Raw genomic sequence first — 72,089 nt, 5'->3', positions numbered from 1 at the left:
GCCGGAGAGATTCGAGCTGAACCTATCTTTCATCATAAAGATCAGTGAAATAATTTTGTTTTTTTCAGTTTTTGCTATGAAATCTTTAAAAATTAATGAAATTCGAAGAATTTTAAAGAAATTTTTGAAAACATAAGAATTAACAAATGTTTAGTTCTTTGTGAATATCCCGGAATGAGACTGTTACGTTGTCTTAAAAAATTAGGGAGAATTGACAGTTATTTACATAGCCAAATTTATCATATTTAAAATTCAAGGACTTTGCATAAATTAGGTATTTTAATTTATTTAACTAAATGTCAGTTTTTATTTCTAAACAAAAGGCAAAACACAAAAATTTCTATTAAGGAATGACACGTGTAGGCATAAATGCTTTGAATTACTGTATTGTTGATAAAAAGAGTATTTATGAAACTATATAAACGAGATTTTTTCACCATTTTATGAGTTATAAAAAGTGATAAATAAAAAAAAAACCATTATCATACAAACATGATTGTAATACGTGTACGGAAAGCAATGCATTGTCATACGTCAGACTGTATCTTGGGTTTGATAAAAAGAAAAATCACTCATGGAAGTGAACCTCCTATTCCAGCATGCTTTATTAACCACATGATTGATCTCTACTTGACAGAAAATAATAATTAATCAATATCAGAGGGAGAAAAATCGAAATGTTTCCTTTCCGTATCACTTCCTGTGACGAAACAATGAACTTGTAACTTAGAAATATTTTCAGATACCACGCAATAATTTGTTTTGATATGTTATATACGTAATGCTTGTGTGAAAGTGTTTCCCAAACATGTATCATTAATAAAACATTGCAAATTTTAAAATATTTTAATGTGTACACATTAATTTGAGATTGGCTTACATGTAACACACTCCAAAAAGTACATTAACAGTGAACGTTTTTATAACTCAGTAAAATGCTGCAATAAGCATGCATGCCTATATATATATATATATATATATATATATATATATATATATATATATATATATATATATATATATATATATGTATATGTATATATGTATGTATGTATATGTATATTATATATATATATATATATATACAAAGAGAACGTCAATGTGATATTTATCTTCTATGCATATGGAACAATATTGTCTGCATAGGCAAAGCATTCTAGTTTCCACATCACATTTATTCCCCATACTTCTCACATGTTCTTTCTTGAATATATTAATTCCATGCTTTATTACTCTTGATGTCTCTTCGCTTATAATAGGTTTTCTTTTTGTATCAAAATACACACCCTGTATCTTATTTCCCCAAAATTTTCATTTCAGGTTTTCAATCGAACAAATAACATTGCTATGAACTTACATCAGGACGTTGTAAATCATATATCTCCAATTTGGACAAGTTTTGTTTTAGAACGGAATATTTAAAAGGACAATTATGATGCCTCATTGTCTGTTTTTATAAGTATTTTGCAAAAAATAAACTTCTAGATCCATAATCCTTGTGAAAAGTGCATTTGTAGGTAAACAGAAGTCTCAGAAATAACAAAATGAAAACGATTTCCGAAACTGAATTAGAATCTTAAATAAGTCAAAGAATGCACTTTGAATAATCAATCAAAAGTGAAGAGTACAAGTCGGAGAAATTTGATGTTGCCTTTGCTTTCGTCAAACGTTTCCATAAAAATGGTTGTGGGTTTTAAGTGTCTGTCTGGGACGAGAGTAAAAAAAATTACATTTTTGAATAATATTGGAAACAGAAATATACTGGTTTCCTTGTGTAAATTACTTATTGACATAAATTATCCTGCAGACACTAAATTACTTGCTGAAAATGTTAATTTAAAAACCGATGATAATAAAATATATCCGGTTTTTTGTATTAACAAGTCTTTGATTTATTTTTATCAAATTCATTTTCTTCAGATATCACAAAATGTTAAGTTCAGGTATAAACTATAGCTAAGAACAACTCGTTTAAAAAGTGAATTAAATATTAAAATCCAATATGCAAAACACAATAGATTTTTGTGGTATATGATCATTAAAAGAAAATTTCATTTAAAATCATTGAAAATTCCTTTTTCGTTTGAAAAGAACAGATATTTTAAAAAAAAATCATCAATTGAAAACGGATTTACAAAATAATTCATTTAAAATAGTATTTACAAACTTCTTTAAAATGAAAAAATATGATGTCAACACAACATATACAACAAAGAAATTACCCCAGTTAATATAATATATTGGAAATGATTTCCAGATAATGAAGAGAGGAGACCAAAATGTACAGTATATCAAACACCATTTAAAGCAATATGAACTGCATTATTGAGATTTTTTTTTGCTGTCAAAATGTGTTATTATGATAAATTTGTATGTAATTTAAATGTTTTTGATCAATTAGAAATTTCCATCGTAAATATGAAGAACAGAAGTTTATAAAGGTTCTTTTTTTCTGTCATTGAAATGGTTAATTAAAATTTTGCAACAAAAAATTCTGACATCAAAGTTGCAGCTCATATTGTTTTAAAACAAAAAAAACAAGGCCCAGTAAAAGCCTGATCGATAAATGATTGAACATTACAAACATGATTGTAAGGAAGTCTATTGACATTGATATATATTGATTCCACTGTCACCTGCATTTGAAGTATGCAGTTGCAATGAATGAGACCGTGTTCTATATTTGACTATTTATGTGAAACGTGCATTAGAAATATCGAACGTGGAAGTGAACCTCCCATAATAATTTTTTTGTAAACCACAGAATTGATCTGCAGATAACAGAAAACGGACAAAGATTTGAAGGTAAATAAATGTATATTAATAATAATATCACCATGTCATTTCCTGTGACGAAACATGATTGTACTCCAAACATTTACAATCATTGAAGGAAGGTTTGTAATTTAAAAAATTGAAAAAAATCATCCGAAGTATGTAATGAAGAAGTGACAAAGATAAATCTCACTTTCCTTTCTTTCCTACATTAAGGTATTCAATGTATAATGACGGGATTTTGAACAATTTTGAATCATTTTAAATTAGTTAAAATTGCATTGCTAGATAAAGATGAAAGTGAAATGAACCAAATTCACATGACTGATAACATATATTGCACTTTTCAAGTTATGAGAAGAAAATTTTATTTCGTCCAAATGTCTGTGGTAAATGATTAATTTTATTTCATATTTTAATAATGAGAGAGTGCATGCATATTTTCACCAAGGGCTTTTTATGAAATTCAAAATACTTTTTACAATATCTTAATAACACATACATTGCCCATAGACTTCAGTGTAAAATTCAAGGTGCAATTAATTTGACAATAATCAACACTTTTTAAATTTCTTTGGTGGAGTAGTTTTATTTCACAACACCATCGAAATGATACCACAATTACAAATATAGCACCGTTCATTTATTAGATACAAAATATGGTCGTTATACATTGAAAACCTTGATATCAAAGTACAGATTACATTTACTTTGTATCAAATGAACACAGATTGTTTGATAGATAGCACTGCTTTGAGCAAATATTGTGTCCTTAAATTATAAGAGTAATTGTTTCAGGTATTATTTTGTATTTTTCAGAGAGGGCAAACTAAAATTTAGCGTGTAGAAGTTTATGCATCAAATAAGTAGTAAACATTTTCCTGGCGGACTTCCTTGTGCAACGCAATTTTGGTTCGAAATGATCAGATTCCCTGAATAAATTCACTATGCACAGATAATTCACCGGATATACCACAACATGTGGAATGTACACTCTATCGTAAATGGAATGTATTCTCTCGAAGCGATGGGAGGGTGGCCAAGGTACCCGTTTTAAACATGAATTTTTGCTCAAATCTTCAAATCCTGACTGATTTTATTTTTGTGCGTAATTAAATCAAGGTAATTAAAAACCTACTTACCTCTCTGTAGAGTTGTGTTTTGTCTTAATATTTTGTAATATGGCCCTTTACTTCACTTAACTTTTAAGAGATTTATAGCCAAGCATGCTGAAGTTCTGCTTTCAGATCATCAGCTGTATCAATATTCATCATGACTGTGTCTGTTTACTTGATATTTTAAGAGGAGCCAGATATTTTTAATACTAGCAATATTTATATCAAGAGATTAGGCAGACTATGGAAGGGTTGGAATGTTATTTTCTTTCCAGGCTTTAGTCATTCTTGAGGCATGAGGTTGAGCGTTGTCATCCTGAAACATGTATGGTTTGGTTGTGAAACGTTTGGCCAAGCCCACACCATTACTTTCAAGTTCTTGCCAGTTTGAGGCTTAAAATGGCCAATGCACTTTGGAAAGTACTTTTCTCGTATTGTTCTCCAGACTTGAACAACCCTACAACCACTCATAGTTGCTGTCATTTCATCACTATATATGATCTTACTCCAGTTTTGAGCTATTATCAATGTTAATTTACTTTTGGTCCAAGAAACTCGACGTTAATTTATTTAATTTATTAATTTACTCCTAACTTCTTGGCGATAGCTCGCTTTTTCGTTTCATACTTACGATGGATCTCTGGATTGTCCTTTTTGACATAGATACTTGGTTTAAAGTATTGAATTCATTAGTAATATCTACCAGAGTTACTACTATGTCCAGTTCCCCCGAATAATGCTATTAAGTATCCGACAACTCTGATCATCTTTTTTTTCATCCGGATCCTGACTTGTGGCGATTTTCAATAGAGCGGCTAAGCCGCTGTCATGATACTGCTTCAAAAACATACAGATTATTGCTGGACTTATTTATTTTGCCTTTGTTTTGAAACTCCATAATTGTTTTGTCTCATCTGTCATTTCCTGTCGTTTGGTTTCCATTGTAAACCAATAACCGTCCTCCTTGGAAGACGGTATACAGAGATGAAGTATTTTGCAGTCTTCGGACTAACTTCATTACTTCTGTTATTGGTAGAAAATGCATGATGTGAAATTTTTCAATTATTTCATAAAATTATATGCTGTTCAAGGCAAGGGAGATAATTTTCTGGTGATCTAATTTTCGTTCGACTAAACAATTTTAAATGATTTTTCAATCTTTAAAAAAATTGACAAAACGAACGAAAATAAAAACTGCGATAAATGAAGCTGAACTTCTAACCTTTTATAGCAACTATTATTGAGTTTTTTTTCTTCTGTATTTTCATGGTTAACAGATTTTTTTTTCAAACATTGAAATCTGTGTTTATTCTTTATTCCTTAGTTTATATTGTAGGACTTATGTCAAAGATGTATAGAACCAAGAACTACAGTCCTCAAGAATAATATGGCCTGATAGGTGTATGTCAGTTTACTGTTTAAGGTTGTTGCTAAAGAAGGCAAAGCTTTTTGAAAAAGCTATACTTGTAACGGTCTATTATATAGTAAAAACATGCGCTTGTACCTCTTAGCAATTGAGATCTGACAAAGTCGTACCAAAAATTATTCTTATGCATGACAACTTTTGACATTCTGCATGTAATGAATACTTTATTTGTATAAACGCAACTTGGGCAATCAAATTTCAAAATGGCGGAAAATTTACTCATTTTATCACCATCCTGTATATACATGTACATAAACTTAAATAAAGATAAAATAAGCAATAGAAAAGTGACAATGAACCAGGCATTGTCCTGATATTTGACCAGAAGTGTCAAATAACTGTTTCCATAAAGTCCTAAATAAATGCTTCTTCCGTAAGCGAAATATATCCATATATATTGAAAAATTAGACAGAAAAGGAAATTCCGCCACCTTCCCGTCGCTTATGGTGTATACACCCGACATGTGTGGATATACTCGGTGAAATTGGAACTCTTCATGAAATAACCAAAACACTTAGACGATAAGTGGGATTGTGTCAAGTTAAACGTTTGATCAACATTGATTAACAGCTGTTTTGCATGGAAAAAGTAAATGTTTGAAACGCGGTAGGAATTTCGTTATACGAAATTCTTTTATACTTTTTGAATGTTTCCATTGTGCATTCAAATAAAAATTATGTATATTTCATTTATGACTGTTGGTTTTTATTTCAAGTTTTTATGATTTACCTTCATAAGAATCTTTTAAAATGTAAAAATTTGGGGTTTTACAACATGAATTAATAATTTCTTTTATTTAATTTTTTTTATATAAAATAAAGTTTAATACGATGGAGCTCTATTTTATTGGATATTAGGTCTATTATTACAGACAAATAGATGCAACAAAAATCACTATGCACTTGATAAGTATAGTGATTCACCTTAAAGCTATATATAGCGTATCTGTGCTAAAAAAAAAAAATAAATAAAAATACTAGATTGAGCGTAGATAAAAATGAGAGATGTTATTCATGTTCAAATTAAATTGTCACCAATTTTGAACTTGAATTACCTCATGTTTCCAAAGTTAAATTGACTTTAAACTGTGCCTGTTATTTATATGCGGAGTCGGTAAATAAATCAGTTATTGTTTTAAATTTCTAATATCTTTGAAACGTGATTGATTTAAATTGTGTAATTTACAGGAAAGTCCTATCTTTACAGTGACGTAGCATCGGTTTTGAAAGTGGGGTGGGGGGTGGGGGGCCAACCCGAGGAAAACATTTTCAACTTATCTGAAAAAACTTGACAAGCAAAGAAAAAAAAAAATATATAAATAAAATTAAATTAAAAAAAAAAAAAAAAGGAAAATTGTGCAAACTCGAAATTGTGCAAACTCGAAAATCCTATTTTTAGTACCAATTTTTTTACTCAAACACTGCATTCCCCTTCTATTACCCTTATTTGACCATACTGCAACAAAAGTGGGGGGGGGGGGGGAACCGGACTTTCAATGAACATTTCCTCTAGAAAAACATGTCTAGAATAAAAGTGGGTGAGCCAGGCCCCCTAGCCCCCCCCCCCTCCCCCTGATACTACGTGCCTGCTTTATATAAAGAAATAAAACAAAGAGAAAGATTTTTTTAATTTTAGTTAGTCTGAACTTATAAAAAAAATACGCTATATGACTTTAAAAAGCATTTTGAAAGAGGACAAAGTTCTAACGAAAGCTCTACTTTGTTATCGTGCAAAATAGCATGGCAGCATTTAAGTAAATAAAAAAGATAAATAGCATTTAATATATATTATTGTTAATCTGTCTGTTAACTTCTTTTGGTTTCACTTTGTTTCCAACGAAAACCTACTTTCAGTTTGTTTGATCTTTCATTGATCCTTCAAAGCAGTGTAGCGTGAGTTAGGATTTAATGGACTACACAATGAAAGCGGTTATGAAATATCTGGTTCTGGATTTGATCGTTTTTTGCTCAATGAAAGGTAAAACTTTTGATAATTTTTTTTTTCGTTACAGTGTTTTTTTTTTCCCGATACTTTGGGACTGGGTGTTGGGGCCCTCAGAAATGGGAATCTCAGCGTCCATTACGCTTAATTGGATATTTTCAAGAAAACATTCACATGAGAAAGAATGTCAACATTGTATTTGATTTGTTAGTATAAAACAAGAATAATAATGATATGGATTATCTAATAACACCTACTGGAACTGCTTGGCTGATCAACAAATTTATGCAATAAAGAAACTGACTTTGATCACACACTTAGTATTTGATTTCTGTAGGGAAACTCTTCCACATTTTGGAAGGTCAAAATTAGACTGGGTCAAATGAATGAAGGCGCTTTTGATTGACATTCGGTAGGAATAGGGATGCGCTTTCAAAGTGAAAACTTTATTGAACTGTAAAATTAAATTTTAACATTCTTTTGATGTATTTTGTCCCTATGAAATAGGAAAGGAAAATATTTTCCCTGTAGTGTTTTGATTTCCGTAAAAATAACTTAAAACTTGGCTAGATTAGTCATTTAGTACAAAATGTTACATTTTCAAACCGGTTTTTCTACAAATTTGCTATTTCTGGGTCATCTCTCCACGATTTTTAAAAGACATTTGTGTGCGTTTGTATTCAAAGAAACTAAGAAACATTTGTTAAAATTGAAGAGAAGACCCAGAGACTATAAAAATGAGCTTTTTCACAAAAAATACCAATATGTAAATGCGTTGTTTCTTTGTCATTTTAAATTCCTGATTGATTGTGTAGTGAAGATACCTCAGTTGTAAGCGTTACCAGTCCCGAGCACTTTGAGTCGAGAAGTTTTTGGTTCGATCCTCGCATGGAGCAATTTCTTTTTTTCCTATTTTTATACAAACAATCAAGTCGTTTATCAGTTGAACTTTATTTACTGATTTATAAGTTTCAAAAGAGATAAATTTTGGTTCAGTTGCACGGGTAGCGAATCAAAGCAATTTTTCAAACCAAATGAAACTTCATTTCATTTATCATACCTTATTATCTTGTTAGGTATTTATTATTTATGAAGTATTACTGTGTTATCGTAACTATTAAGAAAAGTGGACTAAAATATTTCAAATTTTAAAGCTATTTCAATGTACATCTAAACCTTTTTCCTTGTAAAGTCTGTCCACTTCTGGTCATCCGACCAAATCGTAGACATTTAAACCATAAATGTTTCGTACACATGATTCCTGCAGATCGCACGCCAAGTACGCCCATCTTCTTTTGGCCAAATTGCCCTTAAAATTATCGTTACGATAGTTCTTGCATATGTTTAAGAATATAGGTTATTCTTTTTCTTAAAAAATATATATTAAATTATAGCTTATCCATTTTAATGTGATAACAAAAATTTCTCTCTTATAAAATAATAGATATTCAATACCATTTTTTCACTAAAGGAGCTGCTACTGAAGAAAATTGTGATTTTCATAAAGTTAACAAGTGCTTCTCGGCATCAGAGTTTGACATGGCTGTGCTGTATAAGGATAAAACTAATTTTTGCAGGCATGTATTTTCAAATTATACATCTTTCTGAAAATAAATCATATGGAAGTGAAACAAAATAATCTATTGACATAATTTTGAATAGGTTTAACACTTACATATGATATAAATATTTTTGAAACAGTCACCAGTTAAGGAACCTGCTGCAATGCTTAGAAGCACAGAACACGAAATGCTTTAATGAGCCACAATACCAACTTAATATTCAGTCCTTTAGCCCATCAATGTTTGGATGCGAAGGTAATGTTCTCTGAATATGACGTATATTAACCCAAAAACTTTATAAATATATATGTTTCAGATTTTATGCTGCGGGATTCTAAAGACCATCTTTACTTTCCATAACTACAATATTGATTATTGCAGCCCGGAGGACCGGGCAGCTCTATACATATAAGTTTAAGTGTTGGTATATGGGGATTGAGGTGGGAGAAGTTATTCAGAATTAAAGGCTTTCCCTTTATAAATTACGAGATACACAATATATTTACTTCCATAAAGTGAATCTGTAAAAATATATATGTTTTTCATATTTAATATATAAAGTTGCTTATCATTTACTATCGAAAAAACGTCAGGTCCCTTTTTTTAGAACATCGAATTTCACTTATCGCATAAAAACGTACTTTACACAGCTCGTGTTTTATATTCTTAAGGTGAAAGACATTTTTGAAAATAGGTGATGCATGTGTCTGGTTTCAAATTATATTTTATGCAGCCAACATTTACTTGAGGAATTGATAAAGTTTAAAAGGGTATCGTGTTTGTTCGATTTTCATCCGACTATAAGTTTTCAAAATATTCTCGACTATCGTCTGCATCATTTAGACGCATGCCTTTTTCACACATATCGAAGCGGTTTGATGATCAAGACTCATTTCCATTGTTTACTTTATTTATTTCCCGGGCGACAATTGATGGTTACATCAATGTTTTCTTGTTGTGTTTGTAATTTACATATAGGGACCTCTGGTCGTCAGTGTGATCTTCAAGCGCTACAAAGCTGTTTTTTTGAAATTAGACTTGTCCACGTTGGCTACAAAGTTAACATCATTCTGCAAGTAAGAATGTTCAAATCCGTAAAAAGAAAAATATATAATCAAAATTTTGATGTTTACGAATAACATTTAAATAACCTAATGACGAAGATTTTTCTTTTAAAGTATTAAGCTGAGGAATGCATTATCCTGCGTGGAAGCCTACAAAGATGTTTGTTCTTCCGGTTCACATGTCAGATTATTCAATGCTATTGTATCAACACTCCAGCCAGAGCTGTATGGATGTTCTGGTAGGGCAACTTGATTAACATCAATATTGGAATATAATTTTATAAGTTTATTGCAATAATGTTCTAGAAGTTCATTATTGATTAAAGTCTTTTGTATCTAAACAGGTTCTGTTAGGGAACAGTGCGAATTGTTTTCAGTTGCGGGATGCATTAAAAGATTTAACATTCACCGCATGTACCATCTCGAAGCAACAGGGTCATCAATGTACGAAGAAAGCCTTTGTCAGTAAGTGATGAAATACATGTATTCAGTATTACTTTGGTTTAAGGCTTTAAACCTATGTTCCCCTGAAAAATGCAAAAGGAAATTATGTTATAACGAATTGGACTATTGCCCAGGGGGTACCTTTTCCCCACAGTTAAGAACGGTCTAGATTTAAAAGCCACCACAGTTAAAAAAGAGGGTTTTACTTAGATAAAGTTTCATAACTATTAAAAAATCTCCAAGTAGTAACTTTAAATAATGTTGCAGATACGTCTTGGCGAAATAAAATACTATCATAATTTTAGCAAGTTACTTTTTTTCTTATACGAATTTTGAAGAAAAGACAAATTTTGAAGAAAAGACCCAACTAAAAGTATATATATGATAATGTTTCTTGCAATAACAGCAGAACTTTCGTCATTTGATATCTATTCAACACCCTTGGTAATGTAAATTGAATTTTGTCTAAAAACATTTGATGGTACTACGATTTTATATAAGAATATCTTTAAAAAATTATTAATGGGTATGATACGTTGTACAGTTGTCTTAAGGTGCGTTTCATATGACCATAAATATATCTTTGAAATCAAAACTTTTGCTGAATGTTCAAATTTCAGTCTATGAAAGAAATTGTGTAAACAATCTAATTGTATTGTTATGAAGCTGATTAGGCACATAAGCCCGTGACAGAATCTGTGAAAATAGTCAGCAAAACCTGTAAAATAAACTGAATTTAATCGTTTTCAATCGTTATTCTTTAAGGCACCTCAGAACAGCCAAGGGTTGCATTGCTCCGTTTGAACTACCTTGTAAAAATAATCCTTCATTTGCAACTATAAACTTTAAGACATATCTAGACCTCAACCAATGCCAAGGTAAGTAATGGGGATGAGCACACAATTAACAGATTAATAGTAATATTTTTTCAATGTTACATAAGTAAAGGCAATACATGGACACGGTATCATTGAACAAATTCTAATTGCATACCGTGAGTTGTGCTTATATAACATATTTTGTTTTATCCATAGCAACCGAAAAGCCCTCGGTAGTGGTGTATCTACATCCGGTAAACCACGAAACCAGCGCATCAGCTGGAGCCATGGTTAATAATATGATTATAGCTTTATTATTATCAGTAATTTCTGGTTTTATAAATTGTACTCAGTCTTGATCTCATGTAATGATTGTCTCACAGAAGGATCCATTGGGAAAACATAATCAGGAAATTAAAAATTTTGGAAATTCGCAAAAATATTTCCAGTGATCATTTGATAACGTAGTAAATTATTTTCAATCCTCCACAATTGATAATAATTAAACTTTAATAAATTACATTACTGTAAACCATTTATCTTTGACTGACGAGTTGTATATATAAATTATTATACCCCCGCTCCGAAGGAGAGGGGGGTATATATACTGTTTTACCCTTGTGTATCTGTCTGTCTGTCCGTCCGTAACAAATTTTGGTCGCAGTTTTCTCAGCAACTACTCATTGCAGATGCTTGAAATTTTAGCACAATCTTTGTTTAGGCATGCCATATGGTAGGATTCATTTTTGTACGAATTTGATGTCAACTTCCTGTTTATCCCTGCGTCTGTCCGTACCATACATAACAAATTTTGGTCGAAGTTTTCTCAGCAACTACTCATCGCAGATGCTTGAAATTTTAGCACAATCTTTGTTTAGGCATGCCATATGGTGGGATTTATTTTTGTATTAATCTGATGTCAACTTCCTGTTTATCCGTGCGTCTGTCCGTACCATACATAACAAACGTTGGTCGCGGTTTTCTCAGCAACTACTCATTGCAGATGCTTGAAATTTTAACACACTCTTTGTTTAGGCATGCCATATGATGGGGTTTATTTTTGTACGAATCTGATGTAAACGTCCTGTTATCCGTGCGTCTGTCCGTATCATACATAACAAATTGTGGTCGTAGTTTTCTCAGCAACTACTCATCGCAGATGCTTGAAATTTTAACACACTCTTTGTTTAGGCATGCCATATGGTGGGATTCATCATTTTTGTACAAATCCGATGTCAACCTCCTGTTTATTTGTGTGTCCCTCTGTATCATACATAACAAATTTTCGTCGTAGTTTTCTCAGCAACTACCCATCGCAGATGCTTGAAATTTTAGCACAATCTTCTTTAGGCATGCCATATAATGGGATTCATTTTGGTACAAATCCGATGTCAACTTTCTGTTTATCCCTGCATCTGTCTGTACCATACATAACAAATTTTGGTCGCAGTTTTCTCAGCAACTACTCATCACAGGTGCTTGAAATCTTAACACAATATTTGTTCAGAAAATTTTATGTTGGGATTCATTTTTTACTAATCCAATGTCAATTTTCTGATTATCACTGTGTCTGTCCATAACTGAACTTATGTATTCACATCAAAGCGGGGGTATTATTAGTGAGCATTGGCTCACAAACTTCTTGTTGTTATTATGTTACGATAATTACAACAGTGATTTAGTAGGTTGCAATTTTTTGAATATACATATACTATATTTTTGAAAGAATCTTAAAGTAGTTTAAACTGAAAGCTTAGTATACCGATGGGATAACACGCCAAGAAAATCCTAAAGTTTTGTTTTGGAATTTTGTATGGCATTTCCTAATGCATAATTTTTAACCTTCCGCCATCTCTTCAATTACTTATGCATATATGATCTATATTAAGATGCATTCGTAATTATGTGTTTTATAGATACATACGTAGATAAAAATAAAAATGTATTTTACAATGTTTAGTACTTTGAAGACAACTTGTATCTCATTCAGTTGATCAACTGGAAAAGGTTTTGTACATATATTTATTTCCTGATTTAAGTTCAGACAAAACGTTTCCTCTCAAAACACTGATGTAAGTTTCCAGGCATTTGTGTAAGATACCTGAGTATGGCGTTTCCTTTATAATCCTATTGGATATCACTTAAATTGCTAATATCACAGTTTTTAGTGTTTATATCTTTTAAAACATTTGAAAAAAAGTTTAGAAATCACAAGAAAACAATAATTAAAAATATTTTTTGATGTTGCAAATTAATACAAAATCAGATATTTGAGGAAGGTCGTAAGTTCGAATCTCGGCCGCGACTGACCTAAGTCGATAAAAAATATGTAGCAACTGTTCCTTCGCCAAGCGCTCGGCACGTTGAAGTGAAAGTTGCGGGTCCTTCGGATGAGACCTTAAAAACCGAGGTCATGACTGGCATTGGCACGATAAAGATCCCTCACTGCTCAATGGCCCTGAGTGCCGAGTAAAGGTCTGAAGCTCTTCACAGGTATACTGTGACGTCTCTATATGAGTGAAAAATGCTCGAATGGGACGTAAGACAACATACAATCAATCATATTTGATCGGACATTCTAAAATATGTCTTTTGTACAACAGTCATGACTTTTGACCTCAGTTGTCTTGTTTGCCGATATATATAAATATACGCTGCTGTTGTGCGTAAAGCAAGAAGGGACTTATTCAGTCCTAGAGAATATTTCTTGCACTGATTCAAATACTACATGGCCGTAGGAACGTGGGGGGGGGGGGGGGGGGGGGCGTGCCCCCAATAATTTTGCCGATATATAGATGACTATAGAAAATTTAGCTACTTCTAGCTTGTGCCCCCTCAATAAAAACGTCTGATGACCTTTTTTTTCCTTTTTTTTTTTTTTTTTTTTGCTTATCAAGTAAATTTTTTTTACATACTTATTAATGGTGTATACATGGGATAGGTTTTCTTGTAGATACATGTTCTTGTCATTTTGTTAAATTGATCGTCTGATAAAGTTTATTTTTATTTCAAATTCATAATCTCACTGAATCAAGACTTAATATTGCTTTTATATTGCTTGTTTTATATGATTTTTACTTTCTGTTTTTCAACATTCAATGGAAAGAATGTATGTGAATCATAGGGTTATGTTTTGTGATATGTTTATATTTAATTAAAAAAAAAACACCATATGGTTGTATAACAAATAAATTCAAAAGTCTAACACTTATGTCATGTTCCAATTTATTTAAATTCAATCATATTGTAAACCTTATGCTGGTAATTTGACAATAAACAAAGTAAAACTTAATGCAACGATTTGGCTTTTTTTTTCTTTCACAAACCTCGAAAACATCACCACATCCAAAAAAGATATATCTACCAGATGGTAAATTAAAGACAAATGAGACAAAAATCTATTTCGTACAGAAAAATGTTATTTTTCTTCAAAAACTCGTAATACTGCAGATGTGATGTAGTAATTTTGAATATTCATGCAAACAATGTTGCTGGATGTAGCCCTCCTAGTAAAATTTAATTCCTTGATGGATTAACAAATGCATCTTTTAATGCTTTCTTTTCTAGTATTAAGTAAAATGCTTTTTTTGTGATACAAGTAGTTCCTGAGCATAAAAACCCGTTTCTATTTATAGACAGTTTCTGCGTTGTTTAAATGCAACGGCATAAAGCAATGTAACTTGATTCCTATTTTGATAAAATTAGTGTGGTTTGGTTCATTGCCTATTCAGGTGTGGCTGGCCTGGTGTTGTGTGCCTTGTCCTACAATTTTATCTGTGTTTTATTAAATATAACACTGCAAGTGGACGGAGAATAGGTTATAACTGTGAAGTAACCGTCGACTATGCGTGGTTTAGAAATAACTTTGAAGATTATTGTGCTGTTTAATTTCCTGTCTGTGATTTCAGGTAAGACATATGTACATGTACTTCACTGCTGAAGTCTTTAAATGAACAACAGATTTATTACATGTAGATTGTGAACTAGTGTATAAATGAATGTATGAGGAATATTTCTACGGCGAAAGCGAAACCTGGTACTTCCTGGAATGGAGGATTATTATGTTTTGCTTTATGAGATTCCTAGCAGCTGAGAAAGACTTATTCATATTTTTGGATTTAATATTTTAATACTATATTTTATTTGACTGCACAATATTCGCCTGCATCTATACCAGGCTACTATATATAATTATTTAATTTACATATACGTACATATACATGTAAGTGATTAAATAGAGACTTGGCTAATTTGAATTTGGCCCTGCTAGCTGTCGCGTCAATGAAAACAATCCACATAACTTGGATCCACTGTTATCTTGTATAAGTCTGACTGACTTTGACCTTTAAAATTGGGGATGTTCAATTAGTCATTCTCTCTCTCTCCGTGTATAAATTCATATTTGTTTATGGCCCCTCAACACCATCAAAAAACACAAAACTTTATCAAAATTAGCTGGTTGCACTGTGGTTTACCAGAACTGCCTATGTAGAAGAAATTAATGAGATAACGAAACTTTCACAGTTATAACTTCTAATTTTTATCATGTTGCAGACATACATACAAACAATTATTCATGAATGGTGGAAAAGGTCGCATAGCATCTATATATGCTATATTAGACTACTATAAACAATTACACATGTAATTTTTAAAATTAACAGATACATAAGTGATTGTATCAAAATTACCAGTAGTTTATAATTCTTATTTGTTTAGCACATTCAAAAATAAATTTTATTTCCCAATGTTTGCAAAGTTTTTTTCCCATGGAGTCAAATTTTGAAAGAAAAAAAAGATTTTGCATATTAAATCAGCGTTCATTTATATATTTGAATTTTTATTAACCTTGAGTTGAGCAAGAAACATACAAAGCACTCAAACATGAATGAACAGAAAGATATGTTTCATTCCTTATAGTTGCTGATTAAAGATAAATTGAATGTAAAATCAAAATCTTTCGGATAATCCTCTTCAACCCCCCCCCCCTCTCAAAACAGTTTAATAAAGGAAATATATGTTGATAATTAAAACCACACGGAGTAAACATGTACAACAGATATCACGATCTATTTTTTATGCCCCCGGATCGAAAGATCCCGGGGGTATATTGTTTTTGTCCTGTCTGTCTGTTTGTCTGTTTATCTGTTTTTCTGTTTGTCTGTCTGTCTGTTGTCAACTTTAACCTTGCCCATAACTTTTGATTGGTTGGAGCTATGACTTTCATATTTCACATGTGTATTCCTTGTGACAAGACTGTTTGTCTGTTTGTCTGTTGTCAACTTTAACCTTGCCCATAACTTTTGATTGGTTGGAGCTATGACTTTCATATTTCACATGTGTATTCCTTGTGACAAGACCTTTCTTTGGGTACCATCATATTTAACCTTTTGACCTTGACCTTGGAGTTTGACCCACTTTTGCAAAATTTTATGAGACTTTAACCTTGGCCATAACTTCTGAACAGTTGGTGCTTGGAGTTTCAAACTTCACATGTGTATTCTTTGTGACAAGGCCTTCCTTCGGATACCAACAATTTTGACCTTTTGACCTTGACCTTGGAGTTTGACCTACTTTTGAAAAACTTTAACCTTGGCCATAACTTTTGAACAATTGGTGCTTGGGGTTTCAAACTTCACGTGTATTCCTTGTGACAAGACCTTCATCTGGATATCAACCTCTTTGACCCTTTGACCTTGACCTAGGAGTTTGACCTACTTTTGAAAAACTTTTACCTTGGCCATAACTTTTGAACGGTTAGAGCTAGGGCTTTCATACTTCACATATGTATTCCTTGTGACAAGACCTTCCTTTGAATACCAACAACTTTGACCTTTTGACCTTGACCTAGGAGTTTAACCTACTTTTGAAAAACTTTAACCTTGGCCATAACTTTTGAATGGTTGATGCTAGGGCTTTCATACTTCACATATGTAATCCTTGTGACAAGACCTTCCTGTGGATACCAACCACTTTGACCCTTTGACCTTCACATAGGAGTTTGACATACTTTCGAAAAACTTTAACCTTGGCCATAACTTTTGAATGGTTGGTGCTAGGGCTTTCATACTTTACATATGTAATCCTTGTGACAAGACCTTCCTTTGGATACCAACAACTTTGACCTTGACCTCGATGTTTTACTTACTTTTAAAAAACTTTAACCTTGGCCATAACTTTTGAACAGTTGCAGCTAGGGCTTTCAAATTTAACATTTTTTATCTTTTGGCCTGGATTTTGACTTGCATTTGAGAAACTTTAACCTTTGCCATAAGCTGCCATACGGGGGCATCAGTGTTTCACAAACACATCTTGTTTTACAGATATAATCGTAACAGATGTGTTCAGACTTGTCTATAAAATAATTTGCTGGCGTTGTTTTGTGAAGTTATGTGATTTGAAAATTGATTGAATATCAATGATTAAATGCGAGTCAAAATGGGATTTTTAAAAAAACTTTCAGCTCTGATGACAATTTGTTTGTAAATTCCTGCGAAAAAAATTTATGAAGTGCTTACGAAAAACGTGAAAAAGAAGCCAAATTAATGCAGGATTTGAATCGGTTGTAAGAAATGCACAACCAATACATCATTTTCAGTACCTATCCATGTGCTTGGTTTCCGTTTTCAGGTTCAGAGTCTGGTGAGGCGTGTGATTTGACAAAAGTTCACAACTGCTATTCGAACCTAAACATGTCGTTGCTTTCTGAGAATCAAACAGCTTTCTGCAAGTTTGTATTTATTTAACTATTTATGCTATCAAAGAACATCACAGATGAAAATTCTTCACTTTCCTTTCAATACTCAATTAACAGAAGCATCAAAGAACACCATTTATAAATTTTAATTTTTATTCATGAATTGAGTTTTGACATTTTTCAAATTCTTCAACAAATAATTTTTGTGATAGTTAGATCGCAGATCCAAATATCAGATCAGAAAGTAATTCTAAACAATTAATATTAGAATAGCTTCAACTTATGGAATGCAAATTGGATTTTAAAAAAGAAAGGAAAAAAAACAGGAAAAGAAAAAAACATGTATGCAGAAGAAAAGAAAAATGGATATTGGAAGACATCTTTTAAACGCTTGTTTAAGAATTTTTGTTTTGTTTAAGAATACAATGAAATTCAGATATTGTCAGCTTCCTATATTAGGATTAATAGTCAGTTTATTTTCTGTATAAGGGGAGAAAAGAAATACATACGATTGAATTTGCTTTAAACACTATTAACTGCCACCTATCATACATTTATTGAATGATTTTTTTTTATAATTTAATACGGTTTAATTAATTATCGATTATAATGGATCACAGAAATATATTAATGATTCGGCTTTTCTCACACTACAGTGAAGAGCTCAGAAGACTTGGTCAGTGTCTTGAGCCGTATGACACAGTATGTCAAAATGACAGTATATATCGACTCAATGTCCAGGCGTTTCAACCATCCACATTTCAGTGTCAAGGTAGTCCGATTTACAGAAGTAGATTGATTTTAAAAGGAAAAAAGTTCATATAACACAAAGCAATTTCATTACAGGTAGCGATGGCCTACAGTGTGACGTTAAAGCTATAAGAAGTTGTGTTATAAATTTGGATACCTCTTCGATAGTCTCAAATGTAACATTATTCTGCAAGTAAGTACACTGCAGTTACATGTATCATGATGGAAAATGATATGATTGTTTTTAGTATTCAGAAAATGTGAGCAATCCAGCATCTGTCTTAATTCTCATTAAATTTGAGTGTACATTGATCAATCTCGTGGTTTTACAGTTTTAAATTAAAGAAGGCCTTGGACTGTATCACAGTCTACAGGGATGTTTGTTCCTCAAGTTCCTACTCAGACTTGTACAGTTCTTATGTTTCCTCGCTCCAACCCGAAAAATATGGTTGTTCTGGTATGGCTTCACATATCATGTATCTACTGAAAACTTGTATTTAATAACTCAAAATAGCGAAATAGTGAACATCCTAAAATAAATTAAAGAAAATTATAACGATTTTTGACAGGAACAAATGGAGAACAGTGTGAACTGGTAACAGCAACACAGTGTATTCTAAAATTCAATATCCAACGTATGGAACATTTCAATGATACCGGTTCCTTGATGAATGAGACAGCTCTATGTCAGTGAGTGTTCTAATTTCTGTTCCGTCTTATAGACAGGGCATTAATTTTTTTTTTAGTGTCCTTACACAGAGAGGTGACAATTCATTGCAGAATAGTTTCGCTTTAAAATGGCTTTGAAATATATTTTTTGTCCTCTTTCACTTTCAATCTAGGCACCTTAAGTCTGCAGAAGCTTGTGTTGCTCCATACGAAAGTGCCTGCGCAGCAAAAACCTCATTTTCCTCCATTATGAAATTCTTAAAAGATGATCGATGTAAAGGTCGGGTCTTCGGATCTTTATCTTTCTCAAATATCCAACTTCATCTTATGTTGAAAAATGTAAAGGAATGTCGAAAATCTGCTATTCAAACATATATATCTAAAAGTCGTGGTTAAAAATGTTAACTCAATTTCATAACATAGTTTACCACTAATAATTATTTAACTTTTACTATTTTAGAACCGGTCATTATCCCTACAAATTCATCCCCACGCCTGAACTTTGGGATCAACATGATGGCATTGCTCATTATCAACCTTTGCCTTATTAGTCTAAGAAATCGACAAAGAATTTAATCCAATGTTCTTCAAATGATGCAGTGTTGTGTCATAATAATACTGCCATGCAGCGTAAGGAAAACGGAAACTGCTGTCCATGTAGTGGGTGTTGAGAGGTCCATTAATACACACTCAATCATTGCTTTTTACAATGTACTACTGTAACGTTTGCAAACTCCCTACATTTTACATTTGTAATAATACCTGACGTGTGCCTGTATTGCACGTATGTCTTGAGAGACTAATACTCCCTCTTTCAATTATCACGTATTATCTTGTTAAAATGCCAATCCTTCGATCTACCTAAATTTCATTTTTATTTATTTATTATTATTATTTTTTTGGTAGAATGAAAAAAAAAAAGAATTATGCCATTCTTTGTATTTATATATATACACACACAATGATGGAAACACACAAGTTACTGGAATATACCCGAAAACAGCTTTCTAGGGATTAACAATATTTTTTACTACTGAAATGAAAGGTATGTGATATTGAATGGACGAACAGATAAGACAATTTAAAAACTTTAGGAAGAGGGTATGGAAAATAGGTAGATCCTTCCAGTACCCTATATAAATATTTATACGTATTTCATTTACATGTAATTTGTTAGAAAGCAAATAGATACACAAAGGTACATCATTTAACAGCATCCTGTGTTCGACCTATTGGTTAATCAAATGCTTTAACCGTTTATATTTAAACATTACAAAATCATTTTGTAAATTATTGAAAGCATTTCAATAAATTCAAATAAAGATTATGAGGTTTATTTTTATCCTTTTCACCAGAGGGTCAGTGTGCGTGCAGCTTTGTGACCTCATAATACCACAAACAACGTTGAAAACAATCGTTGCAACAATCAGTACCTCAAACAACGTTGAAAACAATGGTCGCAACGTCTAGAGCCAGCCGTGTATGTTAACAGGAATAATGTTAGGCTGGTCAATCGCAGGATTATTTTCCAAACATTTCGATGTCTTACACACAGCGAAATTGATTGTATGTTGTTTTACGTCCCATTCGAGAATTTTTCACTCTTATAGAGACGTCACCATATACCGGTGAAGGTCATCAAATTTTGACCTTGACTCAGCACTCAGGGCCATTGAGCAGTGAGGGATCTTTATCATGCCAACGCCTGCCGTGACAGGGGACGTCGGTTTTTTAGGTCTCATCCGAAGGACCCGCAACTTTCACTTCAAAGTGCCGAGCGCATGGCGAAGGAACAGTTCCTATCCATTTTTTATCGACTTAGGTCAGTCGCGGCGGAGATTGGAACTCACGACCTCCCGATTACGGTGCGAGCGCTCTACCGACTGAGCTACCGTGAACGGTCCACACGTCGAAAGGAAAACACGGAAGTTATAAGTTGTAATATGGACGTTTTTAAAATTTTTCTACGACAGGTTAGTTAATGAAAATTGTATCGTCACGCAGCCTTCGATGTCTTATTTATTCAAATCCTGACTATATGATAAAAAACAATTATGGACTCTTTCAGCGGTCAATATTGATATTTTTTGGTGAATATACACCTCCGCAAAAGTCTATAATTGTATATTATTATTTATTACATTTTCAATAGTGAAATACTGTAATAAATACATTGAATAAAATGAAATATATGGAGATAACGAACAGTATTCGAGCTCAAAAGTCCATTAAACATTACAAAATAGGAGCAGAGCAAACACGGACCTCTAAGACATCAGAAGTGGGATTAGGTGCCATGGAGGAGTGAGCATCCCCTGCCGACCGGTCACACCCGCCGTGTGCCCCTTGTCATGATCGGGAAATAACGGGAAAATTCGTCGACAATTCAGTGTGTAAATAAAGCCCTAACAATTAGTATGAAAAAAAGTCAGCATTTGACTTAATGAAAGATTGTTTTTGCTGACAAGGTCATTGTATCGATTATAGAACTTACGAAACGAAGACTTTAAACGAGACTGCTGATATTCTTATTTCATCAACTTGTTTGTCAATAACTTACCTCGTTTTAGAAATTGTTCAACGTAGAGCATGCTCTTGCGTATCGAATCAACTGAGAAATATAAATCCCGTATGCAGATGATAAGGGTATATTGCTGCATAAGTAAGGGAAGTTGACGATTGAAAAGTTAAAGTCATCACGTTTATCATAAAGCTTTGTTGTTAGATTACCATTAGCGTCTTTTTCTAATAAAATATCCAAATATGAAACAGATGTGTCAGACTCTGTGGTATCTTTTACTTCAAGCTCACGGGATAAATCGTGTCGACATAAGATGGAAATAACCATTGTTAATTGACAATACGTCGTCGCTATATCTAAATGTCGAGTTGAAGGCCACAGCAAGTGTTTTCTTCTTTTCACGTAAAAGATTTTGAACAAATTCTGCTTCATATGAATACAAAAATAGGTCTGCTAATAACGGGGCGCAATTGGTACCCATGGGAATTCGAATAGATTGTTGGAAGACCTGGTCTCGAAAAAACACATAGATATTGTCAATCAGAAACTCGAGCATCTTTTTAATGTCAACCTCAGAGTACTTGTGCGTACAATCAGATTGTTTTTTAACAAAGTAATTAACTGATATTCTGAGACAGTGTGAAAGGATGTCAAAATGGTATTTTTACAGTGTGAGAATATCAGAAGTACGGCAAAACTCTCGATTTTCCTTCCCATCACGAAGAGTGTTTTTTTAAAAAGGTACCTGGCCTGTTATAAGATAGAGAGATTAAATGAACCACCCTGACAGAGACTAAAACTGCTAAAGTTTCTCCAAATATGTTGTTAGAAATCCATGTTTACAACGTTTTTCAATCTGACAATCGCTTAGCTATGACGTCTCAACCGCTCAACTATGACGTCACAGCCTTATTACACCGTATTATGGAAATATAGAGTCAAAGGGGAAATCAAAGAAAATAAAATGTAATAAACAGAAAATTCAATGTTTTGTAGATGAATATGGAATTTATTTCACTCGTGAGACAGGATTTTTTGATGTTTTAACTCGTGCTTCACTCTCGTGAAAATATATAAAAAAAAAAATCCTGTCCCACTCGTAAAATAAATTCATATTCATCTGCAAAACATTGAATATCTTCTATATAGTCTATAAATAGTCCCTATATAATCTATACAAACGCAAACAGTTCATAATACTATGTAGATATGAACTACCATGAGTAAGAATATTTCCATTGTGACGTAATTGAAGTCAAAAAAGAGCAAACTTTTTTTTTTCAAAAATGATCGTTGAATGACAAAAATATGTGCCAGGTCATCAGAAAAATAATGTAAATATATGAATTTAATTTTTGTGAATTCATCAGGTACACGAACTACAACGCTTAATGCGTGTACATTTCAACAGAGGGTCAGTGCACGTGCAACGATAAAGTGACGTCATAATACCTCAAACAACGTTGAAAAAATGGTTGCAACGGCCGTAGTCAGCTGTATATCTGAGCAGAAAAATCGTTAGACAAATTTATTGTAGGGTTATTTTCCAAACATTTCGATGTCTTACACACGGCGAAAGGAAAATACGAAAGTTATAAGTTGTAATCTGGACATTTTTATTTTTCTACGACAGAAATTCGTTAATGAAAATAGAGTCGTCATGCGGCCTTCGATGTCTTATTCATTCAAATCCTGACTATATAATAAAACAACTATGGACTCTTTCGATATAGTGAATATGGTTTGTTATTCACCAGAAAAAAGGTTAGATAACCAAAAATTAAACAGATCTTTCTATTTGTTTCATTACTTTATATAAAGATAGGACTTTTCTGTGAATTACACAATTTAAATCAATAGCGTTTCAAATATAGCAAAAATTTAAAACAATATCAATTTATTTATCGACTCCACAAAAAAGAAGAGATTTTAATAACTCTTAACTCCGCATTAACACTCGTCAACTTTTTGGAAAAGTTCAGTCAGAATCTTTAACTTCAAAACTATTTATTACAATTCAATTTTTATAACATTTTTAAATTAAACAATACAAATTATTCGACATTCAATTTAAAAACTGCTCACAAATTTATAAAGTAAGGTTTATGAGGGACTATTTCTTGTAGTGGAAGGATATTTAGAAGGAAATTCTTCAAATCTACACATTTGTTAAATTTAATATCTTGGAACTTTAGCCCCACATATTTTTACTAAGAGAATTTTTTCCGTTATGATATGCTAGAAATATTAAATATAGGTTTCAATTTATATTTTTAGAACAAATTAAACATTCACTCAACAGACTTTGACAAGAAATGAAGATATGTTAAAAAAGTCAAGATAAAATCTACACCGTTTTTTGCCTGAAAATTTCGTAACAAAAAATACTATAGTTTATTATAGTTAACTATAGTAAATCAAAGTGTCAAAGTTATCACTATAGTAAATAAAAGTTTTCAAAGTGATCACTATAGTTTCATAGTTATCATAATAGTAAATCAAAGTTTTTAAAGTTATCACTATAGTAAATAAAAGTTTTCACCGTAGTAAATCAAATTTTTCATAGTGATCACTATAGTAAATCAAAGTTTTCATAGTTATTACTATAGTGTCATAGTGATCACTATAGTAGGTCAAAGTTTTCAAAGTGATCACTATAGTGTCATAGTTATCATTATAGTAAATCAAAGTTTTCAAAGTGATCACTATAGTAAACCAAAGTTTTCACCATAGTAAATCAAAGTTTTTAAAGTGATCACTATAGTAAATAAAAGTTTTCATAGTTATTACTATAGTGTCATAGTGATCACCGTAGTAAATCAAAGAATTCAAAGTTATCACTATAGTAAATCAAAGAATTCAAAGTTATCACTATAGTTAACTTTAGTTTTCATAGTGTCAAAGTTTTCACTATATTTAACTATAGTAAACTAAAGTTAACTATAGTATTTTTTGTTAGGGAATCACACATTTTGACTAATATCTCAAAATTTACATCATCACTCACTCCAACATTTTCTTTCATTATTTTAAACAACACGATACTTTCAACCGATCAGCACTTAAGTCATAAAAAACTTGATACAAAAAAAAATATTTTATTGCCTATTTAGATTTTTATACCCCAAATATGATGCTTTTTTTGCAAAAAGGTCACACAATAATTTATGGGCATTAATTTGCATGATTTGTTCAATGATAAATATTATTCAAACTATTTTACGTAAAATAAAATTATATTTACATGATTGCCATGATTACATCTGATAAAATATGATAAAGCTTAAAGTGATTAACCAAAGAGTTACAATTTAAGTGCAAAAAGGTCAGGGAAGCGATTGGCAGATATGGAGGGAAAATAAAATTATGTTATAAAATACCATGTACATTTATACCTTTCCGTTCTCCATGACTTTAATGCTGTATGAATACGCGAGGCGGATCTTACTGATATTCAACACAATTACAGCAAATTGTAAAGTCATTTTAACTATAGAAACGCAAGGTTATCCCGAGATATCCGAAAATTTTGATTTTAATGTCCATTACATATATGTCATTTATATCTATACCCAACTTCGTATTTTTCTTTATAGCTTAGATACGCCATAACTCTAGCTTTAACGTAAAAGTGCTTCGCGCTTTTATTCAGTTTGTGAGTACAAAGACATGATTTTACACATCGACAAATTCTGAAAACCTATAAAAGATATGACTAATCATGGCTTTGTTGTCTTGAGATGTATTTTTAGATATTTTTTCCCATATATTCTTGACGCCGATGTAAAACTGATCACCTTTTGTGGCTCAATTTTATCAACGGGGCATGCTTTGAACAAATTCAAATCTAAACCAACTGACGATGATTCCATATTTATATGACTAATAATGACTTTGCTGTTCTTGAGATGGGCAGTTTTAAATATTCCAAATAAATTAAACTTTGATGGCCAAATGTGGCCCAATCTTACCCCCGAGGGCCTTGATGTGAACAAAATTGAACATACACTAACTGAAGATGTCTCCATATTAAGATGACCAATCATGGCTTTGGAGAAGATTTTTTAAAAAAAATTTCCCAACGTATTTCAATGTAAAATTTGATCTCCTGTTGTGGTCCCGCTCTTCCCTTGGGAGACATGATTTGAACAAATATGAAATTTACACTATTGTAATGAAACTTTCATAGGAAAGTTTCATCTTTTCTGACTCAGTGGTTCTTGAGAAGAATTTTAAAAGATGTCATTAAATTTCACTAATTTTTATTCTCTCCCCTTGAAAGAGGGCATACATGTAAACCTTTATTGAAACAAACTTGAATCCCTTCACCCAAGAAAGCTTCGTGGCAAGTTTGGATCAAGTGCTTCTTGAGAAGTTGAAAATGTGAAAAATTCACAGAGGACAGACAGCTCGACAGACAGACGGACGGCAGACAAAATTTGACCGTATGGGCTCACTTGAGCTTTCATCTCAGGCGAGCTTATTGAGATTACCATGCATTATGTTATCAATCACGTCTAGTTTTAATTTTAAAAGATGAAAATTTAAAAAAAAAGGTTTTGCAGATCTTTAAAACTGTTCAAAATTGATAAATCCAAATGCCCAAAAGAAAGACCCCCCCCCCCCAAAAAAAAATAATTTTTTAGCGAATATTATTAATGAAGTCCTTTTTACAAGCATTTTATAATATTGGCATTTGTATCCAACTGTTTCTAAGTCAGTTTACTTCCAAGTTAAGTTTTAAAGTCAAAAAGTTAATTTTGTGAAATTACGCCCTCTCACAATCCATAACAATCAAAAACAGCTATGATTTGCTATAATAATATAATGTTATAGATACTTGTAATACCAAAGAATCCTACTCGTTTTGCCATTAAACCGCAAGTGTATACATGTAATTACTGTCTACTTTTAAAGTGTTAAGTAATTGAAACTTTTGATAAAAGAGTATTTAGGAAATCTGTTTCATATTCATACAGTGTATATGAAATATACTAGTATTCATATTTTTTTTCTCTCTCTAAGTATTATGAACCTTTAACCCTTATGAATATTATCTTTCTCAAAGAATTCATATGAAATCTATTAAACAAAACAGACATAAATTTTCAGCATGGTATTCTTAAGGAAAGGTATCAGAGCACTCAGATATTAGTGGCTGTTAGAAAAGTTGTAAATCAAAGTCAAATCGCTGTCATTCCAGCCAACAATTAACTGGTTATAAGTATAAAAACTATCTGAAAATTATGCGTGGACAATATAAAATTAATTTCATTAATTATATAGACAAATATAACAACTGTAAATGACATGTTTCCCTCATCATAATTATGAAGAAACATGTTAAGCAAGCATCCTATTTTAAGATGGAATTATAAAGAAATTTGAATCAACATGCAATGAACTAGCTTCCCGAAACTATCGGTATCCATTTGGTATTGTACTTAAGATACTTTAAATTTCATTTTTTTTAATTATGTAATATTATTTTCAAATGAAACAAGCAATTCATACATTGAAAATTCTTTAAAAATTGAAAAAGAAAAACATATATGAAGGAATCGAGAATTTTAAATGTTAGATTTTAATTTCTTCTTGGTCTATTTTGGATATTACAAATCTATATTTTTTTGTTCAATTGAATGTTCTATTTTTGTACAATAGTTATATTTTTTATAATGGATTTACACAGATCAATGAGATAATAATTTTAAAATTGAGTCTATGCTCGAGCTTGGGTTTTTTTGAAAGGGGGGATCTTAAGGGTAAACAGAGGCTCGTCTTCTTTCATTAATGTGCAAGATTTGTGTTTAAATTATCAACAAAAATGCCGAAATATTGAACTTTCTATAACCGAACGAAAATACAAGAATGAATTAGCGCAAAAAAAAAAAAAATTTAAAGATCTCAAGTGATCAACATGATCAACTTGCAAAATCAGATAGTGCATGAACATATTTTTAATAGGCGACATAATTGAAATGTATTATGTAGATTTTTTTTGCACTGATAATAATAACTGTCACATTGAACGAAATTCTGCAGCGCGGATTTCCACCTTTTTGACATTCTTTGGCAACTTCCGCGACACCTGTGCCTTTGGTTATTTGCCATGCTATAACCATTCAAAAAAGAGTTCTATATGTTCAAATAGGAATCTACAAGAAATGCCCGTATGTAAACTTGTAAAACAAAAGAATGATTTAAGACTGAAAAGAGTTGAAATTGTAAAACTAATGGGTATTTCTCATAAAAAGCTTTAATAGCACCAAAATTATGTGACAAATCGTATACAATATTAGAAATTTTGAATTGAGCTAAATACTTGTATATGAAAAGCTGTTTCTGTGAGGCCACCTTTAAAAAAAATTGTTTGGTGTTTGGTTGCCCTCTCCCGACCGACTGGCTAAAAAGGGCCCGACTCAAAACATTTTAACCTCCAGGAAGCAATTATTTTTTTATGCATTCTGGAAAATAGATTTTGAAAATTTAGCATTGAAATTGTAATTTCATGAGAAAAAAAATTTCTCACCTACCTACCGACCCAATTTTTCATCCTGAGTCGGGAGAGGGCAATCAAACATTATTTTAAAGTTGGCCTGGTAATCATATATTAAAAATAAGCGTTAGGTTATCCTTTTGTTTTCCTTTTTAAAGTTTTTTTTAATTGTGTGTAACAGAAATATATTAAAGCAAATTTACAACTGCATGTTCGAAAGAGATCATTTTAATATTTGCAACATCAATGAAATTTAACCAAATCAATTTTCAGAATCTTTTCCCCTAAATAACTGGTATCACAATAAAAAGTGCCCCTTTTTAAAATGGAGGTTTAAGGATAATTTTTTTTAAGAAAAAGTGATCCTACATCAATAAAATAAAGTCTTATGTATATTACAAAATTGAAAGTCAAGGGGTTATACACGAATGGCTTTTATATTCCTATCAAGAGAAAAAAACCTACAAATGTAAATGTTTGGAAAAGATATATTTTGTAAGATGTCAGATAAAGATTTAGCGGTCTGCCAGAGGTAATACAATTGGTTGCTAATAAATAAATAAATCAAATTTATGTCAGTTCTAGTTCTCCTTGCTACTATATCTAGTGTGATTAAAATATTCTTGGTTTAAATAATCATGTGCTAATTTGTAAAAAGTAAGCCTGATGAAGCTTAATAACGATGGCCATCAACAATATATGATTTATACCATTTATTCGACAACTTAACGTTTTAAGAAATACAAAAACCTTTACTTTCTTTCTTTTGTTCAGATAAAAATATAAATTTTAAAATTACACATTATTAATGTCGAATGTTACATCAAAGTATATCTTTCCGAATTGATAGTTAAAATGAGATGGGTATTACATGTACACAGAGTAATGCAGATGATCAAAACTTCTTTGTCAGAACAAATCTGCAAACAAATGCCATTGGTCAACCTCGTGTCGCATGACTGATACATGTAGCCATATTGTCTATATCCTCGTACAAATCTGTATCGTGACACAGGAGTGATATTAAACATACAGTTTCCTACTACTAGTATTACAGATCGATGATCTTCAAATAATCAATAAGATTTCAGTTCGATCTGTGTGTTACGATTGACACTAGTAGATAAATGATTGATGAGGGGATACGTGCAATGGACTGACACAATGAGTGTCAATTTTCTACATCATCTTGTACAAGATGCAATGAATTCTGTATAAATTCCTCGTTTCTATTTTCACCTGACGATATCATACAACGTCAATTTTTCATGAAACTAATTAACATTGCAACAAATTCATAACATATTCTTTCTGCACAACTGAAAATGTTTTACATAAATAAAATCTAACATTTATCAAATTAAACATATCTATAACAAAAATTTGAGAAAAAATCAATGTAATGAGGACTTTGGTTTAACATGCTAAATTTAATCACCACAATTACCTAAATACATGTACCAGTCGCCGGCGTAATGATTTCCCCTTTTCTTCCATTCATAGTATTAATGTTATTGCAACTTACTACTCAGCATGAAACCTTATTTCCTTAATTAACGAAATTAAATGTAATATATTTTCAATTCAGTTCTTTGAAAGATAAATTACTCATGAATAAAATCAGTATAAATGAAAAAGATGAAACACAATTTAGACACTTGGAAGATGCTCAGCAGAAGAATTTGGAAATTGTCAAGTCATGTTTTCTCCCCCCCCCCCCCCCACTAAATATATCATCTAATATACCACAGTTTAATTGTGTGGTTTACCTTTGAAGGTACACGTAGAAAGAGGGCGATATCGTGGAAACGATAACTGAGAACCTGCGAATTCTGAGACAGGAATGAACTAGAGAAGACCTTTAGCAAACCGTGGGAATTTTAAATGTATTTAATTTACCACTGGACAATCTACTTTAAAATCTCGTTTGCAACTTTCCAATACAAACTACAATCTTACAAATTACGCCAAAGAAAATTTTCACGCATGTTCTAAATACTTTCAAAAACAGTGACTTATAGGTCTAGTGCGCCGAGTGTTCATATTATCACTGTGCCTAATGAAAGGGATTATGCATTTTGTTTTGGTTGTTTGTTGTTTAACGTCCCTTCAAAATATTTCCACTAATATTTAGACTCCACCACTTGCTGGCTGAGGACTGTAAATTTGGACATATGCTCGGCACTTGCGGCCGTAGAGTAGAGAAGGATCTTTTTCGTGCCAGCACCTACTGTGACACGGGACCTCGGTTTATAAGGTCTCATCCGAAGGACCGGTTTCCATGTCCCGCAGTGGGATTCGAACCCACGACGAAGGATCGACTCCTTGCTCCTCCAGAGAGAACGCTCTGACCACTAACCACGCGGGCGGCATGCATTTTGTATTATTGTAACATATATCATTATTATAAGAAATGATCTTCCTACTTATAAATATATGTACAAGTTTAATGTGTACATTTTTAGAGCTACAAATTTATTTCAATCTCAACACTGAGAGGTTTCTAGAAAGCTATGCTTTGATGGATTTATGATTTACGTCGGACTGTAAATTTTGAGTAACAATTTTATATTTTAATCATTTTTATTATAAATTGCAATGAAACCGACCAAGAATGAAAATACCTGCATGATATGTAATTTGAGGGTTTTGCACGAGAATCTAGATTGCGCAATGTTGTAAATATTCTTTTCCTTCAAAATACTTATATCATGATGTATATCAATTCCACTGTGGTACAGATATTTAGTTTACTATTATTTGACAAAGAAGGAACAATTTCTTAAGCGATCTATAAAATAATTAACAAATGGCTACATTTTATGATTTTTATTTTTTTTTTACGATTAAAGTTTCCACAAGGAACTATTTGAGGGTTTGAAGTTTATAATTACATAATTATATATCAGGTTACATTCCTATATTCCTGTGAACGATTACAATTCATTCAAGGATTATCATTCCAGTCATGCTTTAATGCATAATCTGATAAGCAAATAAAATGTCCCAAAATTACCTTAGAAATAGGTGAACCCAAAACAGAATCATTTCAATACCTAAAACATAAATGTCCTTGGATTATACATCTTTATTGTTTCATTGGTTGTTTTCTGCACGTCGTGGAAATCCTGTTTTTTGGTCTGTGTTTGTTTTTTATTCTTTTGGAATGTATATTTCGTTTTCCCCTTACGTTGACCGAATTCCTCTGCAACTTGATCTGGCCAATCATGTTGTCTTGTGCCATGTACATGTACATGTAAGCCGGTCAATTTCTTCAGTAATATTCAGAAAAAAAACTTGTTGGCAGAAAAGGGTTGTCATTTGATAAAATCCAAAATATCATAGTCATATACTTATATATTATTACGATAAATGCATAGAGATAAATTTATTAGTTTAAGCATTTTTTTCCAACGATCAACTTCTGCGCATGCATTAATGCAAGACTAATGTGATGCTTGATTTATTGATTATGTCCCATTCTAGATTTTTTTCACTCGTGTAGAGATGTCATAATATACCGGTGAAGGGCTTCAAATTTAGACCTATGCCATGTTCACACGGAGAGTTGAATTTGAATTAATTTTCAGTTACTACAAATTAAATTTGAACCGCGTTCAAACAGAATTTAATGCGAATAAATTTAATGCGCATCATATTACTTTGCAAAAGCTCCGTGTGAACGCTAAGGGAAGCTATTTCGAATTAAATTCTGACGCATGCGTAATTGCAAACTTAAGCTACATGTACCTGCCACGTGTCGGTGGTCAGATATCAGTACTTCTGCTTTTTTTGAGTTGAAAAACTAAGAAAAATTAAGTTTATCACTAAACATCCGTACAGACACTATGATAATTATGTCAAATGTAATCTGCTGTGCGTAAGGTGACATGATTTGCAAATGACGTCATAATAGCCTTGCAATTTACTTCGCATTAGTTTAAATCGCATTGTTTTATTTCGCATTAATTTACTGCGTATTAAATATATAATGCGCCTTCATGTGAACAAGGAATTAAACTCGGCACTCAGAGCCCACTAAGCAGTGAGGGATCTTTTTGTGCCAACGCCTGGCGTGGCATGGGGCCTTGGTTTTTAAGGTCGCGTCCGATATACCCGCAACTTTCATCTAAAATTAAGTGTCGAGCAGAACAGTTGCTATCTATTTTTGAGTCAGTTGCGGCCGGACTTTGAACCCACAACCTTCTGATCACGGAGCGAGCGATCTACCCGCTGCGCTACCATGACGGTGTTTGATGCCTGAAGACTGAATCATAATAATTTTCAAAATATTTATTTTTCATTGCAAATTAGAAAAAAAAAATTATGTTGCAATTTAAAAAGCATCAATAATCACAATTTACGAGGAAAACTTTTGATGAATAATAAACTTTGCATTCAAGTTATTTTGTTAACGTTTTAGATGGGGATGACGTCGTAAAAGTTCATGCATCTGAGTGTTTCAAATTCGATAGTTTTATGTACATTGTACAAGTCAGTCGTGTATTATCATACGTGTGTGTTCCCTATTAAAATATTTATAACATGACTGGTTCTACAGATTTTGGAGATAATTTTGTATTATTAACTTAAAACAGAATTCCGCCAAAACATATGGTATGGATATATTGTATGGGAATTTTGACGCTTACAAATTGCAGTACACAAATAACTAAACTCTTTAGACAGGCAAAAGATCGTAAATGTTATCATTGTGGCGTGGTTATTATCTCCACATGTTTCATTATGCTAATCAAGTATATTGCAATAATTAGGTGTCTTTGCATTTTTATTAACTTGAGAGTATGAATCACGCGCACCTTTGATGCTTTTTATGCAGATGATGAGTAACTAATTTTTTCATGCATAATCTTAATTTTATAGACGTCTTGTCCCTTATTTACATTGCAAAAGAACACCTGCAAATTTGGCCTTAATAGTCATGTAACTAAATTTCGCAGAATTAAATTTGAAGTTTGCACTTTTAAAAAGCCTGTAATAAAATCTAGGACTGTACGGTTATCTTCTTTAAAATTGAGTTTGCAGAAAAGTATTAATTGGTCTTATTTTTTTGCATAACCGAATAGACGAAATCTTATTTTCAAACCGAATGAAAATACTGCTTTATTTTTTTTATTTCTTAGTCGATTTGAAATTCATAATATAATTTGTTTCACTTTTTTTTCTAATCAGCAGGAATGGTATTGTTGATTGTGCATACATGTAGTTACGGTACTGTTGATGGTGTGTCAAATGAAAACTAGATCGCTTGAATGTTTGCATACTGCACAAAGTCTTGCAAAATTTTTGCACTAATTCTTTACATATTTGCAAAACGGTAAAATTCCTTTTACGTATCATCTGAAATAAAAGAAATTCAATTAAAGTTAATTAACTGATTGAAGCTCAATGCAACCTTGCCAGCGGTATATCGTAAACTTACTCGAAAATCTGCAAGAAGTGCGTCATTATAAAGTCTAACAAAGCATGTGACAACAAAAGCGTAAACATATCACGCGATCCTCTAATTTAAAAGTGTTATTATTATTTCTTTTTCTGGAAAGATCATAAAAGTACATGGCTCATATGTAAACAAAAGAAAAGATACCCACACTATACGTCACATCACGATCATGCTCATGTTAATAAGCTTGTAGTAAGAAAATGCATTGCAACAACTGGAGCGTGTAATAAATTAAAGAAAAACAACTACCGGGTCTTCTAGAACCATTAACACAATAAAGACAAACAGTTATTGAATGTTGAGTCGACCAATCTACAGAGAGGGAGGGCTGAACAAAGGCAATCGTTACGCTTCACAGGACAAGGAACGACGCGCGTGCAGCTATAAAACAGACGGCAGTCTGACATTTTGTATATTACTATCTACCTTAATTCTGGGCAAAGTAAGTACAGATATATGTAGCAAATTTAAAAGAAAATGTCTTAAAATTTTATTTTAGAAATAGACATTGAATTTACTAATAATTTGATTATCCCGTTTGCAGATTTTTCACCATGCTGGAAGAATTACGCCGTGCTCTACATCACCACGTGTCAGGTTCGACGCCAAAAGTGGCGAAAGAGAGTGCAATGGATGAAATTCGCATGGTGCTTAGACTTTTTAGTTCTGTTTATCAGAATGACTTGACAGAATTCAAGTGTTTGTTGAAATCTGGAGTTGATCCAAATGCAACAGATTGTGAAGGAAATTCATTGATGCACATTTTGATCGAAAATGGACTTTTTGACATGGCTGAATCTTTGGTAACTCAAGGTATGTTTCATAACTGTTTGTGCACTCTTAAGCAGATTCCAGCACATAACATTGTCCAGAATGAGTAAAGATAAGAATATAATTCTTTAATTGAAAAATGTGTCAAGAGATATCAATGTCTCATTCTTGTGTTTTAGAAGCATATGACATAAACCAACAAGACCGAAACGGACAAACACCACTAATGCTTGCCGTCATATTGGGCGAGGAAGATATCATTCGACTTTTAGTGCGAGGAGGTAAATATCCATATACTGTGATAAATTCTTACATGTGTTTAATCATGCCCAAATAGAATAACGAACACATATTATACTAGCACTTCTTTAAGATGATCTGTTTGATTTTAGGGGCTGATGTGAACGAAGTTAATAATGCTGGCAAGTCGGCCTTGCTGATTGCTTTGGAAGATGGAAAATTTGAAACAGCAGAGTACCTTATCAAGCATGGCAGCGACGTTAACGTTGTTGATCGTCTAGGCCAGAGTGCCTTATTCCTCATGAATAACACTTCAGACCATAAATGTATCAAGTTGCTGAAGAAACTGATTAAAGCTGGTAAGATGTCAAGAAATGAATCATTTAATTTTACTTAAATGAAGATGTAAAGTTGTAGAACCTTAATCTACCTTCCTTTTATTACCTGAGATGTTTGATAAGCTTTTTTTTTCATTTTTTCCAGGATATTCGTTCGAAAAAGACAGATTCTGGATGAAAGATGATGGATTTGGATGCTCACCGTGTTCCTGTGATAAATCTGTGACAAAACTTTGGAAGAGTTTGGACTGTAGCCGTACTTCTTTAAATAGAAATTTGAGTGTGCACTTTGCTATGAAGATCACAAAAGTTGGATGAAATACAGGGCTCCTTTGGCCCTTCTGCCGTAAAATCTGTGATACTTGGACTGTGATAATGCAATTTTGATGTAAATTAAGAATAAATTACTCAGCTTGTAATGATGATTTAAAAAGTCATTAAAATTTTGAAATTAAAACAAAATCTTGTACAGTTGTTTTAGAGAAGCATCAGTCGACACCTTTAACTGTTTGATGACAATAATTTGCTTTCGTATAAGACATCCACAATAAATGCTGAGAACATTTGTTATCAGATGGTTCTTTGTCAAATAACTTGCTTGCAAACTTATAAGTTGATGCTTAGACTCAGGTACTTTGCTATATGATAAGACTTACACACAGATTTTGTTTAGTTAAAAAAGGTTTTTTTTTCTTAACAAACTTTCTCAGCATTGATTGTGGATGTCTTATAAGAAAGCAAATTATTGTCAAGCTTATTCGAGGGTTGGATACTTGTCAAATGTACATGTAATGTAATTATTCTCTGAAAGACAGATAAAGTATTATAGTAAAAGCTAATGGGTTTAATTATTTGTAATTTAAGAAATATTTTCTTCATAGAAACATTGCAATCAACCATAAGGTGCCATTCATTATTGAAGTTCGAAAAGAAACCTAACAGCTAGGCCAGATTTGACCAAAAGCTTCTAAAACTGACTGGAAAGTTAACTCTCATGACAGTAATCAAACTTGGAACTAAAGAAAAAAAAAATCGCGAAGTAAGAATTTTGTAGTTAAAAAGGATGCTGATGGTCAACCCCGCATGACCCAGATAGTCCGTGCAGACGAACGTCAACAGTAAACATAAAATACATATATGTACAATATGACGTTGATTTCATTGCGTAAAAAACTACTACCTACATTTTGCTCTGACTTTGTAAGGTTTTTTGCATCCTAATATTTTCCCAGCAATTTGACTTTCTGTTTTTAAAATAATTGTATTTGTCATCATACTTGATTAACTTCATTGTTTAATGGACTTTTGAGCTTGAATACTGTTCGTTATCTTATTTCATTCATCAGTTTTGTGCATACAGGTTTATGTGAGATCTCGACAATGACCCTAGTGGAAAACAAAGTACTTACTGTAGATAATAAGATGCATAGGGCCCATACTTGACGCAGAAGAATGACCTAGTTTGACATAAGTAAACAATCCTGTCAAGAAAAGCGCTTAGTTCCAGACACGTGTTCATCAATGTTAGAGGAATGTTGGTATCTTACTCCGTATGCTTTTCTTTAAACTATCAGAACTCTAGAATAGGAGAAACCTTTGCTTTCCTTCTTACTGTTCTTGCCTAGTGTTCCATGATATGATATGATATGGTATAGCGATTGAAGTGCCCATAAAAATCGAAATTATTTCTATATGCTTATTTGGAATATTCTTTAGCGGAGGGGTTTTGCAGATTTTCGCTTTAAATTTTTAATAAAAAGAACATCTGATGGGTATGATAATGTGTGACGAACTATAGCTTTAAACTTAACCCTATTCATTGAAACTTAAAAGTATGGAACGCCAAATTAACATATATTCAAATATTTGAACCTATCTTCAATTAATTATACCTATCTTCAAATCAATTGTACCTATCTCCAAATGAATTAAAGATAGGTTTAATTCAATTATACCTATCTTTAATTCATTTGAAGATAGGTACAATTGATTTGAAGATAGGTACAATTGATATGAAGATAGGTGCAAATGCCATGAATTAAAGATAGGTATAATTGATTTAAAGATAGGTGTAATTGAATTGAACCTATCTTTAATTATAAAGATACTGACAATAACAACTACTCCCCATAAAAATGCACTGTGCAGTTCCCTCCATGTTAAAGTCGCTGTTAGAGGGAGCTTTCATTATTTTCAATAACACAAAACGAATTGAACCTAGTAGGTATAATTGAATTGTACCTATCTTCAAATCGTTTGTGGATATGTTACGATTGTACCTATCTTCAAATCAATTGTACCTATCTTTAAATCAATTGTACCTATCTTTAAATCAATTGTACCTATCTTCAAATGAATTGAAGATAGGTATAATTCAATTGAACCTATCTTTAATTGAATTGAAGATAGGTGTAATTCCATTAAAGATAGGTGTAATTTATTTGAACCTAGGTTTAATTATTTAGAGATAGGTATAATTATTTACACCTATCTTTAATTCAATTGTACCTATCTTTAATTCAATTGTACCTATCTTTAATTCATTTGGAGATAGGTTCAATTATTTGAAGATAGGTTCAAATATTTGAATATATGTTAATTTGGCGTTCCATATAAAAGCTCAAATAAATACACATAAGAACTAATATCAAAAAGAATCTGTTCAGAGGTTGATGAGAATTAATAAATTTGAAAAGTATAGTACATGATAATTGTCAAAATTACATTCAATGCAATAATATATTTTATTGATGAATATTTTTGATTCGTTGTGTACTTGCAATTTACTTCACCAGTGCACACATTATACCCATCGGATCCTTACACCCCCAATGTATGTGGGCAGCCTGTCCCTTGGGGGCCGCAAGATCCTCACCTGGGCAAGAAGAGCCAACCATGCAATAAAGCAGTCAACTTATATCATGATAATCATGTAACTACATACATGTAAAATCGCTTCGACAAAAAAAAAAACGTTGAAAGTCTTATATACTCAATATACAGTAACAGATAAATATATGATAATAAGAGGAAATTTGTATTTTTTTCAAATTGCAGACACTGTATGAAGAAAGTTTTTATATTTTTTCCATTGTGTGAGGAATTTAAACTCTAATAAAGTCAATTCTAGAAGACACAAAAGTTATGCTGAGAAGATTTCCTATTAAAAAAAGAAATGAAATACAAATGATGTACTAGGATCATATAGTTGAAGTACATGTATTAAGCTTCGGTGAAGCTTGTCTACTACAGATGCAGTACCTACACGTGTTCAATACGCCTTATAAACAACACACTGACCTTGTCCTTACTCTAGTTAATACTCCTGTCATATTAATTTCTACCTTATGACTCAACCGCCTAATAGGACAAGAGTGTCATATGCGCAAAATGATAAACATAGTCAACAGTCTCCTATTAATAATTGTACGTCATCATTGCTGTGAAGAAGCGCCTTCCTCTTTGCAATAATTGAAAATTAGGCCGAAGTGAAATTTAGTAATTTTATAAGATAGATACTTTAATTGTACTTTAGAACATTAATCAACTGTTCCTTTCAGGCACTTATATATGATACACATGATATATATACGTAACATTATAATACAGTGTCTGTTGCAATACTTATACATTGCATATTCAAGCAACACACATGTACACTTTCACATATGGGTTAATAAATGCTTTCTAATATTTGATTACTGTTCCTGGGTGTGAAAAGATTATTATTTATATTCAATACAATTTTATCTCTTTTTCATAAAATAGTGAAAAAAGAATGGCAAATATTTTTTTTTTTCTTTCGCGAAGATAACATTTATGGAGAAGAAAAGGATCTCACTTTCAGAAAAACTTTACATTACTTTTTTTATACAACTTATTTGATTTTTTTAAACTAAAAGAAGAATAAAATATAATTCAATGGTGACTCACAGACCCTTAAGATTTCTGTCAAAAGCTGGTCCCTACACAGTATTTTATTTTTGTAGTGTACAGTTTCTTATTTTGAAGCATGGATGGCTTGGATCAACACTCTACCAAACCCATCCAAGCCGCATGTTCAGATACCTTTTGAATCAAGGATACAAACCATTTCATATTTAATCATCATTGTTATCAGTGATTATCATTTTCAACCTTTTCAGCTAATCTTGCACTAGTTTTATCGTGAAGATTGAATGACAAGAAGTCTACCCCATTTTTCAGTTATCAAAACAGCAGTTTTCTCACTGATTTCGAGTACCTATTTAGGAATTTCAATTTAAACGATTTTCATTATTAATTCTTTAATTTCTCAGACTGAATCTCTTTCCCATAAGTCGTAATTGGTAAAACAATCTTAGTCTACTAGAATTTTAAAGTTCATATCTGGTTTATAGTTTACAATCGTCTTCAATGTGTGTTTTAAAATGTGTATATGGCTTTTCTTACTAGAGGGCCTTACAACATGGCTAAATTAATAAGGATTTCAAAATATTATTTCTCTTATTTCAATTTAAATGAAGGCCAATCGCTCATTGAGTGCTATTGCATTCTCTTCTTATTTAAAAAAAAAACAATAACATTGATTTCTTCATTTATTTCACATTAAAGAAAAAAAGTATTCTAGAACATGAAGAAAAAAATTAATACGAGGTCTTCATAGAAAAGGAGTAAAACATCAGAGAATTCGATAACATAATACAGTGATGTACGTCTGTATGTATAAGGTACACAATTTTATTTGATTGAGTTCAGTAATAAAATTGAAAATAGTCAAGGGCTCAATCTTCAACCTTGTCGCACTCCTACGTATACGTTCTGAAGGTATATACTGTAAAATCACTTATTTTCGAGGGGGCGAATTTTCGTGGTCAGAAAAAAAATCATTGTTTCGAGGGGCTATAATTTCGTGGTAAAAGAAGAAACACTATTCTGCAGTATGACTTTTTAACATTTCGGTGAGAGTATAAATCCGTGGGTCTCTTTGTACCACGAAAATTAAACCCCAAGAAAATAATTCATTTCACAGTATGCTTATTTTAAATTTTAATACAACTTTGTTCTCATTTCTACGTAAACCAAGCTTTTCATTTTTTTGTCATGAATGTACCAATTCTATGCAAATTTGGTCATCATCCCTTGAATGAAGCAGGATTCTTTTGCAAATATTAGAAATATATGTCGAAATAGTTTGGTAAATTCGATTCATATACAATAATATAACACACGTATGTTTAAACGAAATGAAATAGATTACTATCTTGAGAAATACCAGGCCCATTATGCAACTTTATAAGGAATCTTTAGGTACAGACGCGTGGGATCATGTATGTTCTTATATTCAATTTAGGAGATCAGACACCTGCACATAGCAAGTCATATTCTAAGGATATCGACATAGAAATACCTATCTTGTCTTTATGCACCTATGATGATCATATCTTCAAACAAAGGTTGGACGTCGTTCTAAGCGTCGATAACGATGTTGTAGGAGGATATTTGACCACGAAATGTGCTGTGCATTGTGTAAGGCGAGAGCGCACACCTGCTGATAATAAAGTAAAAACCACAAAAATATAGTTATGGTGTTTTCATGCAAACTACGAGCAAAAGACCTCCTGCATTGAATTGTTGTCAATTGAATCCATGCATCTTCTACATGTTTGACTTCGATGGCTTTCGCTTTTGCTTTCCCCCTCTCTGGTGGTGCCAAATATTTTAAATTCATTTGTGTGTGTGTGTGTGTGTGTTTGTTCTCGCTTTTTAAGGCGATAATTGTTCTAATCAATACAGATTGTTTGACGTATGAATATTCACACAAATACGATTTAAACATTGCATTCTTTAAGACTGCATTCAAGTAAATGCCGTGTGAAATGAAAAAAGAAGTTTCACTTTTACTCATTTTTTACGAACTACGCACTTTCTAATTAGGCTTTGAATTGTTTATGCTTTGCATAATTATGTATAGAAGTAATTAAAAATGTTACATAACAAAATAACGTTAGATTCTCGACATGCGTCTCCTAATGACGAAAATGTCATGATTTCCATCCTTTTGGGAATTTTACTAGAATTGCCATGTGAAATTAATGTTTTTAAAAGCTCTGATAAATTTTAAGGAATGAAAAAGGTAAAGAATACGAAGAGTAATCGATCTAAAAAAAATAGAAACAATACAAATATGTAAACAGTGAAACACTAACTTCCGGAAATTTCCAGGCCTAGGAGGAGTAAGCGTCCCCTGTTGTGGTGTAAAAATGAGCGTTACCCTCCATGATCCGGATACGAATGTTTGTACCCTTTTGATTTATGGTTGATATGGGAACTTGTTAATTGTTATATTCCTGCCATACTTAAGGCTCTAGAAAGAGGGAATATGAACAAGCGTTTGAATATTATTGAGAGGTGTGATTTATGATCATTTATGATAATATCAGAGTTAATAATAGACTCTACCAAAAAAAAAAATGCGACATATTGTAAATTTTGAATTTACAGGTACATGTACTAATGAGTACAATATTTGCACGATTGCAAAATTTAATTTTATATGTTGATTAAATTGGAATGAGAGATACATGTAAATAGAATAAAGTTAATTTTACATGTATTCATAATTATAAAATTTTACTCCTACAATGTAATGATATAGAATTCATGGAAATCTGTTTGCTGTCTTGCAGATACTTTAATCTTCTTTACTGAAAAAAAGTATCTCAAATCTGCCATATACAAAATAACTTTGTAAAACTACTCTCCAGTTGATGTTGTTCATGAGAAGAAGAAAATTGTTGCTATGGCCATCATTTCGACATTCAGATATGACGACATTTAATCAAGTAACAATATTTACTTTCGTTCAGATGTCAACTTTATAAATTCCAGTGATCTCGAAATAAAACACAACAGAGTCTACCCATTTCATATTTGGATGTTTACTGACTATAGACGATAATGGTCAACTAATAACTAAACTGTATGACAAAGGGAGGACCTCGGTTTTTCTATCCTCAACTTCTCTCATTCAAATACCTAGTAATATTTCCACATCACCGGAAAAGTTTGTCCCAACTGATTCGATACACAATAGCATGCTCCGAGTACGATCAATTTTTGAACCGAAGCAAGCTAATGACGAGTTAATGTTACAAGAACTTTAGCAGCCCCGTTTAATGTCAGCTTTTCGAATATTTTACAGTATCGTATTTTGTCTGTCATGTTTTATACCATTTGTTCAGACATTGTTTTATACTAAATTGGACTTTCGGGTGCTCAGTTTGCCTGGTCGATGCATGTGGCTTACGGCGGCTGTGGCCAGTCGACGGTGGATGCTTGCTCCTCTTAAACACCTGATCCCATGTCTGGTGTTTTCAGGGGTCTATTTTTTCCTGTTCACGATTTGTTGTTTACTGGATGTGTGAGATTGATCACTGTTCATTATCTTCCCTTTTTACATATACATGTATAATAGTCATTTTGTTCAAATTAGAAAAAAAATTAAATATGTGCTTCAAAATTTTCTTCCATTTTTTTTTTTTTTTTTTTTTTTTGTAAAAGTAATGAAAGAGTATTTGTTATATACAAAAAATATTCCCCTTTCTTTGGCACACATTTTATCAAGATTTAGAGAGCTTCCTACTCATGAATTATTTCTCCATCTGATCCACCCTGTCAAATGAATGTGCTCCATTTTTTTTTTTTAATTAAACCGACCGCTTTCCTATTTTCTTATAATAATACTAAATGTTCATCCATCAAACAAATACTCAATCAATGTATCCACATAAGCAAAGGCATTTTACGCAACTATACGATACCAATTATTTCAATATGAAGTTAATTTATGATTCTAAATCTGTTGTATGTTAGAAACTAAGAGCAACAAGTCCTACAATAGATATAATTGTATTTTAAGTATCAACAATGAACCAAAAATTGAGACATAACATTACCTATGTCTCAAAACAGTAACTTCTTTATCTCGTTATTAGTAATCAATATATTGCAGAATCTAAAATCGAACACATCGGTGATTGATTTGCATTTTGTGAAGAATATTTACAAAATTACCAAGAAAATTAATTGACATATATCGGTGTTAGAGAGATAAATACGTATCTTGGATAACGGATGTATTTAATATAAAGCTTGATTGAAAAAGTGTAAATATTGATTTGCTCGTCTAACTTGAAAAGTATTTAACAAAAGTATTACAGCTCACCACAAAACCGATATCATTTGCGTTTTAGTAAAACTTTTGGAATTGTACCTCAAAACAACAAAAGTACATGGAATCTTTTAATTAACTTTCAAAGGAAATAAATCATTGTTAATTATATACCTTTCCCAATGACACTTAAGAAATGAAATCTGTCTGCTTCATGATGTATATCGTTATGGCAGAAGTGTAAAGTTTTGAGGTCATAAATCCAGAACACTAGAATACTGATATCTGTTGCACAAATTTTTCAGTGTCAAACTCATTTTGAACAATAATGCCCTTCATATGACTTGTTTTGTCTTCACTGATTTTCTTAAACATGTTATGAGACATACAGAAATCATTCATGTTAATTGTCACAATCTGAATTCATGACAATATAGAGACCATAATGCTCTTTCTGTGAAACATTTCATTTTCACTGAAATGTCCATTGTATATATAAAGTGACACGTATCAAAGTTCATAAATGGAAAACACTGCTAAAACACTAATACTATCTGTTGTATTGACATAGGGTTCACAAAAGAATTTCAGAGGATATCCGATATTTCGACAAAAAGAAAAAAAGAATGGGGAAAGAAATGCAATTTGGATTCATTACAAATTTTGCCAAACATGATTACAATAAAATAAAGATTTCATCTGGTTTTTGTAAAATCTTTGCAAAATATGTTTTTATTGAGAGAGCGTAGACCCGATATGAAACTTTACTATGCATCTCCTATGACTTTGTTCATAAAGGAAAGATTTTATCCTTTTTTCGGAGAGATTTGTTGAATTTACATTACACATAATCCATTTCTACATTAACATTAATATCTTTTTATTGAATTTAATTCTTTACAATTAAAAGTCATATATATATATATATATATATATATATATATGGGCTACCTATATGTTATTGAATAGATGGCAGTGTCCATGTTTTGTCAATGTTTTGCTATAGGAAACTCCAAATATCTGTCCTTTCGAAAAATAAAATAAGAGGTAACAATGGCACTATGTAATAAAGATTCTCTGAAAATCTGATTCAATAGTATAGGAGGAGTTGCAGATAAGAGATGGATACCCCTTAGTGTTACGGAAGGACGGACACCCCAATCACTTTAAACCTTCTCCGCTTTAAGATGGGGGGGGGGGGGGGTATAGAAACGTATGCCCTTTAAGAGCATTCTTATCAATATTCCTTGTGTTTTTGTATTAAATGATGAACTTCTGATGGATTTTTGAGAAACCTGTTTGGAGGACTGAAATATTGTTTGAAAACTGACCCCAGTCCAGTAACTAAAAATCTGATATAGATCGAAACATAAGAATCTCAAATTTAATGCTAAAAAATTCCTACTTCCTTATTCTATTTATGTATTTTTTTTGTTTTTTATTATTAATTTGAGGAAATTGTGCAGTCATGAAATGCATTTAATCGTCGCATGTGGAAATTTATAGTAGCAATTAGCAAAACATAGTTAATGTTCATAAATTTCGGAGAAGCAAAAAATATGAGGAAAAGCATACTGGGAGACCAAAACTTAAAGCCAATATATTATTATGTAAATTTAAATTCATTATCTACATGTACCTTCACGCGATCGATACCATTTTTCAACGATCTTATAATTTGAATGTGATCTCCTTTATCATTTCTATACCTAAGTCGACTTAAATTAAAGGAAGTAAGGATTCGAAAACTATTGGGTTTAAAACTTTGTTTAAATCACAACACTGCTAGTGTTTTATTCCCTGAAAAAAAATCTGAGGATAAATTAATTAGAATATTTTTTTTCTATGAAATTACACTAATTCTTTTTTTAATTTAAGTCTGATTACTTTTTTCTACGTGTATTGGCATAAATTTCTTGAACTTACAAGTAAAACGACCATTTCCTATATTAATACAATGTAAATTTACAGAATGAAATCTAGTTATTAGCTAGAGTAGAGCAACAGAGGAATCGTATAACGGTATGCATTATACAAATGTTTGTGGTGATAAGAATCAACAAGATGACAATCAGAAGGAAAAGTCCAAACCACTGTAGTAATATTTGTATCCTACTTAGGAAACAATAAAATGATCTATGATTTGATGGTGGAAATACAGAATAAATTAGCACAAAATTAATTCATCACTTTACCGAAAAAAACCTGTTTATAATACATGTTGATGTTATTAACGTAACGTATAATAGTGATGTTCCGGTGAATAAACAAAAAAAATATTTACTTTTTGTCCAAAGAAACGTAAGATTCGTCAGATCATGGCAAGTAGGAAAACGTATTCAATATTTTGTCAATCAAGTAAGGTCACAGTGAGACGATCTCATCCAATCACGCTTCGCTTATTCCCAGTGCAACACATGGGAGGGGTGTGCGCAATATTAATAAACCTTGACAAACCACGTGTCTCTTCTAGTACAATATATTATACCGTTCCCTCTCGAAAACTTCATTCAACCTTTAGAAAGGTAACAAACAAGACAGAAATATAATACGGACCTAGAAGATTTTGTTTGTTTCATTCATAAATGATTCTCACTTTTCTCAATCTTTCATTATATTATACAGGCATTAGCTATGATGGGTAAAGACTTTGAAAACGACACCTCAAAACAGAGACGATCTGGTGTTCAGTGTCTCGAGCTTGAAAGCAGCTTTTTGGACATAAATTCTGATGCAGATGACGATGTTTTTAGTGACGAAGAAGTGGTTTCTAATCATTCCAATGTGGCTGAGCGCTTGGGTATCCTTCATGCAATCTACCAGAATGACTATCGAACCTTTGTGGACCTCCTTGACTCTGGATTTGATCCTAATATGTGTGATTGTGATGGTAACCCCCTTTTACACATCGTTATTGAGAATGGAAACAACGAAATGATGGACTACTTGCTTCAAGATGGTAAGTGAGAGAGTCACCGAGTTTATTCTGTAAAATTACAATCCTTCTTTCAATTGCCCGCGTGGGTGGTAAGAGCGTTTGTTCTTAGTCTCGGAGTAAGAAGTTGATCCTTATCTTGTCGGTTTGAATTCCACTGTGGAGACCGGTCTTTCAGATGAGACTATAAAAACCGAGGTCGCGTGCCGCAGTAGGTGGTGGCAAGAAAAGGATCCCTCATTGCTCAAATGCCGTAAGTGCCGAGTGCAGCTTTCTATCGGCAAGTGGTGGCGTGTCAATATGACTGAAAAACTCTCAAAGGGACGTTAAATAGACAAATCCTTCAATTGCCGGAATATATATATGTGTATATCATGTTCTACGGAGGGGAGTTAAAGATTTGTTAATATTTTCATTAAAGAAAATTAAACAGGATGCTCATATAATTCATATAGTGTATCGTAATATAGTAGTAAATATCTTTATAATGTTATTCAGATTATTTTTACGCTTAAGAAATTTCCTAGATGATGTGCGACGCGACATAGTGAGTAATTATGTTTCGTGCTTTTGTTATGTTAATTAGGTTTTAATACAGTGGTAATCATAAATTGCGTAAGGTTTAGTAATAAACATTACATTAAAATTCAAGCATTTTACGTAATATTCCGTAATAAGCACTTACGCTAGCAAGCTGAAGATATTAAGTCATTCATGATAAACATATTTAGTACTGAACGGGAATGAACCATTTTACGTTAAATTTATTTTTACAAAAACAAGATGACATTTTTTCTTTTCCCCCAGAGGGCAGATATTTACAAACTCTATTTGTAACAATGATGAAACATATATAACATTATTAATCGAGTAATGGGGGCCAGACAAATGTTTATAACGTCATAGTGACAGAGTGGAGATAGAATATAATCAGATTTAATTCTCAGCTATCTTTCAGTCTGGTTAGGAATGTTGACAATCTTGTTTACAAGACAGTGGAATTCTGCAGTTAAATAAGACAAATAGCTGACACACTAATCTACTTGTTTTTACATCTGTATGATTTCTAAAATGCCTTCCTAGTGCAATACAATAATCTAATGTCTCTAAACAATTTTCCTGAGATTCCTTTAGACTTACTAGCCCGTCATTTAACTTGAAAATTAATAATTATTCATAGATTTATCGTATGTCTCCCTTCCTTCTTTTCATAGAAGTTTCAGGACAAAACTGACCGCAAACAATAAAATCCGTTTTTATGTATTGTAAGGAAAAGGAATGGAAGAAAAACATATACATGTACATATATATTGGTAAACACGGTCGTTAACATTATTTTCTATGACACACCCCCAACGTTATGGTCAAGGAATTTGCTTGTTGTCCATTAATCGGTCATCCATAGAATGTAAACACAACCTGTTTATTCATCAGGCGTCAATAATAGCCGATCAATGTTACACTAATAAGAAAACATGCTAAATGATGACATAATTAATATACTCTTTCTTTGCATCTATTTTTAGAACATTGCGATGTAAATCGTGAAAATAAATTCCAACAGACACCATTGATCATCGCTGTGATCATGGATGATTACCATATGGTTAAAACCTTGGTGAAAGCAGGTAAAACCAATAATACAGTATTTTCACTTGAAGGCAATTTATTAGTTTGGTTCTATTTTGGTATAAGGATATTAAAGTTGAATGTTTTTAATTCTAGGAGCTGATGTGAACAAAACAGATTCAACAGGAAAAACGGCCCTTTTAATATCTCTCCAAGATTCAAGGACGGATATCAGCCAGTATCTGATTAAACACGGAAGTGACGTCAATGTGGTGGACCGTTTGGGTCAGAGCGCATTGTTTATCATCATTGAAAGCATGGACCTCAAATGTGTGAAAACTGTGAAGAAATTGTTAAAAGCAGGTAAGGTACATGTGAATATTAGAAAAAAAGAGGCAACTTAATAAAGGTGTATTACTTTTAAAAAATTTTGTCTTGTAAATATCTATCAAAATCTAATCAAATTTCTTCAAAGAACGTTCATTATCTTTCAGGATACGATCTCCAGAAAGATACAACGTGGATGAAAGAAGAGGGTCTTGATGTCGACATTGTGAAAAGTGGAAATTGGGTTTCAAAACTTGCTAGAAAACTTGCAAACAGACTTCATACAATGAAATCGAATCAACTTTCGTCTGCTACATCACGCTCAGACTGTTCTTCGAAAAAGCCACGGGTCTTGACGATTTATCAATAAATCACTGATATGAAACTCATTATAGAACACAATATAAGTGATTTATTAGTTAAAGACTGGTGACAAAGATATGGAGATAGAAAGAATCATTTGAATAAACTGCTTCACGGAAAAGAATCGCCTTTAGATTTCGAGGAAGACAATTTTATTATATGCTTCATTTGTATGATAACTACATGTATGTCATACTGTCTTAAGTTGTCAACACCACTGTCTAGTTTATCACTGAAGTTGTCACGTTATATACCTTCGTCCACTTACATATCAAACTTTAAGTGCTTTTTTTATAAATCATTTATACGTTGTGAAATCCTGTTTTTATATTTTTGTAATGTTTTATTTTAATAATAAATGGTTATAAACCTTGTGTTCTGTTTTAGTTATGATTTCAACAAATCTCATCAAATGGACGACAGGATGAATGAAAATGTAAGTTTATCCTATAAATGAATTAATAGTAAAAGGCGACATCTGAATCAATGAGTATTGAATCATAATTTAAAGATATACGATGTTACATGTACATGCTTATATACTCACAAACCCTGATATATATATAAATATATATATATATATATATATATATATATATATATATATATATATATATATATAATTTATATATATATATATATATATATATATATATATATATATATATATATATATATAAGCATTGAATCATTTTTTTTGAAAGATATAGTCTCATATACCTGAAACGGTGAGAGAAAACAAATTGATCAAACAATAGGTCTGATTTTTGTAACCATGGTAATATTTTTATCAAATAGAAGTACTCCACCAAAGGGATCTACAAAATTTTATTATTAGCTCACCTGAGCCAAAGGCTCAGGTGAGCTTTTCTGATCAAAATTTGTCCGTTGTCTGTCGTTGTCAACTTTTCACAATTTCATCTTCTTCTCCAGAATCATTGGCCAATTTCAACCAAACTCGCCATAAAGCATCCTTGGTTGAAGGGAATTCTAGTTTCTTCAAATAAAGGGCCACGCCCTCATTCAAGGGGAGATAATTCAGAAATAGTGAAAATTTGGTGGCATTTTTCAAAAATCTTCTTCTAAGGAACCATTGGGCCATAAAAGTTGAAACTTATGTGAAACATTCTTTACATAGTGTAGATTCAAGTTTGTTCAAATGATGACCCCGGGGGTAGAGTGGGGCCACAATGGATATCAAAGTTTTTCATAAGAATATAGAGGGGAAAATCATCTTCTCAAGAATAGAAAAGCCATGTTTAGTCATATTGATATGGAAGCATCCTCAAGTAGAGTAGATTCAGATTTGTTCAAATCATGACCCCTGGGAGTTGGGTGGGGCCACAATAGGGATCAAAGTTTTACATAGGAATATATAGGGGAAAAAATTGTAAAAACTTTTCTTCTCAAGAATAGCAAACGCATGATTAGTCATTGTGATATGGAAGCATTCCGGGTAATAACAAGGCTGATAGTTCTGCAAAAAACTGCTCTTCAATATGAAATTGTACCTTTTAAAATTCGTTACACTGACCTTAAGTACTTAGTGAAACTTTACATAAATTCTCTTTGGCAAATATTTTGGGATTTTAGTGATAATAATAAACTGTATACCACACAAAACAAAGTTGATCAATAATCTGACTTTGGCCTGAAACGTCAGGACGAAGTCATTATTTCAAGAATAAGAATTGGGCATTCCAGGTTTACCCATTCATATTTACTGAGCGGGGAACAACAACCTGAATGCATATCTTGTGACTGTGCAATAACTATTAACCATATACTGTTAGAATGTTCTGATTTTACGCCTGTTCGAAATAAACTTTTTAATGGTGTTCAAACAATGCATGATCTTTTTACAAATGTAAGTCCTAGTACAATTTTACAATACTTGCAAGAAAATGATTTTTACAATAAGATATAAATGTATATATTTTTATTGGCATATTTGTAATTTTCAATTTAACTGTTTTTATTTTTAAATTTAAAGTCCGGCGGATGGGACGTAAAACGGTGCCCCGTGTAAAGGATTACAACCCTCTTGGCACGCTAAAGATCGTTTCTCTGGTTTTCGAAAAAGAGAAGGCTCATTGGGGGCCGCCAGAGAAACCCAAAAACTTTCAAAACCGTTTATACAGTATTTAAATTTATACCGCCGAAATATGGCTGAAATATTGCCGACTCGGCGTAAAACAATAATGAATCAATCAATCAATCATGGAAGCATCCTCAGGTAATATAGATTCAAATTTGTTCAAATCATGACCCCCTGAGGGTAGGGGGGGGCACAATGGGGGATCAAAATTTTACATAGGAATATGTAGGAAAAAATCTTCTCAAGAACAGAAAGGCCATTTTTAGTCATATTGATATGGAAGCATCCTGAAGTAGAGTAGATTCAGATTTGTTCAAATCATGACCTACGGGGGTAGGATAGGGCCACAGAGTTTTACATAGGAATATGTAGGAAAAAATCTTTTCAAAAACAGAAAAGCCATGTTTAGTCATATTGATATGGAAGCATTCTCAGGTAGTGTAGATTCAAGTTTGTTCAAGTCATGACACTCCGGGGAAGGAAGGGGCCACAATTGGGGATCAAATTTTTATGAAGGAATATATAGGAAAGTCTTTAAATATCTTTTGTTCAAGAACAGCAAAGCCATTTATTATATTGAAAGTTTAAAATTCGAAGCCCCCCCTCTCATAAACCTTTCAATACTGAACTGATTTGTGCTTTTTCCTAGCCAGTGTGCTCGGGTGAGCAATGTGGCCCATGGTCTTCTTGTTATTATTGTCCAAATAATTGCACCTTAAATTTTACACTGAAGTATATAGGCAGCTCATGTTTTATAATGACTGTGTAAAAAGTAATTTGAACTTTATACAAATCTCTGCATACATGTATGTGAAAGTATGAATAAACTCTTCTCGTTATTTAAATATGAAATAAAATGAATCATCAACCAGAGATATTTTGACAATATTAATTTTTTTTCTTTTTATCAAAGCAGGGGTTGAAATTTTTCTGGAAAACACACTAGGGGCTAGTGTGTTTTCTAGGAGCTACTGATCAGTACAAAATTATAAGCCCTAACCTCAAACTAACTAGCCCAAATATTTTTTATGCAGAATGAAAACATAACAATTTAAAGTTTAAAACGCTTTGGTGACAAAAAAAATTGAATTAGTTTTTAGTCAAAACAGTCTACATAGAAAAGTGAAAGTAAACTGACGAGAATTTTTTTTCAGTTCAGCTAGTCCGACGTTACATTTAAATCAGCTAGCCCGAGAATTAAAATGACTAGCCCTTGCATCGGGCTACTGTATATTTTAATCCCTGTATCAAGGGCAGGCAACTCTTGAAAAATGTGTAAGTTGCAAATATGTTATGAGTCGTGAATTTGGTTCATTTCACTTTCATCATTATATAGCAATACATATTTAACTAGTTTAAAATGATTCAAAATTGTTCCATATTCCTTCATTGTACATTGAATTCCTTAAATGATACATTCTGTTTGCTGACAAGTCATTGTATCACCCATAGAACTTGCAAAATGATGACTTTAAACGAGACTGTTGATATCCTTGTTTAAGAAATCGTTCGTACGTGGAGCATGCTCTTGCGTATTGAATCAACTAAGACATAAACCCCATAAGTAGGTGGCATAAGTAAGAGAAGTTGACGATTGAAAAGTTGAAGGCATCACGTTTATCATAAAGCTTGGTTGTTAGGCTTCCACTAACGTCTTTTTCAGTAAAATATCCAAATATTAAACAGAGTTTCAGACTCTTTGGTATCTTTAATTTCATGTTCACTGGGATATTTCGAGTCGACATATGAATGGAAGTAACTTTTGCTAATTGATAATATGTCGTCGATATATCTAAATGTCAAGTTGAAGGCCACAGCAAGTACTTTCTTCTCATGTTTAAGATTTTGAATAAATTTTGCTTCATACAAAAATAGGTCTGCTAATAACGGGGCACAATTCGTACCCACTGCTAATAACGGAGCGCAATTGGTACCTATGGAAATTCTGACAGATTATTGGAAGACCTGGTCTCCAAAAACTACATAGATATTGTGAATCAGAAACTCAACCATCTTTTTAATGTCAACTTCAGAGTACTTGTGTGTACAATCAGAATGTTTTTGAACAAAATAAAGCTGCAAATTACCAATGACTAGGTAAGTTTTATGAGTTCCATTCTTATTGAAAAAGCAGCTATCAATGATGTCAAAAAGCCTGGACACAAATGATAGATAAACAACAGTGAAAGATATAGTGAAATAAAGAAGAAGAACAGAAATCTACCTTTACTTTTGATATCCCACTTTCCCTTTACCGGTATACATTGATTTACTCCATTGTAAAGGGTCAAGGAGAAAAGGGGGAACATTTCTTTAAAAACAAGTTTTTTCCCCTTAAGGACATTCTCAATGAACGTTCACGAAACATTCTTTGGATGCTTCACATTTCATCTACTAATAAAAATTAAACAAAAGAGTTTCACTATTCGTTTTTCTTTCCCCATATTTTGCTACTTTAACACGTTTTACTCGGTGGTACATTTACTCTACATTTCTAGAGGATGACATTAAAAGAAAAAAAAACCTCAGCACCTATATAAGGACACTGACTCACTTTGTTTTAATACTGTTATTCTAGATCCTTGACTCTTCCTCATAATTTTCTTTTGCTTTGATTTGGATAAAAAGGTATGGGTATAACTCTACATACTCTTAATTTCATCTGATCTGATTTATTAAATCGGGAAAGGCGTTATGAATGCTGTGTTCAGTACAACTTGTTCTCATACAATGGTCCGAACAAGTTTTTTCCAAGCATACGTAATTACTTTGAACTTGCCTTTACTTAAAAAAAATGATTTTAATCCTCATGATGACAACTGTCAACCAGTTATTTAAGTTAACCTTTGGTATAAAAAATATCCTACATGATTCCCGCTCTCAAAACTAGGACAAAATTTAATTCTTATACATGTTTTGGACTCCATTTTGTCTATAAAATCTTGATTTCGAACAATAAAACGCTATGTGGTCATCACTGTATCTTACATACATAACCAGTCTTTATGCAATGTATGACCAAATATTTTTTCATACATCCATGATATACTTATACCTCTACTAGTGCATTATGATACTGAATACTGTAATACAATGCAAGCTGTTGTGAAAGGGGCTTTTCCTGTTAACCTTTATGTACTTTCCATTACTAAGGGACATACATGTATTAGAATGACACATGTGTTATTCTGACTAAAAGTTCTCGACCTTTAACTTGTTAACGTGCTGCTGTCCTGTATTCTCAGTTGAATGAATGGTCCTTCACTGTCCCTTTCATTTACATTTAACCTGTTCATCTTCCTCGTAGACTCGGAATAGTTATTTGTAATAGTTTGCAAAATATGCAACAAACACACACACACAGATATATATATATATATAGAGAGAGAGAGAGAGAGAGAGAGAGAGAGAGATAAAACAACAGAATCAAGCATATACTTGACAAATGAGTTCTTTTCCACATTACGGTGTTACTTAGACTATACTATTACGATTGGAGACTTGCTTGAAATCGTGGTCTTTATTGTGGAATTTGGTGATTCGTTGCTTATTTACTTTTTCAATACAAAAGCAATGCTACCATGATAATCAAATTACACCTGTAAGCAAATTATGAATATGTTAATAATTTCTCTGAAGAATCCTGAGATGTTTTTGAAGCTTTCAGATTACAAAAGGAAATTATGAAATTAATTCGTTTCTAAATTTTAAAATTTAGCTACTCTTAGAAGGAGGACTGTTAGTTTTGAAAACTTTTAATAACACATGTTACCCCTGCCTATAGAAATGTATGTTCATATACGTGCACATAGCAACATTGAGAAATCGAATTTTGAGACATCAAAATAGCTTTAAAAATCTTGGGGGGGGGGGGGGGCTGTACCCAAAGAACTAGAAATCCATAGTACCTAAAATAATCATTGGTCGATTAGTGATGCTTTCCCGTTCTATGCACCTTATCCCATCTCTCTTCACAGTTTGTATATTGTTTATAGGATTCATTAGATTGAGCACTGTTCCCAAATTATCTTCAACCTTTTCATTTTTGATTTTACACACTGCTCGCGGTAACCTATCGGTAGGGCACTCAATTCCTGGTCGGTTCTTGTTCCTGGCGCCTTAGCATATAGCCAGTGAAGACTTTAAAAGACGTGAAAGTCACGCGTCTTCCAGATAAATATTCTTAAAAACCATAGGCGCCATGCTTAGGTCAAAATTGGGGCAATTCACCTAAATAGGTGACGTCTCTTCTCGAGTAATTCTCCAATGGGACGTTAAACAAATATACAATCAATCAATTATTTTTAACAATGAAAAAAAAATTCATAATATGCCATATAAGATTAAGTGCTTTCAAAAAGGAAAAAAAGTCTTTAGTTTGTTTCCATACTCGGTATCATACACTCCAATAAATTGAACAGATCGCAATTTAAGTCATTTTTACTACATGTGAATCTGATACATCACAATTATTTGGTATACAGACAAACTTATACAAAACTAATCAACTGGAATTTTTTTTGTCAATAAATTCTTGAAATAAAAAAGAACCAGAACTGGACTAATTCCAATTCCTCTGGGCCAACTTTCGTGAACTGAATATACATAATTATTACATTTTGAACAGTGAAATCCTGTAATTTATTTACTGAATAAAATTGATATTCTGACACAGTGTGAAAGGATATCAAAATGCTATTCTCACAGTGTGAGAACATCAGAAGTGCGGCAAAACTTACAATTTTCCTTCCCTTCACAGAGTGTTTTTAAAAAAATCCCTGGCCTTTTATAAGATAGACTTGTGGGCTTCAACTCGACATTTAGATATATCGACGACGTATTGTCAATTAACAATGGCTATTTCCATTCTTATGTCGATACGATATATCCCGTTGAGCTTGAGATAAAAGATACCACAGAGTCTGACACATCTGTTTCATATTTGGATATTTTACTTGAAAAAGACGTTAATGGTATTCTAACAACCAAGCTTTATGAAAAACGTGATGACTTCAACTTTTCAATCGTCAACTTCCCTTACTTATGCAGCAATATACCTTCATCACCTGCATACGGGGTATATATCTTGCAGTTGATTCGATACGCAAGAGCATGCTCTACGTATGTACAATTTCTAAAACGAGGTAAATTATTGACAAACAAGTTGATGAAACAAGAATATCAGCTGTCACGTTTAAAGTCATCATTTCGTAATTTCTATGGTCGATACAATGACCTTGTCAGCAAATACAATTTATCATTGAGTCAAATGCTGACTGACGTTTTTCATACTAATTGTTAGGCCATTATTTACACACTGAATTGTCGACGGATTTTTCCGTTATTTCCCGATCATGACAAGGAGCACACGGCGGGTGTGACCGGTCGGCAGGGGATGCTCAATCCTCCATGGCACCTGATCCCACCTCTGATGTTTAGAGGTCCGTGTTTGCTCTGCTCCTATTTTGTATTGTTTAATGGACTTTTCAGCTTGAATACTCTTCGTTATCTCCATATATTTCATGGAGTTAATGAGCCATTCTGACAGAGACCAATAGTTGAATTGCCAATTGCAAAGTTTTCAGAATCCATGTTTACAACGTCTTTCAATCTCGCAATCGCTTAGCTATGACGTCTCAACCGCTCAACTATGATGTCACAGCTATGACACTGTGTTACGAAAAAACAGCTGCAAAGGGAAAATCTAAGAAAATATAATAAACAGAAAATTCAATGTTTTAAAGATGAATATGGAATTTATTTCACTCGTGAGACAGGATTTTTTTGATATTTTCACTCGTGCTTCGCACTCGAAAAAATCCTGTCCCACTCGTGAAATAACTTCCATATTCATCTACAAAACATTGAATATCCTCTCTATATATAATTATAATAATCCAAGGTCTCTTTTTGGTAATAGAATAAAAGACGACACTTTTTGAAATATTTCAACCTTGTCACCCGCCTTCATCAGTAGTGTTTATTTGAATGCATAACTTCTTCAGTAATGTTTCTTAATGGACAACTATGCATTCAAATAAACACGAATGACAAAGGCCGGTAACACGGTAGAAATATTTTAGGAAGTGTTTGAAAGTTTTATATATATATATATATATATATATATATATATATATATATATATATATATATATCAACAGGTGCATGCACTGCATATACATGTCATGGTTGAATGTTTTGTCATGAATTATAAAGCTAATTATAAAGTATAGGTATTCGTTGAGGTTGTAAAGAAGTGGGTGAGAAGTACTCACGAAGATGACTCCCTCACCCGAAAAAAAACCCCAATTATTCCAGAGAAATATATAACTGGTAAATAGATATCTTTTACTAAATTTTCGTTAAAAAAATCAAGAGTTTTGGTTGTCCCATGGTTGTGAAAGATTGATTGATCGATTGACTGTATTTTGTTTTACGTCCCATTCGAGAATTTTTCACTCATATAGAGACCATAGAGACCGGTGAAGGGCTTCAAATTTTGACCTTTACTTGGCACTCAGGGCCATTGAGCAATGAGGGATCTTTATCGTGCCAACGCCTGTCGTGACAAGGGGCCTCGGTTTTTATGGTCTCATCCGAAGGACCCGCAACTTTCACTTCAAAGTGCCGGGCGCATGGCGAAGGAACACTTGTTACCCATTTTTTATCGACTTAGGTCTGTTGCGGCCTCCCGATCACGGCGCGAGCGCTCTACCGACTGAGCTACAGTGAACGGTCTGGTTGAGAAAGCGCATTGACCTTAAAATGAAAGCATACATGCTGGACACGCTAGACATGATAAATGGAGGTTACTTAATGTAATAAACAATCACGCCAACCAAAAGGTCTTGACAAGGCGTTTCTCATCAATAATGCAGTCACTGGACGAAAAAAGGTCCTCTATCTACTCGTGTTAGATGTACGTAAAAACCTTATAAGTGCAAGTTTGACACATTTTTATCGCACGTATCCTTGTGCCTAAATCTGAAGGCTCCATCTCCCTGGATCACTATTTAAATATGTTACATAGATTTACAATGTAAATGTAGCACCCGTGCAAATGTTTTCGGAAGCATTTATTTCCAATTAGTACCCAAGGAGTTCTCATGCAGTAACTCTGGCATCTACAGCAAGACTATCAATAGATCGGGAAAAATATAATTCACGGAATATACATGTACATGTAAGAAGGAAGTAGTGTTAATACTTGATATCGCGATTACTTAACGGAATTCTTTTGCGTTGGAGGAAGGAAAGGTAGATTAGCCGGGGGAAAATGTGCCGTTGAATACACTATGAGATCGATCACTGCAGATTTTTAAAGGACATATGAGAAAGAAGTACCAAGGAAATATCTTGCTAAATGTTTTATCACCTTTATTTCACTCGTCAAATACATAACAAGTCTTTTATCTTAATGACCAATCATGTGCCCTGTAGCATTTTCTTTTTCTTCGTTAAACTTTCGTTGTCCAAAATGTCTGCACCCATGTATATAGTTATGTAGGTGTTTTTCCAATTGTCACTATATGTTATGCACCAAAAATGACGTGAGATTCAGAGCTTTCTTGACTAAGTCACTTTATCGCAAAAGAGCGGCAGTAAGAGCTAAAGTATTGTACTTGTATAGACTAGCATGTGGAGAAATGCTAATCACAAAAGTTACATTATATTTCAGTCTTTATTATTTCTAGTAAACAATGTTTATGGATCAAATTTCTTATTCAGTATGAAATGTGAAGAACAGTGATCATTCTGATAAGTCCAATTAAACAATATGAAGTAGGAGCAGAACTAACAAGGACTTCTGAAAACGGAAGTGAGATCACGTGCCGCGGAGCAGTAAGCATCCCTTGCCGAACGATCACACCCGCCGTGTGCCCCTTGTCACGATCGGGTAAACGGATAATCCGTAGACAATTCAGTGTGAAAATAATGACCTTTCAATTTGTTTGAAAGATTACACCTTCAATCAGTAACCAGTTTTTCAATTTTATTAATTACATTTTTTTGTTTTCAGACAAACATTCGTAATTCAAACGGCATTAGTAGACAGTACACTTTGTATGCACAAGTTGATGAAAAGAAACGGGCTATAGCGATGTTTTGTTTACTGCCGATTTTTTAAAAATTATTATTTTGGTTAAAACTCGTTCTAACCTACACCTTTAATGGGTCATTCGCAGGGGTGTTTAGCATAGGTAAACGATCTCACCGTTCTATATGGATTTACATGTAAAAGTCGTCCTTCCTGACAAAAATCAAAACTGTTTGTCTCATCTCGTAGGCCTAAAAATAATTCTGATTCTTAAAAGCTTTTAAATAGATGTCAAAGTTCTGCGGCATATTTGTTAATCAGCCGTGTGTTAAAGAGATAATGTTGCCTATTTTAAATTCGCCTTCTTCAACAAGGGCGAAAGAAAAATAAAACAAGGGCCTAATTTTCCAAATGAAATCCGAGAGTTTCGAATTTTGAAAAGAAGAAAAAGCGCCAGACGCTACTTTGTCATTTTCTTACCAAGAAGTGCTACTATCTCTTTCCATATTTGGCACTTTTTCTTCTTTTCAAAATTCGAAACTCTCGGATTTTATTCTTGGTAAATGTAAAGCTCTGAGACAAACCGAGCGACACTACGTCACGATCAATTCTGAAGTAAGACCTTGAAGAAAAAACATTTATTAAGGGATATGAACTGGATTGTATGTCTAGTTTAACAATTTAAGCGAGAAAATAGCCGATGAAGCGAGATGGTATCCAAAATGGTGTCCTTCCTTGTGTTTTTTTCTCCGCGGTACTAATTTTCTAACTGATTTATTTTCTCTACACAAGCCCCTGTGCTCTAACCATGCTTATGTTTGCGAACATAGTCAACACGCGGAAAGAACTGATCAAGACTCCATTATTTCGTGTTTTCTTTTCTCTACTTGTATAGATAATACAAAACAAATCGAACTGACGTCATTCTACTTGTTTATGTTACATGTATGAATATTGATGAGCTAGCAACCAATGAGAATCTAGGTCACCATTTGAGAGACGCTAATAGAGTTTCGAATTTTGAAAAGAAGAAAAAGCGCCAGACGCTACTTTGTCATTTTCTTACCGAGAAGTGCTACTACTATCTCTTTTCATATTTGGCGCTTTTTCTTCTTTTCAAAATTCGAAACTCTCGGATTTCATTCTTGGTAAATGTAAAGCTCTGGGACAAACCGAGCGACACTACGTCACGTGACATACTTTCGTTTTCTGCAGAAGCCAAGGAGTTGCCGATTTTGGATGTTTACGCGAGAAATTGACTAAGACTGTAAATGTAGACGAACAAAGATTAAAACCGCAAGTAAGACCTTGAAGAAAAAACATTTATTAAGGGATATGAACTGGCTTGTATGTCTAGTTTAACAATTTAAGCGAGAAAATAGCCGATGAAGCGAGGTGGTATCCAAAATGGTGTCCTTCCTTGTGTTTTTTTCTCCGCGGTACTAATTTTCTAACTGATTTATTTTCTCTACACAAGCCCCTGTACTCTAACCATGCTTATGTTTCGAACACAGTCAACACGCGGAAAGAATTGATCAACACTCCATTATTTCGTGTTTTCTTTTCTATACTTGTATAGATAATACAAAACAAATCGAACTGCCGTCATTCTACTTGTTTATGTTATGAATATTAATGAGCTAGCAACCAATGAGAATCTAGGTCACCATTTGAGAGACGCTAATATATGTAGTATTTGTTCTTATTTTCACATACGGTGAAGTAGTCATACATGTACAAAAATACAAAATGATATAAAGACAAAAAGTTTTGACCGTTTAGTATTAAGAGAGAAACAAGTGTCTGTGAAACACAGATGCCCCAGTGTGGCAGCTTATGGCGGAGGTTAAAGTTGGTCAAATTTAAGTCAAACTCCAGGTCAGAGATCAGAAATGTTGGTACCGAAAGAAAGGACTTGTCTCGAGGAATATACCTGTGAAATATGAGAGCCGTAGCACCAACCGTTGAAAAGTTATGACGAAGGTTTAAGTTTTTTAAAAGTAAGTAAAACGGCAAGGTCAAGGTCAAATGGTGCCCAAGGGAAGGTTTTGTCACAAGCGATACACATGATCGTGACATGTGAAAGCCCTAGCACCAAACGTTCAAATGTTATGGCGAAGGTTTACGTTTTTTAAAAGTAAGTAAAACGGCAAGGTCAACGTCAATGCCAAAATTGTTGGTATCCAAAGGAAGGTCTTATCACAAGGAATACCGTATACATGTGAAGTATGTAAGTCCTAATACCAACTGTTCAAAAGTTAAGGCCAAGGTTAAAGTTTTTCAATAGTAGGTCAAACTCCAAAATCAAGGTCAAAGTTGTTGGTATCTAAAGGAAGGTCTTGTCAAAAGGAATGCATAAGTGAAGTATGAAAGCCCTAGGATTAACTGTTCAAAAGTTATGACCAAGGTTAAAGATTTTCAAAATTAAAGTAGGTCAAACTCCAAGGTCAACAGGTGAAAGTTGTTGGTATCCAGAGGAAGTTCTTGACACAAGGAATACACTTAAGAAATATGAAAGCCCTAGCACGAACTCTTCAAGAGTTATGGTCAAGGTTTAAGTTTTTTCAACAGTAGGTCAAACTCCAGGTCAAGGTCAAAGTTGATGGTATCCAAAGGAAGGACTTGTCACAAGAAATACACATGTGAAATTTGAAAGCCCAAGCAATAACTGTTTGAAAGTTATGGCCAAGGTTAAAGTCTCATAAAAATTTTTCAAAAGTGGGTCAAACGTCAAGGTCAAATATGATGGTACCCAAAGAAAGGTCTTGTCACAAGAAATACACATGTGAAATATGAAAGCCATAGCTCCAGCCAATCAAAAGATATGGCCAAGGTTAAAGTTTTTGCGGACAGGCAGACAGACGGATGGACAGGGCAAAAGCTATATGCCCCCGAATCTTCGATTACGGGGGCATAAAACAATTTTGAGAAGCAAAAAAAGAAGATATAATCATACTTCGCAGTCTCGCGAAAAATATACAAGTCCCTGCTAGATTTCAAACTCAGTTTATCATTGCTATTCAAAGTTGTATACGATTACGAGAAGAAATAGAAATATGATCTTTTATATCCCTTACATCTAAACATGTAAGACATATAAGCAAAATATACTTTGAATATTTCATTTCGTCAGAAACCAGACAATAATCCCTCACTAACAGACCCCAGTGCTATGTATGATGTACATTGTACCAACTTGTCACCTAAAGAAAAAAAATCATTTTAATATAAATAGAGCAAAGTGCGAAAGACCAAAATGACATATGTATCTCCTTAGTACATTTATATTCATTAGCTTAAAACACGTATTGTTCATTGCAAAGTGTAGACATTAATTTAGCACTTAAAATGTTGCTAAAAGGTTGCTAATACGTTTTGCTTGAAAAATACCGTACATGTATCAGCGTGAAATAATAATTTAATTTGTGAACTTTGTATAGATATTACCCATCTACGGTTTCTGTTAATCCCTGGACCCTATATAAACGAGTTTCGTTGTTAAAAAGTCATCATCATAAAGATTCTTCATGAGTATACTTTATTCAGGTCACAATGAATCAACCTCTAATATACCTATGGTTCAAAAAATCACTTTGTTGTTCACATGAAATTTCACTTTTAACGATAGATCATTGTTTTACACTGAATTATTTATTTAAGTCTTTTTCTAATAAATCGAGTCCAAGACATAGCTTTAGTCATCTTTGAACGTAGGGAAGCGACATTGACTGACCTCAGGAGTGCAAAAATGTGGGTTTACAGGATAAATATGTTAAAGTCAACTCATTTTTTTTTTTACACCTATACTTATGATGAGCTTGTGTGTCATCATAAAATAATATGACGTGGCTCAAATATGATCTTTACATTTAACCAGAATATTATGTTTTGGGAGAAAATCCTTTTGAGTCTCCATTTAATTTAGCCATCGTAAGAAGAAAGTGTACACTGGTGTTTTGATCTTGAATTTCTAAAAAAGGAATAAAATTTTGATGAAATCAGTGCACTTACAAGTTATTAAATCACAGAGCGATGAAAAACAATATCTATAATTTATCAAATTCAACTTTAAAAATGTTTCTTTCGTGGAGATGGAGATACATGCATTTCAAATTAAGAATATTCTGTATGAATATAATTGATTCAAGTTAAAATAATTAAAAGCAAATGTAATATATTCATTTAAAGCATTTTTTATTTATTTGAACCTTATCTGATAATTCTTAACTGACATACAATTCATGTTTTGTAATCTGCTCATCTTAAAATTAGTTTTAAAACAGTATCTCCGAAGTTTCATTGACATTTGTTCATAAATGTAAAAGGGTGTGATAAAGGCATTTTGAATTTGTTTCAATTATCCCTTGAAAATAATTCGAGAAGAATGTATGTGTACTTTATCGGATACTGGTAAAAGGACACATATCATGATAATTAAGTCTAATTTTTTAATTTCCATATTTAATTCCAGTCAATGCCATCAGAGTATCACTTTAAATAATTGGATCTTTCAGACAATATGCAAATCACTTCTAAATAAGCAGTAATGTTTCATAAAATTAATAGCAAGGTGCACAAATGTCATATCTATACTATATATATTAATATGTCTTGTATACTGGATGTAGACTGTGACGAAAAAAAATATATATAACAAGGGTCAAATGGACGAGTTTACGACAAACACGAAAACATTCCTGCAATACATGTTAAGATGTGTTTTTCTTTTGGCAGACAGTGAAACTAATTTCTTTGATCCCGCCTAAAGACTTTGAACTTGCACTCTTCTGAGATTTAGGTCTTTCCTGGCAAGACGTAAATTATAGTTCTATATAACTCAATTAATCACAATAAAAAAAGACATGTTCATGGGAATTTGAAATACACATTTGAAAATTCTTTTCTTGTGATCTAATTGTGTCAAAAACATAAATAAACACAATAACATTAATGATACATAAAGAGGATTGTGTTCTGCCTCAACCATATTTTGGAATCGTATCCTCTGTTGTATTTATAAATATATACTTCATAAAAAAGTTTAAACTTAATTTTTCACTTTCACATCTTTGATTTCTTCTCTAATTAAAAGTAAAGTTAAGGATCACTAGATACTTGAGTTTACAATCCCTAGCAATTATTGCAGTACTTTGAAAAAGCGTGAAAAAATAATCTGCGAAGAAAAATTGAGTTAACATCATTAACAGTGTTTTTTTTTCTATCTCGTGTTTTAATACCGACTTTCAAAAGAATGTTAAGAGTTCTTGAAAATTCAAAAAAGGATCCCAGAGTTCTTTAATATAAATTAAATATAAAAGTTTAATACATATTGGATATGAATCTATGCAAGAAATAAATGCATGCGACAAAATCAATCACACTTCGATGATGAAAAAAAAGAAAAGAAAAAGGAGAAACATTCGAACATTACTTTCATTGAAAATCTTGAAACTACAGGTTTATGTGCATTCAAATCTGCAGTAAAAGAAGACAAACTTACATGTGCCTTTGCAAGATATACTTAACTTTGCAAGACCATGTTCAATTAAACCGAGGCAAACTATATACAAATGGGTTGCTTACACAAGGATATCAACAGTCTCGTTTAACGTCCACATTTTGAAAATTCTATGGTAGATGTAATGACCTTGTTAGCAAATGCAATCTGTCGTTAAGTCGAATGTTGACTGAAATTTTTATAAAACTTGTTAGGCCATTATTTCCCCACTGAATAGTCTACTGACGATTATGATAAGTCGCACACGCGTACGGCGGGGATGCTTACTCTTCCATGGCACCTGATCCCTCCTCTGATGCTTAAAAGGTCCGTGTTTTCTCTGTTCATAGTTTGTATTGAGTCGTCCGCGTGGCGTACGTCGGCTCAGTTGGACAGCAGCGTTTTTGTGGAACGACATAAAACAGGCCCAGTCCCTGGACATTTTAAAAAGATATTTAAAGAGACATTTTTTTTGAATAGCTTGCTAAACACTTGGCGCACAAATCTCAAAAGACATTCTTCTATTCACAGTATTTACATGTAGCTCACCTGAAGTGAGCTTTTCTGATTGAAATTTGCCCGTTGTCTGTCGTCGTTGTATTTATTGATGGATTGTATGTTGTTTTACGTCACAATTGAGAATTTTTTCACTCATATAGAGAAGTAAACACATACCGGTGAAGGGCTTCAAATTTAGACCTAAACTCGGCACTCAGGGCCATTGAGCAGTGAGGGTTCTTTATCGTGCCAACGCCTACCGTGACAAGTGGCCTCGGTTTTTAAGGTCTCATCCGAAGGACCCACAACTTTCACTTCAAAGTGCCGAGCGCTAGGCGAAGGAACAGTTGCTACCTACTTTTAATCGACTTAGGTCAGTCGCTGCCGTGATTCGAACACAAAACCTTCCGATCACGGAGCGAGTGCTCTACCGACTGAGCTACCGTAACGGTCACAACAACCGAGTGTATATTTGAGGAAAGGCAGGGGATGAATGGTTACCAGCATGCATCAGCCCCGGCGCGCCGGCGAAGCCCGAATTGTTGGAGAATGTACCTCGATAGTCGAGAGATTTGTTTGCCCGAAGGACAAGGTTTTATTTGCCAACAAAAATGTTGAAACTGAGGGGTATATTCTCCAAAAATTCCGACGACGAGAGAAGTATTGTTTCTATTCTGCTACGGCGTATTTTTAACCTTATTTATAAAGAAATGCAGAGGCTAGATTTGGACGTCAGTAGAGGTGTCTTAAGATGCAAAGATGCACAATAAATGCTACTCCTCGCTCATTCTTATCTCAAGCTTTAGATAAAGTGCGATGTACTCCGAACATGAAGTAATTTTTTCCCCACCAATTTGCGTCACAGTCATCAAAGATACCTCTATTCTTTTCATAGTGAGCACAGTAATATTCTTTTCCTAGTGAACATAGTCAAAATTATAGAAGAAACCGACTTGAATTTATTGATAATTTGTTGATGACGTTTGTGATTTACTGGAGAAAAATGTTCGCGGCATGTCTTCGATGTTTTCGATAATAAACAATAATCACAAAACAAATGGTCTCCAATCACAATTGTATAGCAACGTGCCAAAAGTGCTAATGGCGATCTAAATTGATAAAGACCTGATTATTCATTGAAGAGAGAACCAAGGGTCAAAGATGCTGTCCTACATGGAGAGGGAGAGAGAGAGCTGCATAAAGGGTGAATTACCAGTTCTCTCTTTGGTGCAGTTCTTGGCTCTCGTGTCCATCCCAACACCCTTGTAGACCAGATAATTAAACAGGCTTTTAAGGGACCTCTAAAATTTAGGCGCCAGCTGGCGCCTTATTAGAAACATTTAGTCGCCAGTGCAAATTTTCACTTACTGATTACAATTACTAATGTTTATTTTTTATACCAGTCATTGCCCAGAGCAGTACAATGGGGCATAGACCATAAAAATGAAGCGTTCCAGGACTACCTCTGTCTCCAAAACTGTGTTACTGATCTAACATTGAAACTCATGCATTTTAGGTGCTTATAGTGATGGATGGATATATGCTAAGTCCATGCCAGTGGTTAACCAGAAAGGGGTGTTGGAAATAAAATGTCCATATTCTATCTCCAATGAAACCAACACAGACAGAGAGGTACAACAGTTATACTTTTTTTTATTACTTAGGTGCATGAGCTTGCTGGACAGAGCGGTTTCTATTTGGAATTGATAGATGAGGGCCCTTGCTTGGAAAGAACCCACAGATACATGTACTACGCCCAGATTCATTGAGAGATGACCATCATGGGTTGTTTATGGGGAGATTTGGTGGTGTGGACAGCTGTCTCACAGAGGAATTGCTTCATTGAGAGAATTTATTTTGATGTTAACTTTGTCACTTCAATAATGCCCAAATTTGTCGAGTTCTTTGTTAGTCATATTTCACCTTCGTATAGACTAAATATTAAAACTTCATGTAATTCATTGAAACCTGTGTTGATTAACAAATAGATGGCAATAATTTGTCTTTGCATAATTTTTCTGATAATTTTAGCTGTCGGATCAAATGAAAACCTTATCATTTTAACTTTATAGTGAAAAAACTTGCCACTTAAAAGTGAGGGTTCCCTATCCTGTCAACGCCTGCCGTGACACGGGGAATATTAATAATAAAATGAAAGGAGAGGGGTCGGGGGGGGGGGGGCAAAAATGACAGATTGTCAAGGTATGGGGTATAAATAATAGATGAAGGGGGACAAAAAGTAGTGCTCACATTTACACTTCTGTCTTCCCGTCTATTCAAAGCATACCATCTTGCAGGCACTTAAGGAATACCAATACCTAATTCTCAACAAAAGGAACAGCAAGGTTTGTAATCCAACAGCAAACATTTGTGACTGTGACGCTACATGTAATGGCCCCAAAGGAAGTGAAAGAATACCATCAAAATATGAAAATTCTTCACATACCACCTACAGCTCTTTCAACAGGAATTCGTAATTTAGCAATTTCGTAAGTTTCAAAAACATCTTTAATAGAAAACTGAAAAAAAAGAACGAAATGGTGGGATATTCAAAGTGCAGCCCTTTTTTCTAGCAAGTCTCGTATAGTAAATCTCTTGTCTGCTATCACCGCATCCCCTTCCTCCAGAATGAGAAATCGCTCTATCATCTGGCGATCTGACACCTTCCCACCAAAGCTCTCTGAAACAAAAGATACAACACCAGATGGAGTGATTCCAATAAGACATTTGAAAGTAGTATGATGCTTGTAGTGTGAAAATGACTGATTCTGATTAATCAAACTGCAAAACGGAAATATTTCCGTTTAATCAAGTATAACTCTTTAAGATTTGAAAAAGAATGAAAGGCTGATGACACATTTCTCTGTATACTATCCTTAGATGGAAAGGGATTAAGTTCTTTCGGTTTCTTGTAGAGAGGACACACCAAAGTTGCGAGGTATTGTGAAAAGGCCCATATTGACATTTCAAATCTCTGCATCAATACATCAAAGGATGGGTAAATGATTGGATATATAAATTAGGTGCTAAAGTGATTTCAAAAACATTAATACAATCATATTTTACTTTATTACCAACTATCTCTTTGTCTTAAACTGTATAATATACAGCACAGACTGGCTGTTTCTATTTCAAACTTCAAAATAGCATGTTGACCAGTTTAAACAAGAACGGTGAAAACAATAGTCAATATTGACCGAAAGTTTCTTATTACATACTAGAAGAGCCATAAAAACTGCAAAGGTTGGCAGTCCCGTATAAAGTTTTTTCATAGCATCATCGTCTTTGATCTTTGCTACAAACCATTTCTGTCTTGAAGTCTTCTCAACTCAGACTGGAGCTTCCTCATGTTCCTGTTCTCAAGTAACAAAGGATCTGGATCACTCTGTACACCTACAATCATTTAATGAACCTGACCATTGAATAGACAATACATGTATATAATATAATTCATAACTATAAATTTTTAGGAAACAAATAAATCTCGTAGCGGTTACATTTAAAGAAACATGCTTCTGAATTCAGTTCTCATTGATTCTGATTATGTTACATGTAATTACATTGTATATTATGAAAAGAATGTTTAGACTAATAAGTTATGGCAAGCATAATATTTGAGATCACATGCCAGATGTACAATATACGTTTATGATGCTCATATAATTTATTTTGTAAAAATATATATTAATATCTCTTGTCAATTTGACACTAGTGTCACACATCCTCCTCCTCCAGTATACTAGTACTGCCTGTAGCACAGCAGAGTGCATCAACTACCTCATCATCTGTAAACATAAACACATCCACAGACAATTCTGAAGCCACACAACCCACTGAACCAATATCTATTTGGCATTATTGCATAATAAATTATGGGTACACCAAATTCTTAATTAAATCTTGTTTTAGGATAAAGTTACTGCTTTTAGTTCAATCTTCTTCACACACCTAAACTTTAACTGTGCATAAGAGTCTGACAAGACTCTCTCCTTTGCAGTATGAATGAGCAAAATGAGAAAAACTCGCACTTTTCTTCTACAATACTTATAAATTCTCGAACGGGACGTAAAACAATATACAATCAATCAATAACTGTTCCAATACCTAACAATAAGGCCAACTTTAACATAATGTTTGCTTGTCCTCTCCGAACTAAGGATGAAAAAATTGAGTAGATAGGTAGTTGACAATATTTTTTTCAAAGAAAATTTCAAAATCAATGCTGAGTTTTCAAAGTATATTTTCCGGAATGCATAAAAAAAATAATTGCTTCCTGGGGGTTAAAAAAAAGTTTTAAGTCGGGCCATTTTTAGCCAGTCTGTTGGGAGAAGGCAACCAAAGAATTTTTTAAAAATGGCCTGAGAATAATATTTAATTTTTTTTGTCATGCACATTTACTTTATAGAAAAAAAATTGCCTAATTTGCCTAATTGCTTAATTTTTTTTTTTACATTGATGTATAAAATGATTTTTTTTATATATAACCTCTGTAAATTTCTATTCGCCATTCTCTCAACTCTTTTTATATTCACAGCCTCCTCCTTGTAAGAAAAACAAGAGATGTTTGTGAAACACTAATGCCCCCTCCCCCCAAATAATTGGAATTTTTTTTAGGTCCAAAGGGCATAACTCTAACAAAACTTGCTTAATCCTATCCAAAATACAAATTGACCTAGAAATTTTTATGATAAAGCTGTATACCAAATTTCATTTCAGTATGTGCAGCCTCTGCAAAGAAAATGAACGGAAACTGCAAATAATTGGAATTTTTTAAAGTCCAAGGGGCATAACTCTGTCAAAAATTGCTCGACTGTACCCAAAATAGAACTTGACCTAGATATTTTCATGATACAATGTAAATCTGTATACCAAATTTCATTTCAGTATGTGCAACCCTGCAAAGAAAATGAACGGAAACTGTTGGTGGACCGACAGACCGACCGACCGACAGACAGCAGCAAAGCAATATGCCCTCCCTTCTTCGAAGGGGTCATAAAAATTTCGTCTTTTCTGGATCATCACCATGCCACCCTAAAACGAAATGTTCAGAGCATATGAGTATGTATGGTCACTGGGTGTTGAAATCCTTTTGATGGCTTTAATCCACAGACTCCGTCTTTTGTATCCTTTGGAATCTTTGTTGATTAAAAGTTTAAAGTAACCATTTAGTACTGTATATCTGTTAGAATACAAAGAGAGACAGAGACCGTATAATCCGAGGTCCCGTGTCACTGTAGATGTTGGCACGAAAAAGATCCCTCACTGCTCAATTGTGCCGAGTATAGGGCAAAATTTGCAGCCTTCCACAGGCAAGTGGCAGCGTCTCCATATGACTGAAAAATTCTCTCAAGAACAAACAAAAAGATGGCGGAATTGCTGTTCAGTGCGTTATATGCTGAAAAAACAAGAAATTAAAAAAAATCAATTCAGAATAATTTCTTCCTGACATGGTGATACTATTTATTGTGTCCTGGATCGGAATACACTCTTGTTTACAAAATGATGAAAAGATGATGGTTTGTTTTAGAGTTTGAAAATCTGAAGCAAGCTTCATTAAATTTAGAAATATTTGTCACTTTCTGACAGAGTTCTTCCTCATATGACATGATGGTGTGTAAGTTGTACAATCAGTTACAAAACATAAATCATTATTTAAAAATGATAAGATGGTTCCTTCTGAACTTAAATCACATCTAGGCCAGAACTTAGACAAACTGAAAGAGCCTCCGAGTGGGGGAAAATACAGTTGTTTTTGACCAGAGGAAAGTATTACACTTGACTGTTGACATACTATGATTAAAATACGATTAATTTATATTTTTTTTATTTCATAAAAGGACATCGATAATTAATTTAAGAAGATTTTTAGAAAAATCACAACAATAATGAATATTAATTAATAGCGGTCACATGATCGTTAATTCATGAATAGGGAGTACAGCATTTCTCCAAATGGAAATTGATTTCTTTCTTTGGAGTTGATGAAGATAATGAGATAGAAAATGAGATATTCATGACTTTCCATTATGGAGCTTTTCCAAGATGGTACTGAGGATTTTGCAAGAATTTTTTTGCTGATACTCTATGAAATTTCAATAGAACAGTTTCAAGGGGAAAAAAAGAAGGCTCTAAGAGCTTATGTTCAACCACTGGGTGAGAGAGACAGTGCAAAAGTAAAGAATTCAAGTCACTGTTTTAAAAAAGTACAGAGGAGAGTGAAATCTATACATGCCAATTTCGTATGCAGTGGGAGCCGGCATTAACTGAAGATGAAAGTGTTGCCTGCGGCATGTGCAACTGTTGATTCCACTACATATGAGTTGGTTTCAAGGAAACTAGAATTTTCTAACCAGAGAAAATTCAACCTGGTTCTTTATTGGCTGCCCAAAAGAAAGGAAAGGGTCGTGAAAAGAGGCGAGGAAAATATGCCTAGTTCAGCAAGGAATTCTCAGAATATAGGAATGAAATTTGGAGATAAAAAACAGTATTCACACACAAAGTCCATATGAACAATACAAATCGGAAAGAGAGCAAACTTGGGCCTCCAAAAACAAAAAACATCAGAGATCAGATGCCATGGAGGAGTCAGAATCCCCTGCCGACCGGTCACATCCACCGTGTGCTCCTTGTCATTATCGGGAAAAACGGAAAAATCCTTAGACAATTCAGTGTGTAAATCATGTCCTAACATTCAGTGTGAAAAACGTCAGTCAGCAATTGACTTAATGATTGTATGTGCTGATAATAAAGGACATTGAATCGACCATAAAACTTGCGAAATGATGACTTCAAACGAGACAGTTAATACCCTTGCTTGTCGCCTGCGTGGCACAGTTTGAGAGTTTGCTCTAGAGTCACGGAGTAGGGAGTTGATTCTTACGTCGCGGGTTCGAATCCCACAGTGGGACGTGGAGACCAGTCCTTCGTATGAGACCGTATAAACTGAGGTCCAGTGTCGAAGTAGGTGCTGGCATGAAAAAGATCCCTCACTGCTCAATGGCTCCGAGTGCCGAGTAAAGGTCAAAATTTGCAGCTCACACCCTTCGGCCTTCGGGTGTGCGGAATAAAACCCGTAAATCCCCATACACCCTTGATTGGACCTGGATAATTAATATTACTACATAAGTTGACGATTGAAAAAAATGTCATCACTTTTACCATAAAGCTTTGTTGTTAGGTTACCATTAAGGTCTTTTTCTAGTAAAATATGTAAATATGAAACAGATGTTTCAGATTCGGTGGTATCTTTTATTTCAAGCTCACTGGGATATACCGAGTCGACATATGAGCATGAAGGAACTGTTAGTTGCCACCTTATTTTATCGACTTAGGTCAGTCGCGGCCGGGGCTCGAACACACAATCTTCCGATCACGAAGCGAGCGCTTTACAGAATAAGCTACCGTGGCGGTTTGTAAATTGATAGTACGTCGTCGATATATCTAAATATCGAATTGAAGGCTCATGTAGAAGCTTTCGAATAAATTCTGCTTCATATGAATACAAAAATAGGTCTGCT

The 72,089-nt window shown here is 33.0% G+C and overlaps 3 protein-coding genes, 1 long non-coding RNA gene and 1 pseudogene across 4 annotated transcripts; all 5 read left to right on the top strand.

Annotated features, from left to right (window-relative positions):
- The first annotated feature begins 9,996 nt into the window (after window positions 1–9,996).
- Window positions 9,997–11,188, top strand: LOC133173418 (uncharacterized). The gene is made up of 3 exons (XR_009719042.1): window positions 9,997–10,123; window positions 10,229–10,349; window positions 11,094–11,188. It is a non-coding gene; the product is annotated as an uncharacterized LOC133173418 (long non-coding RNA).
- A 3,639-nt stretch (window positions 11,189–14,827) lies between these two features.
- On the top strand, window positions 14,828–20,589 carry LOC133172946 (uncharacterized). Its single transcript, XM_061307805.1, has 8 exons — window positions 14,828–15,054; window positions 17,777–17,876; window positions 18,500–18,615; window positions 18,690–18,786; window positions 18,926–19,050; window positions 19,163–19,283; window positions 19,436–19,542; window positions 19,723–20,589. The coding sequence occupies exons 1-8, from the start codon at window positions 14,991–14,993 to the stop codon at window positions 19,836–19,838; spliced, it is 846 nt and encodes a 281-aa protein (XP_061163789.1). The 5' UTR covers window positions 14,828–14,990; the 3' UTR covers window positions 19,839–20,589.
- A 13,701-nt stretch (window positions 20,590–34,290) lies between these two features.
- Window positions 34,291–35,557, top strand: LOC133173134 (ankycorbin-like). The gene is made up of 4 exons (XM_061308073.1): window positions 34,291–34,559; window positions 34,697–34,798; window positions 34,910–35,116; window positions 35,241–35,557. The coding sequence occupies exons 1-4, from the start codon at window positions 34,301–34,303 to the stop codon at window positions 35,411–35,413; spliced, it is 741 nt and encodes a 246-aa protein (XP_061164057.1). The 5' UTR covers window positions 34,291–34,300; the 3' UTR covers window positions 35,414–35,557.
- Window positions 35,558–45,816: 10,259 nt separating this feature from the next.
- LOC133173064 (putative ankyrin repeat protein RF_0381) lies at window positions 45,817–48,815 on the top strand. The gene is made up of 4 exons (XM_061307978.1): window positions 45,817–46,206; window positions 47,709–47,810; window positions 47,908–48,114; window positions 48,246–48,815. Exons 1-4 carry the CDS (start codon window positions 45,882–45,884, stop codon window positions 48,446–48,448), a joined length of 837 nt encoding a protein of 278 aa, XP_061163962.1. The 5' UTR covers window positions 45,817–45,881; the 3' UTR covers window positions 48,449–48,815.
- Window positions 48,816–65,707: 16,892 nt separating this feature from the next.
- On the top strand, window positions 65,708–66,560 carry LOC133173933 (uncharacterized; annotated as a pseudogene).
- The last annotated feature ends 5,529 nt before the right edge of the window (window positions 66,561–72,089 follow it).

Source organism: Saccostrea echinata, unplaced genomic scaffold (genome assembly GCF_033153115.1).
Source record: "Saccostrea echinata isolate AGI-Se365-2 ecotype Australia unplaced genomic scaffold, CSIRO_AGI_Sech_v1 ptg000056l, whole genome shotgun sequence".
Lineage (NCBI taxonomy): Eukaryota > Metazoa > Mollusca > Bivalvia > Ostreida > Ostreidae > Saccostrea > Saccostrea echinata.
Note: the sequence above shows the minus strand (reverse complement) of the source record. Positions and strands in the feature narration are given on the sequence as shown.

What these genes read in the sequence shown, in the direction of transcription:
- LOC133172946 (XM_061307805.1), top strand. Translation starts at nt 14,991, where the DNA reads ATGCGTGGTTTAGAAATAACTTTGAAGATTATTGTGCTGTTTAATTTC. An exon ending in TTTCCTGTCTGTGATTTCAG is followed by an intron (nt 15,055 to 17,776) that starts GTAAGACATATG and finishes TTCCGTTTTCAG; the next exon opens with GTTCAGAGTCTGGTGAGGCG. An exon ending in AATCAAACAGCTTTCTGCAA is followed by an intron (nt 17,877 to 18,499) that starts GTTTGTATTTAT and finishes CTCACACTACAG; the next exon opens with TGAAGAGCTCAGAAGACTTG.
- LOC133173134 (XM_061308073.1), top strand. Translation starts at nt 34,301, where the DNA reads ATGCTGGAAGAATTACGCCGTGCTCTACATCACCACGTGTCAGGTTCG. An exon ending in TGAATCTTTGGTAACTCAAG is followed by an intron (nt 34,560 to 34,696) that starts GTATGTTTCATA and finishes CTTGTGTTTTAG; the next exon opens with AAGCATATGACATAAACCAA. An exon ending in TCGACTTTTAGTGCGAGGAG is followed by an intron (nt 34,799 to 34,909) that starts GTAAATATCCAT and finishes GTTTGATTTTAG; the next exon opens with GGGCTGATGTGAACGAAGTT.
- LOC133173064 (XM_061307978.1), top strand. Translation starts at nt 45,882, where the DNA reads ATGATGGGTAAAGACTTTGAAAACGACACCTCAAAACAGAGACGATCT. An exon ending in GGACTACTTGCTTCAAGATG is followed by an intron (nt 46,207 to 47,708) that starts GTAAGTGAGAGA and finishes ATCTATTTTTAG; the next exon opens with AACATTGCGATGTAAATCGT. An exon ending in TAAAACCTTGGTGAAAGCAG is followed by an intron (nt 47,811 to 47,907) that starts GTAAAACCAATA and finishes TTTTAATTCTAG; the next exon opens with GAGCTGATGTGAACAAAACA.